The 72,089-nt window shown below is 44.8% G+C and overlaps 2 protein-coding genes and 1 long non-coding RNA gene across 3 annotated transcripts; 2 read left to right on the top strand and 1 right to left on the bottom strand.

Annotated features, from left to right (window-relative positions):
- Positions 1 to 855: 855 nt before the first annotated feature.
- LOC142777259 (uncharacterized) lies at positions 856 to 4,837 on the top strand. Its single transcript, XM_075881581.1, has 4 exons — positions 856 to 1,241; positions 2,725 to 3,432; positions 3,692 to 3,741; positions 4,280 to 4,837. Exons 2-4 carry the CDS (start codon positions 3,055 to 3,057, stop codon positions 4,314 to 4,316), a joined length of 465 nt encoding a protein of 154 aa, XP_075737696.1. The 5' UTR covers positions 856 to 1,241; positions 2,725 to 3,054; the 3' UTR covers positions 4,317 to 4,837.
- A 22,442-nt stretch (positions 4,838 to 27,279) lies between these two features.
- Positions 27,280 to 29,000, bottom strand: LOC142777260 (uncharacterized). Its single transcript, XM_075881582.1, has 2 exons — positions 28,940 to 29,000; positions 27,280 to 28,685 (listed from the first exon to the last, which is right to left on the bottom strand). Exon 2 carries the CDS (start codon positions 28,582 to 28,584, stop codon positions 27,529 to 27,531), a length of 1,056 nt encoding a protein of 351 aa, XP_075737697.1. The 5' UTR covers positions 28,585 to 28,685; positions 28,940 to 29,000; the 3' UTR covers positions 27,280 to 27,528.
- A 39,130-nt stretch (positions 29,001 to 68,130) lies between these two features.
- On the top strand, positions 68,131 to 70,889 carry LOC142776312 (uncharacterized). The gene is made up of 3 exons (XR_012887444.1): positions 68,131 to 68,831; positions 69,091 to 69,140; positions 69,679 to 70,889. It is a non-coding gene; the product is annotated as an uncharacterized LOC142776312 (long non-coding RNA).
- Positions 70,890 to 72,089: the final 1,200 nt, after the last annotated feature.

The following is a 72,089-nucleotide window of genomic DNA, read 5'->3' on the forward strand; positions in this document are numbered from 1 at the left end:
TCCGCTCTTTGAGAGAGTGAAATGCCCAGGCGTGAGAGAGTAAAACGCGGTTATATTCTTGCTGTTGATTACTTTTAGGAGCATAGGCACACCGTGAGTGATTAGCATTACTTGATAACGACAGATATGGGCAGTAAAACGTCTATATTTATTTGTTGAGACGATAGAGATGATTAACAAAAAAAAACATCGTTTTCAGCGCACATCAGTGAATTTCAGTGCACAGGAAGGCACTTGCAACTCTTAATATTCAAGTTTTCAGCGTTAGATCTGTAATGTAAAATAAACGAATACTACCTCGTTGAATCGGTCACGATCGAAACTTAACGCATACGTCTGTGACATTCTCCTTATATCAATAATAATGTTTTTCGCTACGACCGTCACACACGGGCGATGGTCGAAGTCAACTTGATCTCGGTGACCACGTTTACGTCGCCGCCCCCTGCCGCAGCGCTTTCACCACCAGCGCGTTCCGGCAGGTGCCGGCGGCGAATGGCATAGCGTGTGGTGGCTTCGGGAACGTGTTGGGGGCTGAAGAGTAGTCGCTGCAAGCCGAGCAGCTGTGGCTGTCAGAGGAGCCCAAGTGACAGCCTCTGCTGCCTTTGTTGCGGTGAGCCACGTTAGCCGCTGCCGTCAAGGCGAGTGCCGAGGATCCCATGCGCATTTAGCAGGTACGGGGAGTCCACCGTCGCCGAGTATGCTGTCTGGACAGCTTTTGATTGTGGCGGCACATGGGCCGCAGCAGGCAGCTGGCCAACTGAACACAGCGTTGTCGCAGGAGCCAGCAGATGCAGTCTAGATTTCGGGGTAGGGGCGACGTGGGGCAAGGGGACACGGAAGTGCGGTCTGGTCTTGACGCGGTCTCTTCACGAGGTGATATTTTGAGCTGCGCATAAGTGACTGTGAGAGGAGGCCATGTGACAGCCACTGGAGCCGTTGTTGCCGTGAACCGTGTTGGCCACTGCCATCATGGCGAGTGCTGGGGATTCCTAACAGGTATGGTGAGGCCACCGTCGTGAAGCATAGTGTCGGGACGGCTCCTGATCCTGGTGGCACCTGGACCATGGTAGGATGATGGCCAACTGACAACAGCCTTGTCGCAGGAGCCCACTGGGGCAGCCTAGATGTCGGCGCAGGGCGCCGCGGGGCTGGTGGACACCGGACAATGCTCAGTGCTTTCTGCGGTGTCTGCAGGACCTGCTTGAGGAAGCCCTCTTGACTGTCCGCTTCATTGTCACGTTTGTATTTATTTGTCTCAGGTGTCTTTACATTTGAAGGGGTGTCTATTGCTTTTCCGTCGGTTCGAACTTCTTTGCTTTCATTGTATCTTTTGACTGTGACATTGAAAGGTTGGTTGCGTTTCGTGATCAGGATATGCTCGTCTTCGTCATCCACGCTTGGCAATACTAGTGATGACGCTTACCTGCTCTTGTATAGACCCTTTTCATAAATACGCCATCTGACGGTGAGCTTTTCGTCAGCTTCGCTTAGCAAAGAAGTGAGGGATAGCTAGCGCCTTCATGAGGGCATGGAAAGCCAGCCGTTAAATGCGTAATTGTTGTGATGTTTGTGTTGGGGGCTAGTTTTCCGTATCATCCTCTGCAATCGCTCCGCCTACTCGCTTGAACGAGCTCCCAGTACTCTCTTATAAGCTTTCTTAGCTGCTTCCGCTAGACACTGAGTAATATTTTGTAGCCTTCAAGGGGTTGGATGAGCAGTTTGGCTCGACTGCCGCGGCTGCAGGACCGTGACCACAGACAACTAGCATGCGCGCCCGGAACGGGAAAAAAGGCTCACCGAAGATACATAATTCTAAACGAAGGCTGTGTCATAATATCGACTCTACGTGCGTGCTACGAGCAAGAAAAGGAAGTAGCTACACTTCGCATCATCGCTCACAGTTCGTTCCCGGCAGTGTCTGCGCCGACGTCTGTCGGCGCAGACACTGCCAGGAACGAACTGTGAGCGATGATGCGAAGTCTTCGTTCGCTCCATTTACGGATACATTTTTTCCGAGTGAATTTTCATAATTGTACCTCCTACACTGCTTCTTATGGTAACATGAAGGGTATTGAAAGTGAAATGAAAAGGTGTAAGTGGGAACCCAGCCGCTTCGATAACCTAGAACCAAAAGCGAAGGTCGCTCTATGTAGCGCTGCGCGAAACGAACAAATTGTCGTGTGACAACTTTCGATCACGATCAAAGCCAATTTAGTCTTTTCTATTTTTTATCTTCTGCAGCTGGCTCTAAAACGTCATTGTAACCTAGAAAATTTTTTTGGATGAGGCGTGGTTCCGATTAAAATGAACCATACGGCAATCAACGGGGGGGGGGGGGGGGAGAGGGAGGAATCGCGTGTGCTTGCCACAAATAAGAAGCATCTAGGGATACTGCTGTGAATACAGGACTAGTTTGGATCCTGTGGGTACCTTACATCGGCGAATGCCTATGGTGCCTTAACCTAAATCTATGCACTCAAATGAAATGTTCTTGCCTATGTAGAGGTTTGCGTTCAATTACGCTGCTGTCTAGCCATCACGAGAATTTTTATCCAGTGATTTAGGCTGCCTAAACATGCATGCATACATTAAGGGGGTCCTGCGCGGGCGTTTTTTTTGTTTTCTTTTGCATTCGCCCCGGCAGACGCGGTTTTTTTTTCTTTCGTCCTGCATTATGTTTTAAAGATTTTATGCGAGATTTCGTTTTTTTTCTCTATGCAGGAACGATGGCTACTTGACATAAGCACGCTGCTACCGCAGCAAAAGAAAACACAGCCACGCTATCTTTTTTGTGCCACCATCAGATGCGATGGTAGTGTGCTCGATGAAAAATGCGAGTGCCCTGCTGGGAAGTATTTTTGCAGCCATGCTGCGGCAGTGCTTGACGTACTTCTACTGCTGCAATAGAAAAACTTTCGTGAGGTTCCGGCTCACTTGTCGTGCACTGATCTACCTCAGTACTGGAGACGGACACGGTGTGACACTGTAAAAGGAAGCAGCCTTCTGAATGCAGACTGACGAAGAGTAAGTGAGGGTGGCCGTGATTTGCCAATGCTGAGCCGCCTTGATGTCAGTGCAGTTAAAGAGAGGAACGTAGAAGACTGGAGGAAGGATCTCGCCCAGTTTGCCCAAGCCCTTTCAGACGCAAACGCAGATAGTGCGCTAGTAACCGTACTAGCTGCTGCAGATTGTGCCCCAGTGTGCAGCTCCAGATATGGCACCCTATTTTGTGGCTCGCCACTAGCTTACGAGCAACCACTCGTGCCTCATGGCTTCAATGTCCTGCTCTGCAGCTATCTGGGGGAGAAGGTCGATAAGCATGACAAGAGTTCTACACCGTGCCTGCCAAAACTCACGGAGCCACTCACTGGAAGCAGCCAGTGGTACATACCAGGTGGCATCAGTGGTGCTGAAAGACACATCTTGGAGGTATGTCGCCACATTTAACTATGGAAGCAGCACAGAAAACTGCAGGTGCTACCAGAGCGTTTGTGGGCTCTCCTAATCTAATTTTTAGTACATTGTCAGTCTTGGTGCACACAATATTCTCTTGGTAAGTATGCAAGGCACTGACAGCACTTGTTTGCTATAGCAAAAAAGAGAGCTTATCGGTCAAAGTGGGTAATCAGAGAATGGTAGCATTAAAAACACTGCGAAATATTTATAATGAAATTTTTTCAATCTGCAGCAACTGAGAAGTCCGGCGCATACACTACAAACATGCTGTAAACAAAGGAGGTAAGAGCGGCTCATGCACGTCGGCCTGCCGGTATATGTGCGCTACAGCTTAACATTTTCCACAAATTACCATTGAAGCAGGAAAAGATACTGTAATCTGTCACTTAATCAAATTTTGTGGCCAGCTATCTGTACGCATAATAGCCTAACATACTTGAAATAAGGAAAGTGAAGCGACAGCCTTCAAGTGTTTTTAAATTTATATGAACGGGAGTGGCTCTGTGGAACAGGTGGGTGAAAACGTAGGAAGTTGGTTGTGATTAGGTGAGAATGTTGTCTTGATAAGCGTGAAGCTTAAGCGTAAGAAAGCAGTGTAAAGGTCTGGGTTGTTGAGTAGAAGTAGAATGAGCAGCATAAAAATATTCACTAGCATAATTTCGCTGCCTGCTGTTTCTTGTGCTCACTTATAAGCAAACTACATTCTCTGTGACAGCCTTGAGTCTTTTCATGATATCCTCACCTGATGTCTGATTTTGCAATTAAGAATGCCCTTTGAGTTGCCTTATTCTTTAAAAAAATTGTGAATGTATTGTTTCAGAAAATCTTGCTTAGTCCTCTGCAAGCACAGTGTTTAGAGAAAAACTCCCAGCAGCAGCAAGCCAGATAAACTTGGTGTCAAGAGCGAAAACACCGGCTGACTTCTTCAAACTTTGGCACTGTGCTTATGTGCAGTCATTGGAGCAATAAAGGGCTCGGCCACCTGACGTCAGCGAAAGACCTAACCAGGGTACCTGCTCTCCGGCCAGTCATTCTTCGATAATACGATGCTTGCAATGGCTGATCAGTTGTGAATCATAATAGTACTAGAAGTTTTACTGAAGAAAAAAGTCAAGAGACCCATTCATTGAACATTATCAAGCATGTGTGCTCCTGCGCAAGTGATCCACCATATTCAGTTCTCGTGCACTTCTTTTTGTTGAGTGATTAAGTGTACTTGAGAAGCTCATATATACGGTAGAGCGGTCACTCCGGAAAACGAGACTTTTTTCAACTGTGAAGCTCTTAGATCCTTTTTTTAGATGTGTGCTTCGCTTTAATGGGTACACTTTTTTCATCTCAATATCCAGTGGTAATAAAATAAGTATCCGTACTATAATTTTAAATTGAAGCATCTATTTTTTCCTTAAGCGACCTAAGAGTGAAACCAGTTAGCTGCTTTATTTTGAGAGAAGTTACTGGCAAAGCCAGTTATAGAACTAGCGAATACCCTGCAAATTGTGGTGTGTCTGTTTGAAAACAGCAAATCCCACATCCCGGCTACAGCAGCTGAAGTTTTTGATATGGTTAAGAATGATTGAAGTCAGTGTGCTCAGGTTTAGGGGAAAATTAAGGAAAACCCAGGTTGACGAAACTTTCGGAGCTCTCCACTATGATGTATGTCGTAATCAGATTATCGTTTTGGGACATCGAACCCTAAAAATTATTATTGTGTTCCAAAAAAGTCAATGTAGAAGGATCAAATTTGAATGTGGCCTAATGCAAGCATAGGGAAATGCAGTACAATGCTTAACAGTACGTTATGTTGGGCTAGTTGGTACATATTAGGCTGAAATACGTTGCGCAAGGTTGACCAAGAGAAAAAAAGACGAGACAGAAAGAGCGCCATATAGCAGTACAATGCACAATTAATCTAGAGAGAGAGAGCACCAATATAAGCATGATTCAAACGTTCGGCAATTTCATCCAACACAATGTAAGTTGTGCACTATGCTTTGCATCCTCATAAAGCCGTACTTTGTGCTATGGCACTTTGACCATTTGTATCTGTCTAGCCGCCTACATCTGGGCACTCCCGTGGTAGTGTGTGTAACATGTATGAACAAAAATTTAACATAAAAGGACTTCAGTATAGGATCAACTGATTAACAGGTTAAGACATAAAGTGAGACGCTAGTACCGTGCATCATACCCTTTCCCTCAATTGTGTCACACACCATTTACCATTGCTCATGGAACTGTGGGTATGAGCCACATTTGATTCAGTTTATATGAAAACAGGAATGGTGGGAATTGACATCGTAAATCTTAACGAGATACTTGCATAGTTAAACCCGTGTCAAAAAATCAGGTGCAAGCAATGGTGGCGTCGGTAGGGATCAAAAAATTTTTTATGGACTCGGGGAACAGAAATTAAAGTCGTGCCAGAGTCACAGCTAAGCATCTAGCATGACAGTCAAGCATACTGCCAGAAATAGACCCTATGCTGGCATCATGTCTAGGCAATATAATTACAGCATTATAGTAAGCAGTGCCTCGTTTTTATTCGTTTATGAATGTGCGAACTGTGGTATTCCAGACTGATTTGCATCGCTTCTAAACTACTATGTTCTATTGTATAGTCGTGGTCTGAATATGCCACAGTGTTACTGTCATAGTGTTCTCAGCACTACGATTTTTTTATTTGTTGAATCATACAATACAAAAGATCATCAGACTGCTTGGACCCGTAGCCAATGGCTAGTCCTGGGTCCAAAAAGAAAATGTATGCAGTGATGCAGGCTTACTGTTACATAAAAAAGAAACTAACACTCCAAAACACAGGGTGTTGTACAGTACTACTTCAAGCATTTTTTAGCATGCAATCTTCGAGACAAACGACAATAAAATCTGTAATCGCGATAGTGTCAAAAGGTGCACCAACGCAGGCAAATCAGTAAAGTGCACATAATAACATAACCAAGACAACTCAGAGACTTATTAAGTAGCCAACAATACCAGTATCCGTATTTTCAAACGCAATACAAATACGACATTCGTTGCTAGGCCACAACAAGATTCACAATCCAGAACAGCGGCACGTGTTTTAAAAATTGCACACACCAAATAACCATTTAGCTCGTATGATGTTTGTGTGACTGCAATGCGACATGCCAGGAAACAAAAAATTGCAAAGTTTGTTCGCATCTTTCAAGCTTAGAAATTTTTTAAAGAAGTGTTAAAATTTTACGCTTCCTTTATTTCAGGCGGCAAGCTGTTCCATATTTTTGCTCCTATAAACGGCAACTGACACTCTCCATACGCGTTGTTTGTGGGGGGCAGATTGAAGTTATCAGACGCAGCATTTCTAGTGGGTCGAGAAGTAGTGTAGAAAAAGGATGCACCGAAAAGGTTGTTGTGCCGTATGATGTTATTTAAGCAGCAGGCTGTCTGCTTTACGCAATGCATCAAAAGGTAAAATTTGCACGTCGTTAAACAGTGGTTTACCCGGATGATCTTGCTTAGAGTACGTTATTGTTTTTAGAGATCGTTTCTGTAATATTCGAATAGGTTCTAGGTAAGTCTTATAAGCCCATCCCCAAGATTCAATGCAGTATATAATGTGAGAGTGGATGAATGCGAAGTATAATGTTCGTAAAATGTCTCTATCGAAGTTGTTACGGGCCTGCAGTAAAGCATAAGATCCGGACGCCAACCTAGTGCATACTTCCGTTATGTGGTTTTGCCAGTTTAAGTGGTTATCGAAGTAAACGCCAAGATACTTGTAAGAGGTTGCATGGAGAAGACAGTGGTTGTCGATAGCTATATTGATGGAGTTAACATTTACAGTCTTGTTACGAGAATTAAAATTGTATATTTAGTTTTCTTGGTATTATAGGTTATTTGTTGGCACAAAACCATTTGGAAATTATTGATAACTCCGAGTTTGTTTTATATTCAACTTCCTCGATATTGTTACTTGTAATAATTATAGCTGTGTCATCAGCGTACATCAGAACGTCAGAGCAATGTAAGGATAATGGCACATCGATTATATACATGGAGAAGAATAAGGGCCCAAGGACGGATCCTTGTGGAACACCAGTTTCTATAGGTTGAGGCAAAGAACATATATTGTTCATGCGAACATCTTGGTACCAGTCATGAAAATCACTTGGGAACAGGTCGAAAGATGTACCTCTGAAACCGTTGATTTGATTGATTGATTTGTGGGGTTTAACGTCCCAAAACCACCATATCATTATGAGAGACGCCGTAGTGGAGGCCTCCGGAAATTTAGACCACCTGGGGTTCTTTAACGTGCACCCAAATCTGAGTACACGGGCCTACAACATTTCCGCCTCCATCGGAAATGCAGCCGTCACAGCCGTGATTCGATCCCGCGACCTGCGGGTTAGCAGCCGAGTACCTTAACCACTAGACCACCGTGGCGGGGCACCTCTAAAAAAACCGTAGTGCTTCAATTTGCATAAGAGTATGGAGTGATTACGGTGTCGAATGCTTAGGTCTAAGTACACGACAGCCACCAGTTTGTTGTTGTTTAGGGCGGAGTTGATTGCTTGTGTTAGAGACAGCACCGCGGTTGATGTTGAGTGCTCGGAAAGGAAACCGTGCTGCTGTGGGCAAAGTATGTGGTAGTTATCTAGGAATATATGTATTCGGGCTGCAAGAAGTTTCTCATATAGATTGTTAAGGACGCTTATCATGGATATTGGCCGATAACTAGATGGGTCAGTGGGCTCTCCGTCTTTGTATATTGGTGCGACTCTAGCTTTTTTAGAGAACATGGGTACGTGGAGGCATGCAGAGAATGATTGAAAATATTAAATAAGATAGGGCACAGGAGATCTATGTTTTCCTTAAAAAACCGCACCATGATTCACTCTAGTCCGGCAGCCTTATTCATAGACATGTTTAGTACAACAGCTTCAATATCCTTGGATTCGATATCGTACATATAGAAACTGTTGGTTAAAGATTGTCTGTGCAAGCGGTACTCGGTCGAATTGTCAAATTTTGCTGCTAAGGAAGGGCTGACGCTCGTGAAATATAGATTAAACCTGTCAACAATACTTGCGTCTATGCAGTCGGGAAGAACTTGCTGTTTCGGGTTGTTGCCAGTAACTTCGTTTACTTTTTCCCATATTTTTTTAGTATTACCATTTGCCTGCTGTATAAGACGGCTATAATATTCTTTTTTGCGTATTCTATATCCGGCACTGATTTATTACGCAACATTTTGTATTTACGCAGGTAATACCGATTGTGTTTATTCTTCTTCACCTTATGATACCAGTAGTCTTTTTGTTTTAGGATGGAGAGGATGTAATCAGTCATCCATAGGCACAGTGGTTCCTGGTAAGACCTAGTAGATATTGTTTCGCTACTGTTGACTAAGATGCTAGTAAGATTCTCCATCAAATATATGTTTGTTACGTTGCACGTAAGCATAAGTAGATAATTTAGAACCAACCGATAGTACGTTGCACGTAAGCATAAGTAGAGAATTCAGAACCAACTTTTAGCACTTTTCTATGCACGAAATTCTTGAGAAAGTGTGATTGTAATACAGCTTATAGTGTATAGCTCTCTGAACTATGCAAGGTGGTCGCGACATATACTGTCACATAATATGATGACCATTATGTCAGCAAAAAGATTGCTCATGCTTGTGTGCACTTGCATGTTAAACTGTGCACAGTTACCAAAAAAGAATTACTAGAAAATATTAGTTGGTCACTATTCGATTATTAAGCTGCATTATTTGGGACACTTGCTCTTCAGTAACCTTGAATCACCACTCGAAAGGAGTGCGCAGTGATGGAAGCGCACTCCTTTCGAGTGGTGATTTTACGAGGTGGTCATGACAACCTCGTAAAACATTCTTGCATTGATTGAGAGTATACATTGGCGTATATTACCACAGGGTCAGGCCTTAAGGCCACCCCTATCTCTCCTATTTGTAAATAGTATGAATAAATGTTTTTTACCACCACCATCCGTCACTGCAGTGATGGAAGCGCACTCCTTTCGAGTGGTGAGTCCCGGCCCTCTGAAGATGGGGGTGTATCAACATACCAAGTGGTATTTTGCTGTCCCGCTGAACCACTTGTTGGTATATTGCCGCGATATATTGGCCACACTCATATAGAGCGCCCTTCACCGTGCCGCACAGAGACCGTGGCCGCACGAGCACCTGGCTAGGCCCAGCTCGCACGCGTCATGCACTCGGGGGTTCTGGGGAAGAATTGGAAGGTCTGCTCTCAGATTTCCTCAGTGTTCGAAGGACTCGCAGCTTTCTCATAGTTACCTTAACTTGTGGGCACAGGCTTGCCCTAATAAATAAGTTTGTTTGATAAGCCTCTGTGCTTCCGTATCGCTACAATATTATAGTGGTCGTATACTCTTAGGGAGCTCCTCATCACGTAAGGTTGAAAAAATTGTCCCTCTGTGTCATCCGCGATGCTTGGGCGACTCGTCGATGGTGACGAAAATGGCGCAGTTTTTTTTATAGAAGGGTCTGTCGACGCGATGCCTTCCACATTATCTTCATATAGTTATTTATATATTGATGAGAAGGTATGAAGGGTAGACACGCTAGCGCTAAAGAAATCAGTTTTTTCATAGCCTTGAGGAAGACAGAATCCCTGTTTAAGGATTGTCCATCGCAAACTTTCGCCTTGCCCTTTGTACACTTTATTTATATTTATGATATAATTATTCAGTTTTTTGGCATCCTGCGTACCACTGGACACTTAATTCATAAGAGTCCAAGAGATCCATAAGCCGAATTCCGTAGCATCACAGCAAAACTATAGGTGCAATTTATATTAGCCAAACGGGTCTACCCATAGCGTAATGTCAGGGCAACACGCCAGGTCCCTCCATGCCCCCCTCCCGAATATTTTTGGCTATTGCATACTCGACGAAAAAGGCCCATATCAAAAAGGTGCTCGCAAAACTGCCTGCGCCCTTGCGGCCCCTGTGTCAATGACGGCTTAGATCATGCCAATTAATAAAAGCGGAACAAGGTTGTAATGGTCGTTAAAAATTAGGGGAACCTGAAGCTTCGCATTTAGAAGTTTAACGCAGTAGTGATTTTCTGTTTCTAGTGCTTCAAACACTTAATTAATGCATGAAACCTTCTCGACCCAGCTTTGCACCCTTTACATAGCCTTAAGTAAACAAGCGCAATAGCGTGTGTGCGTTTTGTATTGGGTTACCAGCTTTAAACCACAAGGTCAATGTGATAACCACATGTTCTGACGCCTGAATTCCATGAGTGCTTGTGTCACGCATTATTACTGCAATGTTTTATGCTGGATTGTGAAGCATGCATACAGGAAGCGTGTGTTTGTAAATCATGTGTCACATTCACTGCATTTCCAAGCAGTAGAAGTTATTTTCACTGTATTCACAAACAGACGCTTGGCCGTGTGATATAACATCCGCTTGACACTGAAACGACACGGGTTCAATTTCCGTTCGTACCCAAACGACCCATGTTCGATCGCCACTCTGAACTGGGAGTTTTCGTTATTTATTCTATTTGTATCGTTACGAATATTTCGGTGATACATATGATGATTTTTCGCTCACGTCCTATGACGCGCAAGCCGAGAATACTGCTGTAATTTTTGTAAAACGAGCTTTTAATGCCATTGCATTAAATTGGAGTGAATGGATAAAACAAAATGGGGAAACTATTTACAGGCATGAGTTTTTTTCACTTTTGTTATTTATCCAAAGCACAGAACCCTAAATATAACACAGAATACATCGAGGACGAACGCTGTTGTCGTCCTCGGTATTCTAGCCCCAATGCGCGCTAATAAAAAAAAGTCCCATTTTATATTCATAAATGTGTATTCCAAGCTTCTCCGTTCCGTGGTTGGATATGGTGTTGTGACAGCGTCAATATATCCAATCACATCACAGCAGAAGCGGTATGAAAAGCGAGCGACACTAATGAATCGCCGAAAATTCTTCGCCCTTGCGATCTCTCTGGAAGAACTTACACTAATACTTTTATTTCCCTGTATTCGCGCCCATGACGGCATTGAAAAAATTACCTGCAGGTATAAAAGTAGCCCTTCTACAAAGTAGGGCCTAGTTACAGACAATTCGTTAGAATAATGCATTTGAAGTGGGAGCGTTTAGGTTCACTGCGATACCGGCTGCCTCAGCGAACAGGCTTACTTCGCTTCCACCTTTCCTGTACTCGATGAGGGTACCAAAAAAGGCAACTGCGTATGCGAACGTAGGACAGACTAGACATGACAAAATTAATGGCAAAAACGAACGACCTACGGCAACTTTGACTGTTAGAAAATAGTGTCAGTAACGATGTACACACACGTAGATTTGCCGCTTTGAGTCGTCAGATATGACACTTTGCTGCGATGTACTCCTCACTAGCCAACATTGGCGTAGGCGGAGGAGGGGGCGTTTGACCTGCTTTGAAAATTTCAAAGCTTCGTATGTGTAGACACGCATATATACAAATGAACGGGTGGTGGTAGTGGTTAGAAGATGAGAAAAGGCACCTAATTTTTGCAACCCGGTCGGGAGCACGGCGCAGTGCCTGCGGGGAAGGGAAAAGGGGGAAAAGTGGAAAGAAGAGAAAAAATTAAGTGAGCACTGGCACGGGCGTCATCAATATGAGCAGAAGGCACGACGCAAGGGTAGGGGTGGGAAGGAGCTGGTCGTCAGCGGTAGGCCACGATTCCCGTCTCGTCCAGGAACTCCACCAGGCTCCGGAGCACTGGTAGATGGGGACGTGATGGGAACAGTAGGTGCTCTAGGTTGGTGGCAGGAAGGCCATGTCTCCGGTAGGCTGTGGTGACCCTCGAGCGTTCCTGGGCCAAGGCAGGGCAGGCACAGAGGAGGTGCTCGAGGGTCTCGGCAAATGAATGCATAAGAATAAATAGGATATGCACAAATACCCTCCCCCTTTCCCTCACTGGCTGGCGGACGTCAGCCGCGATGGTGACGCGGACCGATGTGCGCGGAACAGACGGCGAAACAGTAGGCCAGCAGACGCGGAAACGCCACAAAGTGTGGCTGCATGTAGTTGCCACAGTAAGGACTGAAATATCTTACATCGGCTTCTTTGCTGCTGGCTTGTGTTCCGTTCCTGGAATTCTCGGCGCTCATCACTTTTCTATGAAAGAAAGAAGAAATGTCGTTTCACGTTGATATTATGCTTACCATTCTTGAGTGAAAGTGTTGGAAGCGCGTCGATGATACAATCGAGAGGCATGCAAGATTTCACGAATATTTTTGTGAGGCGAAACAACACTCTTTGAACACGTTTTTTCTCTAGCCTACTCTCTTTCGTGATCAGCATAATATTATCTCGAGTTCTACATTCCGAAACCACGAGGTGAGTATGAAAGACGCCGTGGTGGAGGGCTCTGGAAGTTTTGATCATCTGGTGTTCTTTAACGTGCACTGACATTGTATAGTTAACGGCACGCCACCATTTCGCCTTCATCGAAATGCGACCACCCCGACCGGGATCAAACCCCAACCTTTTGGTCAGAAGCCAAGCTTCATAACCACTGCTACAATGCTGCGATCTCGTCATCAGCACATTTTCATCGGGAATATTAGCCAATGACGCACTAGTTTGATTGCCGTAACCACTTTACGCCATTCAAAGAGTAATCCCTATATAAGATGCCAACTTCAGGCGTGACCACATGCATGTCGTCTTTATTGCGGACTTACCCGGAACAAGTACCCGTGTCAGCACTATACAACACAGTGAATCGAAACAACGAAAAAGAAAATTCAACGCTGTGAAGCGCTTTTCGCAATAATGTTCTACGTATACATTCAATGAACCAAGTGTTCGATGCTCACTAGAGTGCCCTCCACACAGTGTTCGTCAGCCAAACCCAAGAATGCTTCATCAACTGAAAAACTGATCAAGCGCACATCGCTTGTTTGCCTCAAGTGTGGAACGCACGTTCCGCTGCTCGCTAGTCACTGAAAAGAAAAAAAATCACAGCATATCGCCAGTGAGATTGATTATGAGTGGGCGAAGCTCCTCGGGGGAAATCATCGGTTAAACCGTGACTCTTATCCCGGCTGCGGCGGCTGCATTTTCGATGGAGGCGGAAATGTCTTAGGCCCGTGTGCTCAGATTTGGGTGCACGTTAAAGAACCCCAGGTGGTCGAAATTTCGGGAGCCCTCCACCACGGCGTCTCTCATAATCAAATGGTGGTTTTGGGACGTTAAACCCCACATATCAATCAAATCAAATCATGAATCTTCAGTGAAAGTTCGCCACTACATCATCAAGACGTGAGAAACACTGTGTGTGTATGTATACTCGCGCTGCAGCACGGTGATGGCAATGGCGTCAGCCTGATCGTTCTTGATAGAAGATATTGTGACTAGTCTGTTAGAGAATCACAATCTGTCGCACACACTGCAACTGTGTCCGAACGTAACGTCTAGAAAGTTTCGCTTAAACCGAGCGTCGGCACCTTGGGGCTGAGCTCGCCTGACGCGTTTTGCAGACGCCTCACGAGCTCTCACTGCATCGGGGTCTGCCTGCTGATACGCGCGCTGTCTCACCACTTCCCGTTCTCTGACATTTTGGAGATCCTTTTTGCGCCACAGCCGTGCCGCTTCGCGTACGGCAGGGTCCTCGCACCGTTGCCGTGACGCTTGGGCCTCTGGTTCTCGAACGCTGGGATCTTGGCGGCGGCGTCGCACAGCCAGACGACACGCTTCGGCCTCCCGCTCTTGTACGGCAGATCTTGGCGGCGGCGTCGCGCAGCCTCACGGAGCGCTTCTGCATCGCGGCTTCGCACATCGGGATTCTGTGTGCGAGCACGCGCTGCCGCCGCCTTGCGCGCTCGCTGCTCTGCGGCCTCATTCTTCGGGCAACTCCGAGCGCAGGCCAACAGCGAACGGATTGTATTACAAACTAGAGGTGGCCTTATTCATCGGGCAACTCCGAGCGCGCACCAACAGCGAACGGATTCTATTACAAACGAGAGGTGGCCTTATCCATCGGGAAACTCCGAGCGCACACCAACAGCGAACGGATTCTATTACAAACTAGAGGTGGCCTTATCCATCGGGCAAATCCAAGCGCGCACCAACAGCGAACGGATTCTATTACAAACTAGAGGTGGCCTTATCCATCGGGAAACTCCGAGCGCACACCAACAGCGAACGGATTCTATTACAAACTAGAGGTGGCCTTATCCATCGGGAAATTCCGAGCGCGCACCAACAGCGAACGGATTCTATTACAAACTAGAGGTGGCTACATACATAGGATGGATGGACCCACGCCTTAGGGATCTTCGCCCCTAGAAAACAAATGCTGGTGGTGTGTCGAATTCTGCCAGCGATCTCGTATCACATTGGCACGTGGTGGCCGGTTTTTCGTCGATTTTTTTTCCTTTTTTCTACTGGTACCATTCTGCCATCGCTTAACGTCTATCTCAGTCGCCGATAGCCTGTTCAAGCGACTTTCCTTCGTGAACAGTATTTTTCGAATCCCGGCTGCGGCGGCTGCAATTGAAATGGAGGCGGAAATGTAGGCCCGTGTGCTCAGATTTGGGTGAAGGTTAAAGAACCCCAGGTGGTCGAAATTTCCGAAGCCCTCCACTCTGGCGTCTCTAACAATCATATGGTGGTTTTGGGACGTTAAACTCCTCATACCAATCAATTCGTGAACAGTATTTGATAATTCCTTGAACTTGTATTTTAGGACACTAAAAACGCAGCACGTTAGGCGGCAGTGTTGTGATAATGTTGCAATTTTGCGAACATTAAAAAAAGGCTGGCGAAAATCAAGCAGTAGAGTTGTCTTACCGCAGAATGAAAATTTTACTATTTATGTCTGTTTAAGTGCTATAAATTTAGGATTGAATATTTTCCTCTCGAGTCATCGTTACAATATTCATTAGGCATGTTTTGTGAAATGCCATGCTTGACAAATTGTATATGACGCAGAAGTATACTGCACTGATTGGAGACGTGTAGTGCTCATGTAAATTTTTTCAATACTTTTTCATTACTTGAGGAAGATGTAAGCTGTATATATAGGAAGCAGTGCACCGCAATCATACTCTTTGAGCATTGAAAACAAGTTATAGGCGCGTGGTGGACACAACACTGCAATTCTAATCGCGAAAACATAAACAAATATATCCCGTTAGACGAGGAACCGCGCATCTGTCCAATGAGATACTGCGAGAAGCCACTTTCAACTTGTGAATTAAAAAGTACTTGTGAAGTTTGTGCTTATACTGTGTAGTGAATTCCACTTGCAATACCGCCGCCCTCGATAATTGGAAGGTATCCCGGTGGTGGAAACACTGTATGTATCGGCTAATAAAGCATAGAGAGCACATGAGCGTAGTGATGGAGCTGGTACCAAAACGGATTGTTGGTTTCTTTAAATTCGCTATAGATCAGTGATAAAAATTTCCAGTGTAATCGCTAATGCTCATAGAAGTTCGAGAACAAGAATTACTACTCATGTCCTTCGTGTAATCTTATCCAGAACAATTTATAACAATCGCGAAAGTGGCCAAACAATGTGGTGCTGCCGGCGCCGAGCGGAGCTTACACTTTTTCATGTCTCCTCTTCCGGATGTCCACTGAAGGAAAGGAGATGCAGCCGCTTTTATTTCTGCTATTGTTCGTTTCTAGTAATCAATTCTGTTTAATCTTTTTTCATAGGGAGCTGCTCCACCTTTTGCTGATGATGATGATGACGATGATCTCCTATATGTATGGCTTACGCCTACTCTACACGACTGGCAAAGAAACGAATTATTTATAAAAAAGTGTTGATATAAAGATTGTATTACTAATCATTTATATAATTAGTAAAATAACTGAATGACGCTAACTTATATTGTATAGGTCAACACCGTCCTGATTCACAAAAAATTTATGTAGAATGTAGGTGTCAGAGACAATGACGGTGAGGGGCTTCCAAGGATGGAATATATGATATGACGAAATGTAATTCGATTCGATTAAACACTCTTTTGAAAAAGTCTCCCCTCAGTAAATTGAAGCAGATGCATGATAAGAAATACTTTTCGGTTGTTTTGTCCTTGTTACAAGGCTAGCAAAGGGGGAAAGGAGCCAGACCATCTTTGTGCGTATATACTATTGTTCAATTTCGGAATGCGAGAGTGTAATTTATTAAAAGTAACTATACTACTTGTCGTTTTGAACAGTAATTGCTATGTAAAAGAAAAAGAGGTGTCAATACCTGCTTAGATGAGTGATAAATGACTTCACAGGGTCAAGGAATAGCTAGTCTTCTCAATATGACGAGCCCCGCGGCGGTGGTCTTGTGGCTAAGGTACTCGGCTGCGGATCTGCTGGTCACGGGTTCGAATTCCGGCTGCGGCGTCTGCATTTCCGACGGAGGCAGAAATGTTGTAGGCCCGTGTGCTCAGATTTGGGTGCACGTTAAAAACCCTAGGTGGTCGAAATTTCCGGAGCCCTCCACTACAGCTTCTCTCATAATCATATGGTGGTTTCGGGACGTTAAACTCACATATCAGTCAATCAATCTGTCACGAATCATGAGGGTTGTTGTCAAAATAATTAAGAATATCGGACCACTGAGAGCGCCTTTCACAAAAGCGTCCACTATTTCTTCATTTTCGTTATATTTTACTTACTTTGTGGTCAGGTACCCACATTATTTGATTAGAGTTATGTTGGTAGGGAACAGAAAACAAAAATGTTCATGATATAATTGAGAATAATAATAATAACACTGTGTAGGGTTTTACATCCCAAAGCCACGTGATAATTGAGAACCACTATATTTAGCGAGTGCCGAACACACACATAAAGTATCTGTAACTATGGCCACTTTGAGGTTGATGGGATTAGCTTTCTCAATGCCATTCCGCTGAATAAACTGATAAGAAATCGGGAAATCATATGGAAAATGAACAACTGAGGGTCTTGAAAAAATACCGATGCTAGATTTTTTTTCAAAGTGTGAGGTATTCGTAGCTATGATATTCTTTTACATTTATCCGTTCTAGAAGGCTCTGCAGGAGCTAGTTTATTATATAGTAATGCAAAAGTTTTGCATGATTTGGATATATATCCTGAAAACGTTTTTAAATTTCCGTCTTTCATTACCGATGCAAGGATCTTAAGTCAGTTTAACATCTAATGGTGCAACAAGTGCTTATACGAAGCGCTTGTTGGACCATTAGATTATAAACCAGAGTCAATAAGATAGAAAAAAGAACTCATACTGGTGTATATATAAAAATAATTCTCGTGTTTATAGAATTTCCATAAATCATTAGAAGTGATGACACAGTTACTATTCTAAATCTGCACTGAAAGAGAGGACAACCTCGTTTCTAAGTAAAGGATACAATTGGCGGTAAGTTTAGGTAATCCAAGGAAGAAATTCGAGCCACGCTTTCCAAGAGTACAAGTCACAATTTCTAAGCTGGTGCACCAGAATATGTAACACATCCAAATTCTAATACGGGGCTAAACCAGTGGTGTCCTGAAAAGCTACATGTATGTAGATTTTGTAAAATATAATTAGTGATTTTCTCTGTATTCTTAATCGACTGCTGCACGGTATTCGTAAGACTATTAGTGCCCGTACCTCTTTCTTCGTCGCATGCCAAAGAAGGTGGTTATCATAAGATATTCTCAGATATTTTACCAAGTTCAACTGTGATATGTTCCGTATAGGTTGCAAGTTATTTAGGATAATAGTGAATAGGTTATATCCAAAAGTAAAACTGTAGCTGCACTCTCTCAAACATTGAGATATTAATGAATAGCCTGCAACCGAATTATGAATGCTTGCTTAAACATTTGTAAGCGAATATACATCGATTGTATACCATTATCTAAAGCGAAAAATCCTATATCATCTGCAGATACATGTCTGTATACTTCACCATGACTGGGATTAGTGCTTAGCAATATATTAAAAAGAAGCGAGGTGACCGCTCCTTCAAGAACTCCTCGTAACCTGCGATGTATATTTGAAGATTAGCACTTTAATAAACAATAAAATTTCCTCCTCAGTTAAAGAGTCTCTGTACTACCTTACCATACTATTAGAGATAACATAAAATTTTATTTTATTCAATATTATTTTTTGTTCTACTCTGTCATAAACGTTTTAGGGAGGAGACCACTTATGCTTTTTCTTTCTTTTTTTTGCTTGCGCGGGTACGGAGTACAATGTGCGGAGCATGCGGACCCGACAGCGTTGCCATGGGCTGGCACGGGCACGCTTGATCGCAGGTTTGATCACAACATAGTCTGATGTGCTGTTGAATGGTTACTTTCAATTGCTGAGTGGCTAATCTGAACCGAACTTGATCCGTGCTGGCATTGATTGCGAGCGAATATCTCCATGCGACACCGAGATCAAGGCGCGATGTGAAAGCAAGCCTGACTTCGTTCAAAAGTTTGAGCCACAGACGCAGCGAAGGCGCCAAGCTGGAGGTGGCAGCGTCATTTTGACAAGAACCTAATGAAAGCAAAAAAAATACACAACACACACTTCCTTTGCATACTCTCCTTTCTGCGCTCTCAAAGTTATCCAGTTTTACTTCATCATAACGCAAGGAGCAAGTGAGCATAGCTTATATAGCGCACAAAAAAAGGTACCACCGCAGTGTTTTTTTTCCCTACGTAAGCCTAATGCTTGACACTCAGTGAACCCGAAACTGAAAGCAGCGTGCTTCTCTGGTATCCCAACCGGTACGGCAGCGCAGAAAGTAAGTACAAACAAACAAAAAACAAATACGCTTTTTTGATACACCAAGGGTGCGTCTATGACGGCCAGACATATCGTGCGGAATGCTGTAAACTATTTGGCAAGGTATGCCTAGGATAACTGTCAATTCATTGGCAGTCATAACTGTCGAGATAACGCCGATGCACCTCACTCCTTTATCTCTGCACTGAGGTGAAGCGACAGTCACATGGTGTGTGCACCATTTCTTTATTATATTTTATTCGTTGCTACGTCCCTGAATACGTCATGGTAGTTTTGAACTATTGAACTCGATACGCCACGTGGTGTCGTTCATGCGAACTAAGCTGCTGGTGTCCATAAAAGCTGGATATGTCTTAAGAGGGAAACGGGGGGGGGGGGGTTAAATCAGCAACGAAAACATTCTTGTTGTTCGAGGTATAGCGCATCCAGGACGGGACAGAGAAGAAGACACAGAACACATACACGGCGGTACTTTCAACAATGCGGTTTAATCCGAGAAACAACAATACTTATAACCAAACATGGCGCGTCACAACCACGTGCTAGAACCAGAAAATTGTGATCTACTGGAACTCATGCGATATCCAAATAATGCAATTCTTTCAATGACAATGATACCGATGGCTTGCTTATACAGGTGTCCCCAAACTTAACAATGAAATTTCCTTCTACAATGAGCCTTCTCATTAAAATGAGCCTTGTACTCCAAGCTCGTCAAGCAAGGGATTGTTAAGATGTGCTTAACACCTTGAAGAAGTCCTGCCAGCATTGTTTGCCTTTAAGCATGAGAGAGCAAACAAAACGTTTAGCTGACTCGGGGTACTCACAACACGTCCTGACTTCTGTCGCGGAAAGCCTTCTCAGACAAATCCGCTCCGACGGAGTCGCGGAAACGCGTGCTACGCCTGCAAGCAAAAGATTAGCTGTAATCCCATATATTCATGGTGTTTCACATAACCTGAAGAAATTAGCAGAACATTCCAACGTGCGAGTAGTTTTTTCGGCACCCATCAAGCTAAACAGTCTTTGCCGAAAGACAAATCCGGAGCGTCCAGAGAAAAGACCGCATCCAATTAACGTGTGATGCATGCTATATAGGCCAAACCGGTAGATGCATCAACGATAGGCTGAACGTACACAAGAATAACGTGGCCAATGCACAGCCTGAGGGTTTTCTTGTAATTCACTGCAAAGAATGCGGGTGCCAACCCCTCTTTAATCGCACCAGTATAATCGCAAGAAGCACTAACCAAATGACAAGGCTCATTACAAAAGTGAAATTCATTGCTAAGTTTGGGGACGCCTGTATAAGCAAGCCATCGGTATCATTATCATTGAAAGAATCGCATTATTTGGATGTTGCATGAGTCAGTAGATCACAATTTTATGGTTCTAGCAGGTGGTTGTGACGCGCTATGTTTGGGTATAAGTAACGCTGTTTCTCGGATTAAACCGCATTGTTGAAAGTTAGCGTCGTGTATGTGTTCTGTGTCTTCTTCTCTGTCCCGTCCTGGATGCGCTATACCTCGAACAACATGAATAACCAAAAAGACCGCCGTGCAACCTTAGTCGACAACATTCTATCTATCTATCTATCTATCTATCTATCTATCTATCTATCTATCTATCTATCTATCTATCTATCTATCTATCTATCTATCTATCTATCTATCTATCTATCTATCTATCTATCTATCTATCTATCTATCTATCTATCTATCTATCTATCTATCTATCTATCTATCTATCTATCTATCTATCTATCTATCTATCTATCTATCTATCTATCTATCTATCTATCTATCTATCTATCTATCTATCTATCTATCTATCTATCTATCTATCTATCTAGCCGCCTACGACTTTCAGCTCTCCTTGCCGTTGGGATAATGGCATCTATACCAAAACTGGTATGCCATATCAAGACTGTATGCCACGCATATCTGACCAGTCACATCATGAAAATCATGACATGTATGTAAGGAATGTCATGATTTACATTACAAAGTCTGGTTGCTCTTGCGCTGGTTTCGTTCACGTGACATACAGCAATACTATGGTATGACATGACTGCATGGAGAACATAAGTGGCGCGCTCTAACGTGGAAATCGTGGCATGCATGTCATGTAAGTCCTGACTACATGCTAAGCTCATACTGCGCTTGCGGCCGTTTTGCTAGCTTCACGTATACCAAATTCAGTATTACGGGACATGAATGGATGACGAAACTATATTACTGGTTCAAAAATGATAATTATGAGTTGCCTGTCATAACAGGGCCGGACTACAAGCCACGCTAATGATGCGCTCGCGGTCGTTACGCCAGCTTCACATATACCACATTTGGTATTTAGGGACGCGAAAGGACGGCGAAAGTAAATGACTCGTCTGAACATGATAATCTTGACATGCGTGTCATGTAAAACCTGACTAGAAGCTATGCTCATAGCACGGTCGCGGTCGTTTTGCTAGCTTCACATACACCAAATTGGTATTACGTGACGTGAATGGACTTCGAACGAAAATGCCAGACGCAAACATGATAATCATGACATGGAAGTTGTGTACGGCATAATTTACGTCGACCTTGTAAGTTGTGTTGAACTTAAAGTGACATATCAACCACTCCCATTCTTGCTTCGAATATCATCGATTATCACTGCACGTGGGATCTGGCAACTTTTTTCCTTGCTCGGTGAACAATTCTTGCAGGTTTGAGACATTTGTATTTCGCCATTTTAAATGGTTACAGTGTGTGTGCATCAGCCAAATTTAGAAATTGCTTATGCGGCGTAAGCTTATTATAGCTGACAATCATGCGGCATGTATATTGAGATTTTCAGTCTTATACATTTGTTACACAGGCAGCCTAAACCGTGGTTACGTTAACCAGTTAACCATGGTTCGCTGATGTTACTTGGCACACGAAACCGCAGTGATGCCGCTAACAGCGCTTTTAAGAAACCAAGATTGGCAATATAAGCAGGGCAAATAACCGAAATAATGACGGCGCCCACCACCGATAAGTGTATTAAAGTGTCTAGAAATATACTGGCTAGTGTGCTGAGCGCGGGCTAAGAGATGGCCCCGCAGCTGATGACTGTCGGCGGCACCCGCATGGTGCGCTGCTGTTCGAGTGAGTGCTTTGCGTTCAGTCCTTGCGCTCCGCAAGCGCTGCGAAGCTTTCAGGACGCTGATCCGCGTGAGGCTTACTTTTATTTTTTGTATTTTCGGAGTGTTCCTCACAATATGCTTTATTGTATAAGAGCCACTCGATTGTTTTCAAGTATTGGTCATTTCTTGACATACTTTTCGCCATCCGCTACCACATACAAAAAAACAAAAAAAGAAAATGGCAGATCCCACGTAACTTGGGAATCAATGCTGTGCAAAGCATGCTGATGGAAGGTGACTCTGTTGTATTTTTTATTAGGCGAAACATGTGCAAGTGGTGGTAAATATATGCAAAAAGGTGAATAGCCAACACTGGAACCAGAATTTCTGTTTCATGAACATTAGTTTCTTCTTGCAAAGTATTTCGGAGACCTGGGGTGACTCTGTAGTACAATACTTGATTTCCACAGAGATTGCTTGGTTTCGATTCCTCTGCTGGGACACAAATGTTTATTATTTGCATTCGTAGGGTCAACGTTGCCAACGCCAGCTTTTTCTTAACTCTCACACGTTAAACAAAAGGTGTGGCGAGAAGGGTTTGATGGCGTGCGTGACGGAATTGTGAAATAATTCAGGCCAGTATCAGTTAGTACCTTCAAATATCTTGGTGTAACTATCTCCAAAGATCTCAATTGGTTTCCGCATGTGTCTAACATCATCTCATCCAGTAACAAAACCCTAGGCTTCCTCAGACGTCATTTACGCAGCTCTTTACCTCACGTTAAACTCATCGCATACAAATCTTCAATTCGACCAAAACTTGAGTACGCGTCCGCAATCTTGAATACTCATCAATATTATCTTATAGACGCATTAGAAATGGTGCAGAACCGCGCCATCAGGTTCATTCACTCATCATATTTGTATAACGTTAGTGTATCCTCATTAAAAGCGGCAACTAGCCTGCCCACCCTTTCTTGTCGCCGTCGCACTGCCAGCCTATCCCTGTTTCACAAAATGTATTACAGTTCACTCAATCAGCCACTTTACATCTCACCGCCCTCTCGCATATCCCTTCGTTCAGGCCATTGCTTAAGTGTTGCTCGTCCTCAAACCAGTACTCTCACCTACTCGTCTTCTTTTTTCCCACGCACCATTGTAGACTGGAATGGCCTTCCCCACGCCGTCGTTGCCACTACCAACCCAGATGCTTTCATTGATGCTGTAAAAGTGCACCTCTCATCCTGAATGGACATGTATCATCTATTTAATTATCATCATTTTGATTTAAGTATCATCTATTTAAATTTAATATACTGAAGCCCTGTCAATTTGGCTTTCGCGCTGGAAGTTCTACTAACCTTGGTATTCTTTCCCTATCAGACTTCATCAAACACTCCATAGACGCAGGATTTGTAGTAGGTTCAGTTTTCTTAGACTTCACAAAGGCATTCGATACCATTAATCATGTCATATTATCCAAAAAACTCGAATCATGCGGTATTACAGGTCCATCCCTCAAATTTTTAAACAGTTACCTCCTTAACAGAAAGCATACTGTTTACATATCGGGCTCATTTTCTTCTACTAAAACAATAAATCAAGGGGTTTCTCAAGGGTCATTACTGGGTCCGTTGCATTTTTTACTTTACATTAATGACCTTCCTGACACTATACGCATGGCTCACTGTGTTTTATATGCTGATGATAGTACCATTTCCATTGCTGATAGATGTATTGACAACGTCACTAATAAATTAAATGCTGTACTTTGTAGCGTGTCAAAATGGTGCCAGGAAAATTTCTTAATTATTATTCCAAATAAATCTAAGTTTATGGTTTTTAAATCAGCTCAACGCAAGTTAACTTCCTCACCACAGCTCACAGTTGACTTTCATGTGATTAATATCAGCGACAGTGTATCTTTTCTTGGCGTTCACCTCGACGCTAACCTTAACTTCACTCTCCATATTGCTCACATTACAAAAAAAACGACAGCATTCGGCATTCGCGCATTACTCAAAGCTCGCTCATATTTTTCTCATAAAGCACTCCTTTCACTTTACTTCGCATTCATTCATTCTCATATCACTTATGGCATTGCATCATGAGGGAATACTTACCAGTGTCATGTTTCATCCGTACAACATTTACAAAATCGAGCTATTCGTGCTATTTTTAACTGTTCTCGCGACAGTAGCGCCGCTCCCCTTCTTCAATGCAATAAAATCTTAACTGTTAGCTATCTATTCAGGTTTAATCTTATTATGTTTTTGCATAAACAAATAAGAAATCAACTTTCTGCTAATTTCATTGATCCTAAGATTTTAGTTAATACTAACACAACCAGGTTTGTGGCTAATAATAACTTTTTACTTCCTAAGGTTCGTACTAACTATGGTAAATCATCTTCTCTCTTCTGTACCATCACGATATGGAATAATTTGCCCACTTCGCTAAAATGCAAAGTTTTTTTATTTTCATTTAAAAACTCATTAAAAGAGTCCCTGTTAAATAGTTGATCTATCTTGTTTGTGTTGTTTCATGCTTTATTATATGTTTTTTTATTCCATGCCTTTTTGTTTTCATTCTGCTTTATATATTTTTTTTCCACGATTCTAACAGCTGCTTGTGCTTTTATTATTTCTAATCATCACCGAGGGTCCCTTTGCAGTCTTGTACTTTGGGACCCTCGTCTGTATATTTTACTCCCTGTAACATCCTTTTATGACATGATAATAAACTGATTGATTGATTGATTGAATGATCTTTACTGTACACCCACCCCTTATGTAATGCCCTTTTTCGGGGTCTTTAAGGAAAAAAAGTAAAAGTGAAAGCGCGTCATATTCATCAAACCATCTTATCCGTTCACACAAACTTTGGTTTACCCTAAGTTAAGGGGGAGATCGTGAGGGCACCCAGGCGTAGGCAATATGACAGACAGACAGACAGACAAACAGACAGACAGACAGACAGACAGACAGACGGACAGACAGACAGACAGACAGACAGACGGACGGACGGACGGATGGACAGATGAACAGACTGACGGACGGATGGAAAGACAGACAGACAGACAGACAGACAGACAGACAGATGAACGGACGGATGGATGGATGGATGGACGCACGGACATACAGACAGACGGATGAACAGACAGACGGACGGATGGAAATATGGACGGACAAATGGACGGAAAGATGGATGCTCAAAGTGGTTGCAGTACGCAAAAAACAAATTGATTTTAAAGACCATTGACAGTATAACCACCAGAGTTATTTTTAAAATGTGCTTTGTTCTTGAGAATAAAAATTATCACAGGAGACCGAAAAACCTTTACCTCTTAGCCTGCATTCCACTAGGATTCGAGTGAAAACTAAGAATGATAACATGCCAATGAACAATCTGACATTCGCTACATGTGATACTCAATACGTTGTTGCAAAGGGAGTCTGACGTTGAAATGGGGAAAAAGGTGTGTTCGAAATTTGAAACGGCATTATAATTTTTTAGATAAATATTGATATTTGAAATTATGCAGAAACGGTGATGTCGTTCCCGACACTGTTTACTCTAATAAGAAAAGATAGTTCGATGGAGTCACTCTCAAAATGCCTTTCTCACACGACAGCCTTTGGCGTCAACCTTCTGTCTGCCCTATTGATCCTACTTTTCCATTCAGGAAACCGCACTGGATCTGTTGGTGTGGGGAACACGACACATTTTCCTTGCTCGATCAAACACTTTTTTGACACAGCGGCGCAAAACACGTCGTTTCTTTGCATTGCCACGTAGCTTTTAACATCTCAGGATGTTGAAGCCTACATATGGCGTCGTCGAACTTCACAGTAAAACAGATGATAGCTGTCGCACACTGATTTTACACTTGGCGGGGCTCCAGCAGCAACAGGGCGAGAGAAATGTCGCGCGTCCGTGCACCCACTCGACACGCAGCGCCACTTGTGGCATCTGAGTGCAGTCATCACATGCGAAGCCCCCTCTCTTCTACGGATTGCGCGCGCTCGGCACACTAGCCAGTGTATTTCTAGACACTGCAAGTGTATGCCGGCGAGCGCGCGTGAAAAACGGACTAACCGGACAGCAAGAACCGCGGAAGGTTATGGGAAAAGCTGACCCACCTGAAAGGTTATGAATATCCGCCTGATAAGGTTAAGGGAAAATCATCTGCGTGATCTCAGGAGCACGTCACGCAGTGCAAAGATGCACGTTGCACTTACAGCCGAGTTGAGCGCCGGACTTCTGCTTGACGCGGAGCAATTCATCCCAAAGGAAGCCCGGAAAAAGATGGACAATCTGAACAAGAGATACCGGTAAGTACATGAGTATACTTTGGGGCATATATGACATTTTGTCCTGGTTACTGCCGAATGTAATCGAAGCATATCTACGCAAGGAAGTGGCTCTCTTGAGTAGTGCGTCAGTTAATTTGGTCTACCTCAGATGGCGTTAGCCACATTAGCCGAGGATGCTTTCGCGGTGTGTAAGTTCGGTGAATCATGGTTGGCGCTAACCGTGGTTCAACGTAGTTAACCGTGGTTGGTCGTAACCCAGCTTGCTTTGCCTGTGTAACACGGGTATTACGGGCTTCACCCATTCTAACTCCTAGTTTACTGTTTATGATATCGCTGTTAAAAACGAAATATTTGATTATAGGTCGAAAAATGTGGTCTTCGTTTCAACTGCCACACTTACCTTTTTTCGTTTTGAATCCTCGTATATTCTTCGTATGATGCTCTCTGAAGGACAAAAAGCCCTTACTTTCCTATACCAAGCACAACTGACAGGTCGGTGCTGATATTGTCACGTCTTACGTTAGTGCGAACCACTATACTGTTCCGGAACTTTATTTCTCTCCACAGTTGGCATGATGTTTCTGCATTATTAAAAAGAAGGACAGGGACCATGAAGTACCGGTTACGTACGGCCACCTCGTTGCTGCCACAACGCCGTGTATCCTGACGGAGAAAAGCATGTGCACATCATCTCAAGAATGGTTGTCATGTCCTTCTCCACACTTAGCGAACGAGCTTTCCCATATCCGCAATCCACGTGGTCGCCAGTTTTTCTCATTTCTGTGCTCACCTTACGCACCCTCGCTGGATCAACCCTTGAGCAAGTTTAGCGAGCGACCTTGCCACCCTAGTGGACCTTGGCCATTCACACTGCGTACAAGGCAAGCAGAACTGTGATGATGACACACAGCCCCACCGAGACGATTAAGACGATGCAGGCCACGATATTGCAGCCACCATGCATCTCCTCTTCCTCTGTATGATCTTCGTCCTGCGCGTTGTCGTAGGCGCCCTGCGCGTGACTGCCCAATGGGTACCCGCCGAGCGAATATGGTGTGACATGCTTGTTGTCCTCCGGTGGTGGGCTACGTAGCGGGGGCGAAAGAGGCTTGACAACCAGGGTGGGCGTGGCCTCTTCAGACTGCAGCAGGGATGGCTGCTTGTATGGAGCCACTGTAGGTGAGCCCGACGTAGGCAGCACCTCGTGCCCCCAGAAGACGTTTCGACAGCTCTTAAGCCGGTAAGAGTCCGATGAATCTTCAGTTGAGTTGTGACACTTCTTGCCGCGCCACTTGCTCTTGCGGTCATCGTACTTGTCCTTGGGGACCACATTTATGTCGCCGTCTCCAGACGCGTCGGGTGCACCTCTGCCACGCTCTGGTACATGTGACCAACGAATGTCATGGCTTACGGAGCCATCGTGTTGGGGGCCGACGAGTAGTCGCGGCGAGCCGCGCAGCAGTGGCCGATAAAGTAGTTCGGGTGCCAGCCGCAGTCGTTTCCGTGAACCGGGTTGGCCACCGCGGGCACTGCGAGTGCCGGAGATCCCCGTTGACCATGGGAGGTACTGCGAGGACGCTGTCGTTAAGTGTGGTGTCATGGCGGCTTTCCATAGCGGCGGCTCCACGGCGACGGCAGGCTGCTCGCCCGCCGACATCAGCATGGTCGTTTGATCCCGCTGAGGTACCTTGGGGTTCGGGGCGGGGCATCGCGGGGTCGTTGGACATCGAAGCGCGCTCAACTTACGACGCGTAGTCGGGACGAGGTGAGTAATGAAGCCCTCCTTGTGATCCGCTGCATCGTCACGTTTGCGTTTCTTCGGCTTAGGTGTCTTGGCATTTGTAGGGGTGTCTTCCGGGCAGATGCATTGATTTCTCAGTTCAGACTTCGTTGCGTTCGTGGTCTCTTTTGCCTGTGACATTGCTTGGTTGTCCGTGATCACTCTCTGCGCGTCTTCGTCATCCACGCTTGGCAATAATGTCGATGATGTCTACTTGCTCCTGTATTAAGGGCACCTACCCACTGCGGAGGATTTGGCAAGGTACCAATGGTAAATGTAATGTGAAGATTGAGGAAAGGAAAAGACAGGGTGATGAAAAATTATTCACGTTCAAAAAATAGAAGAGCATTAGGGGTAGCAGGTTTTGAAAGCGATTTGGTCCAAGTAGCAAAGTTTCTTCCGAAACAAAACAAATTGTGATACAGGATCAACAAATTGGTGATTTTCCAAAATATCGAATCACTGATTTTCACTGTTCTACTAATAATGTACCCACCTTGTGTCACCCATGAATTTGCATAGGGCCGTACAGTTCCTTCTGCTTACACCTGGTTCCTGAAGCAGAGAATATTTGGAATAATTAGTGGAATTCTCTAAAATTTAACAAGTCATCATGAACCTCGTTTCGCAGAAATTCTGGTGTGGACGTCATTAGAATCGAGCAAAATATAATAATCTTGGCCGCAGTACATTCTGCAGCACTTGCCAGTTGAACGGGTTAATTGTTTCCATCTTCAGTTTTAATGAACCAGTGGCGAGCAGTGGGATTTACCCAATTTCTGTTTCACAAATCTGTTTATGACGACAATATTTCTTTTTGTGTGGGTTGGGCAGGGAATGATTTGCCGAAGATCTACTCTGCTGAAATTTGAAACTTAAAACGGGCCAACGGTGGTCATGGTGAACAATTCTAAGGAGCGAAAAAAATGCATAAGTAATCAAGTCAGTAGAGCAAAGAGTAATATTATAGTACAGATATAAACGTTTACGCGAACAATGTAAAATGCAGATATACATCTTCACAAAAGGAGCGTCCGTGGTAAAACGAGGGGCGCTAAGCAGGATTGCCCGGGCCTGGCGAAACTCCGGATATTTCCGAATCCTGACGACACCGTTTTTTTTGAATGAGCCAACAGTGGGAAAAAGTCAAATCCACCCCTGAGCGCTGCGTGTTAATGGTAACGATGGAACCCGACTTCGCGTTAAGGACAGCAGACAAAGTTGAAACGAGATGCGTCTTCTTTCATTTGTTTGTCGTTCCATCATGTTTTATGGCAGGAGCGCAAGACTTCATCCATGCCATAAAAGTGTCAGAAGTTTTTCCGGGGATGTTTTTTAAAGCCACGGGCTGTTTAAATTCATTTTGAAGCTTCAGTGCCTGCACTAAGTTAGCCTTTGAATAGTCAGCAATACATACGTTCTGGCCGAGCACCTCACAACATCGCCAACGCCCTTAAACCTGAAGGCCACGTGTTAATCATTAGGGTGAGCCTGTACATTAGAGCGCACTGCTCAGCCGGTGCGCGCCTTCTTTGTCATCTTCATCGTCCGCTAGCACCCGACCACGCGTGGTCGGCTAATTAACAATATTTGGCTGGTAAGTATACTAGTTTGTTAGGCCAGGACGTCCTATGACCAAGGTAATTAAGCCAAGTCGTGGTAAGACCGCGGTAATCGCCGTGGTAAAGGTACATACACAGAAACAAATTATGCGTATATAAAGGAGAACTACTTTGAGAAAAGAAATACAAATAATCAAGCACTGCCTAGTGCTTCTTATAAGTAAAATAATTCAAATGACATCTCAAAGGTACTCACGCTAAATAAAAAAACTCACTAGATAAAATCCAAAAGATTGCGAAAAAAATATCTGTGATTTTGCATTTACAGCATAAGCACAGCAAAACCAAGTGCTACGAAAGCTTGAGTGCACTTCACGTCTGCAGCCACCACCTACACATCAGTTTTATGCAACCAAATTAAAGGACGACACCCTTATCACCAGAGAACACTTGCCTTCTCACACCCTCTTCACCTAGTCTATGAAAGCAGTGAAAGGTTGCACTTCGGCATCTTCGTGTTTTATCCCTCTGACGAAGGAATCGAGCAGTGATTCAAGACCTTTTATTCTTAACCCATTTTTCTTCTTGGAGTATTTCGGAAGTTGGAATCAGCTAAACCATCCAGAGAAGTAATTTTGCGTATATGCCTAGATATCATAAAGGAAGAACAGTACACTGACATGGTACCTTTTAAAAAGAAGGAAGAAATGTTTGGTACGTATTCAAGCATATGTTTATATTATGCTAAAAGAACACTCTCTTGCGCAGGACACAGTGTGTAACCACTGCGACTTTGTATGGCTACTTGTTCCTATCCCTGGAGCATATCCTGCGAGTTCCGCAGCTGCCTGGATCAGCCGCACCCACTCAGCGCTGTGGTTTGTCGTTGAATGGCGCATCTAAGTCCTCAAAGCCCACTTTCAGGGCCTCCAGATCTACAGAGGACAACCATGCGGCACTCTCCATGTCAGACATCGTGAAAGTTAGCGTGGTGATTCACAACCTCAGTGTTAGGCAGCAGCTCTCTAAGCAAGACAAAATTTCTGGCACTGATCTCGAACTAGAAGATGCAGACCTTTACAACAATAGCGACGATCTGGCGGCAGTAGGCGTGTACCAGGAGGGATCACCTTCTGCAGCGTGCACAGCTGGATGCCCCTGCATGTGGCATTCATGCGAGATCTACGTATAAGTGTGAAACACAAGAAGCTCTTTTTTTTCTCTTTTGGCAAAGTAGCCACTTAAATTTTGTTAGGTCCTGTGCCTATCACTTGTACTTGTGTTCTGCAGGCATTGCACCCTGACAAAAGCTGCTTTCTTGTTCACAGCAAGGTAGCTGCTCAATTTTTGTGTGTTCTTTTTTCATCACCTCTATATGTTTGTTCTTGCTGAAATTGGACTCTCACAAAAGCTTCGTTTTGTCCTTTCGTTGAGGGAATTCTAATCGAACCAGGTAGTCAGGCAAAAACATGCTCATCTTCTAGAGCGATTCACACTAAGACTATTTTGTTGAGGTTATAGCAACTTTGAAAAAAGCTTGCATTCTTTTGCACCAGTTCATGCAACCTTAAATTTCATTCCAGAGCGTTGTTTTCAGTACCTAAATTACAATGTGAGGCAAGTGTAAAACAATATTTTAGTTGTGATAGTGTATGATTCTCCCAGCTGCTGCACAAGAGCTGGTCGTTTCGTAGCCACTGGTACATACAAGAGCACAAGCTCGCGCCTGTTGGCAATGTAAAACATAGATGGAGCGCACAAAGTGAACCAATGAAGATTGAAATGATATGGACACAGTGTTGTGTCGGTGTCAATCAAGTTTGTCTTGGTTTCTCCTGTGCACTACCATGTTTACATGCACGAGTCATGCGTAATATTTCAGAACTTTCTGGAAGGCGATTCACCTTCCTCTGAAATGATTTTCGAAGTGTCTTGATGAAATAGCCTTTTTTATAGTTCGTGGGCAACAATGTTATGATGCGTTCTTACAATAATAAAAACAGTCAAGTTGTCTCATTTTTTCCATAATTGTCTCATCATTAACTGCTAACAAAAAGGGTGCCTGTATTATTATGGCAACCACTTTAAAAGCAAGGACATCGGCGAAAAACATATCTCTGCATGCACTTGATGCACTTCTTAGTGCTGCCAGTGCAAAGTAACATCAACCAGGTAAAATATTATAATTCTTTTTTTTCGTTATCTGTGACCATTATAGACTTCTTATTCACGTTTCGTATTTTTTCCATCATTATCACCAACGCGGATACATTTTATAGGTGAATTAGGATTTGCCTATGGGCCATATCTTTCGGATTCGACTGATTGTGCATTACCTGAGGTCCTGAAACTTCAGTGATATAGCTTGTGCTTTCCTATACTTACCTGACTAATTTTATTAGGAGTAGTCTCAGTGCATCTTTATGAAAAGCATTGCACCACTCTAATGATTAAGACAGTCCGGAATCACTACAGAGGCCTGAGCTACTTGGTATGTATTCCTTCTAGAGAACACAAGGCGTTCGAAGACGCACTAAAAAGAAGTGAGAACACCACAAACGCCTCTGTTTGTGGTGTCATGACTCCTTTATTGGCGATAGATATAGCGCGAGAACAAAACGATGACACAGAGACAAGAAGGACACGAAGGACACGAGCATTATTGCCTCTCTGTCGTCGTTTTGTTCTCGCGCTATAACTACTGTCATGCCATACCAACTAGCCCAAGCTGCCACACTCCTTTCTTGGGTCCTTGTTTGCATTGTTTGTCTTTATAGAATGACTACTGGGTCATAATTCGCGCATTAGAGTCGTTGTGAATAGCATAACTTGCTGTAGGGCTTGTAGTCCGTTGAAATAAACTGGGCACTGATCCACCACCAAAAGAAAAAAAAACGAGAAGAAACGGAAGAGGCATTATAAATGCTTACAATACTGTGCAGCTCCTCATTTTTTTTTTACTATCGAGAGCGCATATGAACGCCGTGGGTCTTGAGAACATGGAGGCCGCCACAGTACAACACGGAGCCGACGTCCACATCTGTAATGATGCGGGCGTCGCCCATCGAAACCTGCGTGGCCAAATCAAACGGATCTCTGCCTGTCCTCTTGGAATAAGCGTGTGCGCAGCTAGAAATTTAAGACCACCAGAGTAAAATGCAAGCTCACCTGATGGTGCTGCAATTAATTGTCTTGGACTCACGCTGCCACTATTTTAGACCTTCAGCGTCAGCCTTCGGCTGGTGCCCCCGGCGGTAAAGGCGCTTCGTTAGCATCTTTCGCAGCTCTATTGGAACCAGTTGCAGCAAGACTCAAACCGCCGCCTAAATATGGCAACGATAAGTAATAAAAACCAGCATCTTGGCCCACTTTTCAGCACGCAGTCAATACAACAGCTCCGAAACACCTCACAAATTAAAGACATGTGTAAAGCAGACGCTGGCTTGACTGGGTCGCTTAGTGACTGAAACGTACGGAATGCAAGTAATAGTGTCTGCTTCATGACCTTAAAATAGACGCTTCACTTTTGCTTCATTTTTGTTGTTGCTGTTGCATTCGAAGTTTAAGATATGAAATGTTGCTTTTTGCACGTCTCTTTGAAACTGCACGTCTTGCACGTCTCTTTGTACAGGAGACATGTGTTTCATGTCTCCTGTACCTAACGTCGCGCCTCTGTACATGCCACGCTTATGTCAAATCTCACAGAAAGTAGCGGAAGTTCACAATATCACCATTGATTCGCTCAAGCTGATCAGAGAGCTATACATCGCTGCTTCAAGTTTTGAAATCCGCAGATATAATTACGATTATTTCTATAATATGACTCGTTAAGGAGTAATTGAAGCCTCGCTTGAAAAAACACTATTCCGGCTCTCACATATTTCAAAATTCTCAATTAATGGCTCAATTTTCTTCCATACATGCAGTATCGTGCTTGAATATACCTTACGTAAGTAAACACTACGGAATTTAATTACCTCAACGACAGATTTATTTCGTGTGTCTCACTGAACGGAGTTTTACTGCAACGTAGCTAACTTGCCATGAAGATTATGAACAATTATAAAATAATTATTTAATAAATAAGAACAAATAAAATATGCCATGAAAGAAACCCCATAACAACAAAGGGAGAGAGAGCACAACTTGTATATACCCCAAGACAACAAGCACGAGAAACTGTGGCTTCTACTTTTTCTTTTTTTTCACACTCGTGCCGCATCCAAAGGATGCTGTTAACCAACTAAAATGTGGCATTTGCAGAACGTTTTTAAGTGGCACCGCAGTGAAGAACTAAAGGTCCCCGCGCCCTGTGTTAAGCACATTGTTTTACCAGCGAAGCTTTTAAGCAAATCGTATCTTGCGAGTCGATCAAGAAAACTATCAACACCATGAACGCACATGTGCCACAAAAATTGGGTAATTACCTCTAATCTCCATTGGTACAGAATTCGCCCTACAGATGACTTCGAAGCAATGGCGGCGAACCGCACAGCCCGAGGGCATACAACGTGAGAATGCTGAGGAACGCGAAAGGCAACGGTGGCTGCGTGAAGACCCCGAAGTGATGAAAGGCTTACGCGGAAGACAATGGTACCATGACCTGTGAGAGGTGCGAGCGTTGGATGGTTTCGGAGAAAGATCATGGCTCTGGAGTTAGGACGACCATGTCATGCTTGTGACTGTATGTGGTTTAACTCGCACTGCAGAGATAAACGAAGAAACAACCCAGTGAGCTAAAGTCTAGTACAACCTAGAAACAACCTCCATCACCTAGCTATGATGTAGAAATGACCCAGAAACAACCGGAATAGCCTTCAAAGTCGTCCAGTTTCGCCGTTCCAAGCCTTGTACGGCTTAGTCGAGAATTATTTATTGACCGTTTTCTTGATATGGATCTCGATTGCTGTGATGTTAGGGAAAATGGTGACAGTGAAGCGCTTGAGATTTTCATTTGTTTCGAAAGTACGTTTTGGCATCGACTGCAGCGCCATGCATCAACAATTTCTGCTACCAAAAGCGAGTTTCTTCTGGGTATAATTGATTGATATATGGGGTTCATTGCCCAAAACCACCATATGATTGTGAGAGACGAAGTAGTGGAGGGCTCTGGAAATTTCGACCACCTGGGGTTCTTTACTCTGCACCCAAACCTGATCAACGGGCCTGCAACATTTACGCCTCCATCGGAAATTCAGCCGCCGCAGCCGGTATTCTGTCCCGCCACCTGCGGGTCAGCAGCCGAGTACCTTAGCCACTAGACCGCCACGGCGGGGCAATTTCTGGGCATATGATGCGTGTTATTGATTGGGTCCAAATAAACATTACATTGCGCACACTAATGATGTAATGATGCACGCTTAGGGTTGCAGTGCAGCAAAATTTAAGCCGGGTTTTGATAGGAATAAAAAAACTTGTCCAGCACGTTACTGGGTGAGGGAAACGCGAAAGATGATAGCACTTACTATCTCCTGCTCTTATAATAAATACATGAGTTCAGTAACTTATGTTCTATCCCCGAAATTCTTTGTGTACTCATCACGTGGCGATACAGAAAATGCGTTGTAATCTGAAATTCGGCTTGTACAATTTGCGCTTAGGGTACCTTTAAAAACGCAGCTCACGAAGACCAAGCACGAAAAGAAAGCTCATAAATCTCTACGAAGCATGTTGGAGCTATTCAAAAATACTTTATACCACTATAGCAGGCGTTTCAAAACACGAGGGCCAAAGTCCGCATGCCGGTCGCTTTGGCTAGGCACTATGTTATGCGCCTACTAGGTTGAAGCCATCTCTGGAATTACCTATTTCTGCGAAAAAAAAAGTACTCTTCACTGAGGAAGTGCGGAATAAAAGAGAAGGTTTCAGTTGAACAAGTCTGGCTAAAGATGAGAATCTGTGGTCGACCACGAGGATCGCCTTCGCGCGAGGAGTTCATGAAGGCAATTCTTTTATCGTCGTAGATAAGCATTGCCAGGCATCAAATGAGCGTGTTTAAAGCTTTAGCCATTATTTCATGCTTCACAAGGTAGGTACAGAGTTTTGTCTTTGTTGAATGGTACCCGAACAGCTTTCTAACCTATTACGATTAAGAATGTTTAATTGACTCGGTGAGTAAGATGGTGTCAAGCATGTTTTTTTTTGTGAAACACACTGTGCAATCTCCATGCGTTGAAACAAGACCGGGGAAAAACAATCGTATTTCATAATCGCTGTCTGCTCATTTTAGTCGTTCTCAAGTCATTCTGGAGAGCGGAGATTGCTATCGATAAGGATGGTACGAAGCGTTTTACAAGAAATCGATTACCTTACATCAATAGGATGGAAAGGTGGGCTAGTTGGTAATTGATGACTGTTGTTACGAAGCGCGCCTCCGACGACGTTACGAAGGGCGCTACGAATCTCACCGCTGCAACCTCTGTTTCGAAAGACGGCGACGCCAACACGGTCCCGGAGGCGCCACTGCTTCGAACTCCACTGGTAAGGTCACCAGCCGTTTGGTAGCGTAGGTTTCTCAACTCGCGACTGCTTCTGCGCAGAGCTGATAGAGGAGCAGACGAGACGACGGTGAGTTAAGCAAGGTTTATGTAGAGCATATATACAGAGGCGTTACAAATACGGCACTGGGGCCGACAGCTTAGAGACCCGAAGAGCCGAGCTCTCCTCTCTAACACATAGGTCTGCTCTCAAATGGGTCTGCTAACACACAGCTCAACTCTTTATCACATAGCTCAACTGCGACACACATGTCTGCTCTCACATAGGACTGCTGCTCGCGACGCGCCGCAGGGCTTCTTTTATATGCACCGGGTGGATTCTTTGAGAAAACAAATGTCCAACCAGAAGCGCCGCTGGTCGGGAGGTCAGACTCCTCCAATGGGGTCGCCGCTGGGCCACGTCATTCTTTCTCACCGAATCTGGAGAGGCTGCGCTGCAGGTGGCTGCACCCAAGGACGAGTGACGTCGCCGCGCATTGCGTCAGACCCGCCAGACAGGAAGGTGCCGGTTATTTACTCGACGGGCTCGCTTGCTGAGGTGACTCACTGCACGTGCGCGCCAGAAAGGCGCCGTCGCGTGATGACGCCGTTAAGTTGTTCATCGCGTCAGGAGGGCTCGCGTGCTGTCCTTGACACAGATTTCCTTTTTCCGAGGCATGGGACGTTCGCTGCGGACTCACAAAAATAACACTGTTCAGCGAACTCGGAGTGCGGGAGTAACACAGACACGAAGCAAAAGGTGCTCTGTGCCTCCTCTTTGCTTCGTGTCTGTGTTACTTTCGTGCTCTCAGTTCGCTGAACTACGTTAAATCAATTGCACTTTCTCCAAATTTTGTAGCGTAATTGACTAATTTTAGAAACTGTAACGTTCAAGGTAATTCAATTATATTTTCTTATAATTCATCACCAGTAATCACTTACCTATTTTTTTGAGTCTTCTATGCGGCAGACCTCCTCCCGAAAAATATTCGACTGCTCTATAGGGACCCCACGTTTTGTCAGATGGGCGACCCTACAGAGCCTACTTTTTTTGCCTTTCCTTGGCCGTATCTGGAACGCTTGATACGAGCAGCAGCAACTGCGAAGCGTCATAGGGCATAGACACGACACTTTGGTTAAAGCGCGGCGGTACTACGAGCTGATGCGTAAGGTGTTCCTTACGTTATAATAAGAGCCTTCAGCTGACCTCATATCCAGCTTTTCTGGACACATAACAGCCAGCGCCCCTAGTGGTCCCGGCTCGAATGGAATCGTATGAAAAAAACTTTATTTCAGTCCTGCAGGACGCGCTTAGCGCGTAGCGGGCGTCTCCCACGTAGGGACCGACAGAGAGTACCTGGCGGCCGCTTCGTGGGCCTGCTGGACGACCCATTGCTGGTCGGCGAGAAATGAGCTTCTGAGGGACCTCTCCCACTTGCTTGAGGTAGAGTCGGGAGGAGTTGTTCTACACTCCCAGAGCATGTGTGCAAGTGTCGCTGTGTGTCCACATGATGGGCATGTGTTGCTGGGGTATGCATCGGGATAATAAACGTGAAGCGTGGCAAGGTTTGGGCACGTGTGTGTCTGTAATAGGCGTAGGGTTAATGCCTGCGGTCGGTTAAGTTTCGGATGTGGGGGTGGAAAAATGCGGTGTTCCAGGTAAAAGTGCTTTGTAATTTGTATGTAATTGGTGCATACTGATTGGTATCTAACACAGCAAGATGGGGTTGCCCTGTGGCAGTGCGGTTGGTAAGTGCGCGCGCTGCATCATGGGCGATCTCGTTGAGGTTTGATAGGGCACCCGGCACCTGGCCGAGATGGGCGGGGAACCAGATGACAGTGTGGTGCTTCAGGGCACTCGGGTCCGCTTTTCACAGGATACGTAATGCCTGGTCGGAGATGACTCCGCGTTCGAAGGCTTTGATGGCCGGCCTGGAGTCGCTGTAGATGAATTCCCGTTTGCTGTCGAGCATAGCTATAGCTATAGCTACTTGCTCCGCTACTTCGGGGTTTCGGGTGAGGATTGTGGCAAAGTTAAGAGTCTGCTGCGCGGATGATACCGCGACCACGGCGAAGGCTCGGTTGTTGCGATAGGCAGCGGCATCCACGAACGAGACGTTGTCCGCTTCCATGTCTATGCGCTTGAGAATGGCGGTCGCCCGCGCAATGCGCCTGCCTCTGTTGTATTCGGGGTGTACATTTCGTGGAATGGGAGCGATCGAGATAAGGTCGCGGATTTAGCGGGGAATTAGAGTCATTTCTGGGGGGTCCCTGGCCCTCGAGGAGAAGAAGCCGAGCTCGCGCAGAATATGACGGCCCGCCTTGGTGGTGGTGAGTCGGGTCAATTGCACGCGTTCCTGAGCTTCGGCGATCTCTTCTAGCGTGTTATGTACGCCAAGCTTGAGGTGTTTGTACGTTGTAGTGGTGATAGGTAGGCCAAGGGCTCGTTTGACCACCTTTGCGCTCAGCACGTAGCCATTTGTATATAGCGGCAACGTAGGTAAAATGGCACAAAACAAACGCGTGTACGAGACGCATCAGGTTGTTTTCTTTGAGGCCATGGTGCCTGTTGGCTACTCTACGTACGAGTCGTATGGCATTCTCAGTCTTAGCCTGAGCTTGTGTACTGTTCGGGTGTTGGTTCCGCGGGACTCGATGATTATGCCGAGGACCTTGATGGTGTCTACCCTGGGTACAGTACAACCATCTCTGGTGTGGAGGGTGATATTGCGTTCCGCCGGAGGTTTCCACTTTTTGGCTTGGCACCCCGGCGTTTGGGCAAATATATCAACAGCTCCGACTTCGCGGGTTAGCACCTGAGACTGGTGTGGTCGCGGTAAGACTCGGCGGTGTCGACAGCCTCTTGCAGGGCGGACTCAATGAAGCCATCCGACCCTGCAGAGTACCATATGGTTACATCATCCGCATAGATAGTGTGATTTAGCCCGTCGATTTTCGAAAGTCGTTCGGAAAGCCCGATCATCACGAGGTTGAAGAGCGTGGGCGAGACGACGGATCCCTGAGGAGTGCCCCGCTGTCCGAGCTCCACTTCTTCCGACACTAGGTCTCCTACGCGGAGGAAGGCTCTGCGTCGAGCGAGAAAAGAGCGGATAAAGTAGTAAAATCGATGACCTAGGCCGAGGGCTGCGATCGCTTTCAAGATTGACGAGTGCGTTATTGTATCGAAGGCCTTTTCTAAATCGAGACCGAGTAATGCACGAGTGTCCCGAGTGTTTCCGCCATCTAGAATTTGATACTTTAGGAGTAACATGGCGTCTTGAGTGGATAACCCTGGTCGGAAGCCAATCATGTGGTGCGGGATGCAGTCGTTATCTTCGATGTATCGACCAACCCTGTTGAGGACGACGTGCTCAGCCACTTTGCCCAAGCAGGACGTGAGAGATATGGGGCGTAGGTTATCTAGGCTCGGCGTCTTTCCCGGTTTGGGTATGAGAACCGTGTGAGCTAGTTTCTAGGCATCGGATATCTCACCCTTTTTCCATATTTTGTTGATAGTGTCGGTGAGGTAAGTGACGGAGGAATCGTCCAGGTTGCGTAGGAGCTTGTTGGTGATGCCATCGGGGCCAGGGGCTGAGAGGCCATTGAGCACATGGACAGCTCGGCGCACTTCTTCAATAGAAATGTCGGCATCTAAGTTAGTGTTGTCGCTGCCAGAGTAATCAGGGTGAGGGGTCACAGGGCCCGTGGGAAGCGGGAGATTTTTTTCCACGAGGTTCTTGACAACATCTTCCGGTGACACTGTCTGTTTAGCCTGATGAAGTATCTTCACGATGGAATGACGCTGATTTGTGCGGGTGTTGGTTGCATTGAGGAGGTGTTTGAGTAAGTTCCACGTTTTGCCATTTCGAACGTGACCATCAATCGAGTTACAAATTTCGTCCCACTGCTGTTTTGAAAGGATGCGGCAGTGAAGCTCGAAGCCCGGCTTGAAGCTAGAGGGTTTACAATGGAAACAGTGATTTTTTCTTGAATAAATGATTGTAGAGGGTGAATGTTGAAAAACGCAGCTAACAGAGCACGTCTGGAAACCTAAACAGACGAGATGGGTGCAGCGATCATGTTGGGCTAAGCTTAAATTTTGTTCCCAGAGATGTTGAAGATCGTACAATGGGAGTCTACAGAAGCGTAAAAAAGTGGCATGTTTTTCGATACAAAAACGTTCACTGCAGTCAAACTAATTAGGTTCTAATAATGGTCATGGCACCCTATGTAGTCATCACACTCAGCTTTCGATTGAAGTCACTCTCAACGTGCCGCTATTGGCATAACATTGTGCCCTAACCCGTTTTTTTTTTGCAAGGCAATTCTTCAAATGCTTGTAGTATATTGATAAGCTCTCTTCTCGCAAGCGCGCCGTCGGCTACCGTGGCCGAGTGCGTTAGTCGCGCAGACACGGGGCGTCAATCACCGTGCAGTCATACGTTCAATGCTGCCCGTTGGGGCACTTTCTTTTCAGCCCGTGAATTAGTTTCACAGAATACTACAAGATGTCTACCAAAACAAACAAAGAAGTTTCTGTTTCAGTTTCGATTTCTCGTTGTGATCTTGAGGAGTCTTTTGTTTTGCTTCATTTTTACTTTTTTAGTGCATTGGTAAATACTGCACGCATATCCCAGTCTTAAAGTGTACATTTGTAGTTCTTACTTTATCTTTAAACACCCCAGGGAAAACAACGCTCGATCAAGTTAGGTGAACAAAGCTCTTTCGTTTTTTTGTACGAGTATTGTGGTGGTGTAAACTTGATTCCTGTTTTCATGATTTCGCTATGGTCTTCTCAGGTCCCTGGAATTCTCCTGTGTAAATAACACGAACTAACAGTAGAGAACCAAGGCATATTATATGGCGAAGTTATGCGTTTTGCCATTGCTTTTCGAATCTATCTATCTATCTATCTATCTATCTATCTATCTATCTATCTATCTATCTATCTATCTATCTATCTATCTATCTATCTATCTATCTATCTATCTATCTATCTATCTATCTATCTATCTATCTATCTATCTATCTATCTATCTATCTGTCTGTCTGTCTGTCTGTCTGTCTGTCTGTCTGTCTGTCTGTCTGTCTGTCTGTCTGTCTGTCTGTCTGTCTGTCTATCTATCTATCTATCTATCTATCTATCTATCTATCTATCTATCTATCTATCTATCTATCTATCTATCTATCTATCTATCTATCTATCTATCTATCTATCCATCTATCCATCTATCTATCTATCTATCTATCTATCTATCTATCTATCTATCTATCTATCTATCTATCTATCTATCTATCTATCTATCTATCTATCTATCTATCTATCTATCTATCTATCTATCTATCTATCTATCTATCTATCTATCTATCTATCTATCTATGCACCCACGGGTGTATATATCGCCATATATTCCATACAAATTTTCGTCTACTAGGTAAGGAGGCAATATACGTAGTACATGCCGCCGTATATTGTATGCCACAATATATGCTACGAATATAGCCTCGTTATCTTGGGGTAAATTAGAATTAGTATTTAGGGGTAAAGATGTTTGTCGAATAAGTTTGACGGGCCATGACATTATTAACTTGCAAATTCCGTGGCGTGCGTGCATCGTGAAACCTTTTCTTCCGCACATATGTGGCACGTACCCACATACCCCGTGTGGCGGTATGCGGGTATACCACATGAGTGATTGACGGTTTGTTCACCATGGAGCGGCGGGAACACACAATTGTAATATAGGTGTAACAATGCCAAAAAAACTAAATCTGGCAGCTGCGACCCGATGAATGCAAAAGGTAAATGTACGGGTCCCAGCACCAATTGAAACCAAGCATTCTACGTGGCAATACAGTACAGTACCACAGCGTCACGTTAGGTCTCGAAAGTGTTTCGTAAAAACACATTATTGCTGGCGAAACGGCAATTGTGGTTGCGTTGCTGCCCGTTGATTTTTATAAACATCACATATGTACTCCTATAGGACACATTATTCGCGTCAGCTTAGCGTCAGTTATACACTTCATCAACATCTGCAGAAGTTGGTCTACGCCCCACTAATCAGAGTTACTATCCTCGCAAGTACCAGCGCTGCGTATCTACTTACCTCTTCTGTGTTGGTAATAACCATGTTGCTGTTAGTATCGTTGCGCAACTGTAAACATCTGGTTATAAAAAGTATGCGTGACTGTTCAACGTATGTCTGAGCAACGAGATTCGTATACGTGTATTACCATGATTTTGTAATGTTTCGCAAAAGTACAATGTCACACTCCTTGCGCATGCTTCGCATTACATTGATACCCATGTTACACGAGATCTGCACCTAAAATGACGAAAAGTCCCTCCTGTTTATGGGATAGGAACGTATGTCAATCTGAAGGGCTTCTTAGGAGAGGCCATAAAGCATCCCAGTAAACATATAATTTCGTGTTTTATCTCCTAATGCGATATAAACTATATGAACACTATCGATAGATTTTCGCCGACGACGTCACCATCGCCATCATGTTCCGTAAAAAGCCCCCATCGACGTCATTGCTATGTGTACTGTATGATGTACGCACGGGCAAAAGCACGTGAATGGCGGGGACGAACACGGCTGATCAAACGTATCGGCCCATCTTCGTCGATGAGAGAGGGCATGCGATAAGATTAATCCGCGCGTGAAGCATGCCATCAGTTTCTGTTGAAGCAAGGCGTAAACGCCCTGTTTCCTTTGAAGGCGCATGAAAAAACGCGAAGGCGAAGGTGGGGGGGGGGAGGAGCATTTGAGCAGCAATTGGGAACGTTGACTATAAGGACGTGGTGGCGAATGCTGTATTGCCAGACATCAGTGAACGGCTTGTGTACCCTTCTACGTTCTTCGCTCTCAACGAGAAGCGACTGTGCGGTTTCCTTTTCTAACGCGAGCGGCTTTGTTATGTCGCAGCAGCGTTTTGTAGAGTTGCGCAACACTAAACCAAAAGATTTAGCCTTGCTTAATTTGTCGCTACTGGCGGGTTCAAATCCTGGCAGCGGCGGCTGCATTTCCGATGGAGGCGGAAATGTCGAGGCCCGTGTGCTCAGATTTGGGTGCACGTTAAAGAACCCCAGGTGGTCAAAATTTCCGGAGCCCTCCACTACGGTGTCTCTCGTCTCTCATAATCATATGGTGGTTTTGGGACGTTAAACCCCACAAATCAATCAATCAATTTGTCGCTACCGCACTCATTACACCACCTTTGCGGTTAAACGGGGATATTTTTTCGTAGGTTGTCATATGTGAAGTGCTGCGTGAACAGAAAACGACCAGCATGCCTTCTTTCTTGACCATCATAAAGCTCTGTGCGCTGCATCGGATAGGTCTGCGTGATATGACGTATGTAGATCAAATCTTTCAGAAAGTTCCAGAGACTGGTGCTACCACGGGAAACAACAAACCGTCATTAATAGATCATATTTTACAATCACGATTAGTTTTTTCATGGTTCGAAAGAGCAAGGGTACATGCGCTCATGCACTTTTATCGCACTGTAAGATTTCGTGGACATGTATGATTATTTTTACATTTTTTGTAGGTATCATTTGCTCCATTTCTTATTTTCTTTCTTGGTGAAAAGCACATACACACATGTACGTGGACGTGAGGCAGGGTTGGGGGGAGACGAGGAGGAAGAAGAGGTTAGAAATAAAGAAGATGGCTGACACCCCAGCCTAGTACTGTGTACTATTACAAATTGGCGCAGCCGCGTATACTTTCTGTGCGGACATTCGAGATGTGGGTGGACTTCACCATTGGAGCAAATCAACGCGGTGGCATCCGGATCTTGACGGCAACGCCTCAAGATGAAGAGGAACTAGCTCTTCCGGAAGCAGTGAGCACTGACGCATTTGTTTCCATTATAAGCACTAAAATGAAGATAGCTCCAGACCATTTACTTGCTAAAAGAACGGTGAGGATCAACACGAAACTTCAGGATTATGAGAATTTCGTGCTGACTCCAGTAAAAAACGACGTGAAGCCTGTTACCGCTGCTTCGCCTGACAGTTCCGTTGAGCTAATCAACAAGTTTCTTGAACTGCACCAAGAACAGAATAGGCAGCAAAATGATTTATTGCGCTTGCTTGTAAACGCGACGGAAAGGTTAAGCAGACCGAGTCGCGAACAAGTGAAGCCAGACATGTTTGACGGAGAGTCGAGTAGTCCCGAGTCCTGGCTCACGTTTTACGAATATGCATGCAATGAAAACTACTGGCACAGCGACGAAGATAAAGTGAAAAACATGCGACTATTCCTATCGGGCATAGCAAAGAGTTGGTACGAATGGCGTCTCAACGCCCACAGCAACAAACCATGGACAGAGTGGAAAGCAAGCTTTCTGAGCTCCTTCGGCGAGAACAAGGTGTTGCTATGGGACAAAGCAATCACGTTCGAATACAGGTCTGGATCTGCACTCAGCTATTTCTATGAGAAAAGGCGCTTGCTACAGCTGGCGGACTCATCTTTGCCTGAGACGTCTGTGGTTCCGCTTATCATTCATGGTTTAAGTCCGGACCTCCAGAAGCAAATACAAATGCGAGGACCCAAGACGGTCGAAGAACTTCTGCAGGGAATGCGAAACCTCTACCTCCAGGACCTAGGAACCCAACGTCTACCCATGACACCTGCTGCAAGGAATACCGGGGCCACACGAGCTGAGGAACGATGCCCGCTTGCAAGCTGGAGACCTACTGCAACACCCGTATCCTTTGTCAACGCAACATTGTTGTGGGAGGGAACTGAAGAACTTAAGTTCCATAACGGGAAGTTCACAGTTCCAGAAACAATGGTGCCTCGAATTTTAGAGCTCTAACACGACTCCCCGCACTCAAGTGGACATGACGGCTTTTGGAGGACATATCAGAAGATACGTCAGCGTTTCCAGTGGAAACACATGAAACAGGACGTTCAAAGGTACGCTCAGTCTTGTCATCAATGTCAAGTTCACAAAGCCAAGTACCTTCAGAGAACAGACGAGATGGTTTTACCTCAACATTCCGACGTACCATTTGAAGTCATTCATCTGGATTTCGCAGAGCTCAAGAAGAAGGCTGCAGGAGTAAGAAGAACGCAGTCTTTCCTAGTGGCAATAGACCAGTGCACAAGAATAGTGGCTGCACGGCCGGGAAGGGAAGACGCAAATAGTGTGATCGCTCTTTTGAGTCGTGAGATGTTCAAGAATACGAAAATAGTAATATCAGACAATGGGCCAGCGTTTCTCAGTCAGCGTCTGCAAGATTGGGCGAAGGAACGAGGAGTTGTATTGCGACGCTGCGCTCCGTACTATCCTGCAGGAAATGGCATGGCTGAAAGAATCATTCGGGATTTGAAGCAGTTCATTTCAATGTATCCAGGTTTTCAGGGTGGATGGAAGTGCTGCTTGGAGGCAGCTGTCGCTCATCACAATCGGTCGCACACGGCGAGCATCGGCTGTAGTCCATACTTTGCAGCTTTCGGAAAGGTACCAGTGCTTCTTGCTGATCAAGAACTTTGCATTGCAGACCGTCTGCAATTGTGCGAAAAACGAAAACCTTCGGAAGCCTACCACCGATACCGGGAAAGTATGAAGAGGTACTTTGATCGTCGCCACAACACGCGGATACCTCAGATACAACTGAACGATCTGGTGCTTGTCAGAAAAGGCCTTCCCGGCACAAATCAGGTGTACATGGGACCTTATCGCGTGGTGCAGATCGCAGTGCAACATGGCATTCTCAAAAGGGTCGGTTACACCAACAATGATGGTGTACTGGAGTTTGCGACCATTGGAAACGTTTTCAAGTATCACCCCAGGAGGGATGAGTCTTCAAAGAGGGGGAGTGTACGTGGACGTGAGGCAGGGTTGGGGGGAGACGAGGAGGAAGAAGAGGTTAGAAATAAAGAAGATGGCTGACACCCCAGCCTAGTACTGTGTACTATTACAACACATATCTCTGCTCGAAAGTATAGCCATCTATCCTACGCTTTCCACATTGAGATGGCCGCTACTGCAGCCTGTGACCACTGTGACAATGAAGAAACCATTCCGCAGATCTTTGTGACTGCTGAGAGTATAGTGGGCAGTGACTATGTCTTTGCAACAAGCTAAAAAAATCAACTAATCAACGTATGTCGAAGAAAAAAAAACAAAATTACAACTGGGTGAAGGTTCAACGGATGAGAGCAGCTAAAATTCCCAGCTACCTGGTTTTGAGGCACCTCCAAATGGACTAACGGCTTTTCACGAACGAGAAAAGCTCTTACTAGAGCTTCTAAAATGTGGCTGTTTGGGGTGTATCTTTTCCAAATATATGTTCTTTAGGGTGCTTATTTTTCTAAAATTCACATGGTGTTTCGAGGAGTTTAATAATACTTTTATGGAGAAAATAAACATTTTATTGCTGTTTATATATTCCTAATCACCTATTGTGGGAAATATTCGCGTCTGCTTTCTCAGTTTTTCCATGTTGCTCCAAAATTAGAGTCAGTTGTATCTACAGACGAGAGCATCAGAACGCATGGAGTATAATTTAACTGTCAGGAAGGTTCGTGCAAACACAAGCACAAATAAGATGAAATACTTGAATACAGGGCTTTGTCTATATAAGAATCCTAAATTTTGTGGTAACATACGCCAATGTATACTTTTAATCAATGCACGAATATTTTACGAGGTGGTCATAACAACCTCGTAAAACATTCTTGCATTGATTACAAGTATACATTGGCGTGTAATACCACAGGGTCAGGCCTTAAGGCCGCCCCTATCTCTCTTATTTGTAAATAGTATGAATAAATGTTTTTCACCACCACCATTCATCACTGCAGTGATGGAAGCGCACTTCTTTCGAGTGGTGATTCCCGGCCTATCAAGATGGGGGTGCATCAACATTCAAAGTAGTATTTTGGTGTCCCGCCGAACCACTTGTTGGTATATTGCCGCGATATATTGGCCACATTCATATAGAGCGCCCTTCACCGTGCCGCACAGATCAGCTTTTTTTGCTGCTGGCTTGCGTTCCGTTCCTGAAATTCTCGGCGCTCGTCACTCTTCCATGAAATAAAAAAGAAATGTCGTTTCACGTTGATATTATGCTTACCATTCTTAAGTGAAAGTGTTGGAAGCGCGTCGATGATACAATCGAGAATCATGCATGATTTCAGAACTGTTTTTGTGAGGCGAAACAACACTCTTTGAACACGTTTTTTCTTTAGACTACTATGCTTTCGTGCTCAGCATAAACTTATAATGGGTTTTATTTTCCAAAACCACGAGATGAGTATGAAAGACGCCGTAGCGGAGGGCTCTGGAAATTTGAACCATCTGGTGTTCTTTAACGTGCACTGACATTTTACAGTTAACGGCCCGCTACCATTTCGCCTCCATCAAAATGGAACAACCCCAACCGGGATCAAACCCGAGACCTCTAGGTCAGAAGCCGAGCTTCATAACCACTGCTACAATGCTGCGATCTCCTGATCAGCATATTTTCATCGGGAATGTTAGCAAATGACGCACTAGTTTGATTGGCTTAACCACTTTACGCCGTTCAAAGAGTAGTCCCGATATAAGATGGCAACTTTAGGCGTGACCACATGCATTTCGTCTTACTTCTGACTTACCCGGAACAGGTACCCGTGTCAGCACTAATACAACAGAGTGAACAAAAAAAACAACAAAGAAAAGTCAAGGCTGTGAAGCGCTTTTCGCAATAATGTTCTACCTATACATTCAATGAACCAAGTGTTCGATGCTCACTAGACTGCCCTCCGCACACTGTTCGTCAGCCAAACCCAAGAATGGTTCATCAACTGAAAAACTGATCGCTTGTTTGCCTCAAGTTTGGAACCAACATTCCGCTGCTCGCTAATTACTGAAAAGAAACAAAAATCACATCATATCGCCGGTGGGAGTGATGATGAGTGGGCGAAGCTGCTCAGGGGAAATGATCGGTTAAACCGTGACTCTTCAGGGAAAGCTCGCCCACTACATCATCAACAAAGACGTGAGAAACACGGTGTATGTATATATACTCGCGCTGCCGCACGGCGATGGCATTGGCGCGAGCCTGGTCGTTCTTGATGGAAGATACTGTGACTAGACTGTTAGAGAACCACCATCTGTTGCACACACTGCAACAGTGTCTGAACGTAACGTCTAGAAAGTCTCGCTTAAACTGCGCGTCGGCACCTTGGGGCTGAGCTCGCCTGATGCGTTTTGCAGACGCCTCACGAGCTCTCAATGCATCGGGCCTGCCTGCCGATACGCGCGCTTTCTCGCCGCTTCTCGTTCTCTGACATTTTGGAGATCCTCTTCGCGCCGCAGCCGTGCCGCTTCGCATACGGCAAGGTCCTCGCGCCGTTGCCGTGACGCTTGAGCCTCTCGTTCTCAAATGCTGTGATCTTGGCGGTGGCGTCGCACAGCCAGACGACACGCTTCAGCCTACCGCTCTCGTACGGCAGGATCTTGGCGGTGGCGTCATGAAGCTTCCCGGAGCGCTCCTGCCTCGCGGGCTCGCACATTGGAATTCTGTCTGCGAGCACGCGCTGCCGCCGCCTTGCGCGCTCGCCGCTCTGTGGCCTTATCCATCGGGCAACTCCGAGCACGTGCCAACAGCGAATGAATTCTATTACAAACTACAGGTGGCCTTATCCATCGGGCAACTCCAAACGCGCACCAACAGCGAACGGATTCTATTGCAAACTAGAGGTGGCCTTATCCATCGGGCAACTCCAAGCGCGCACCAACAGCGAACGGATTCTATTGCAAACTAGAGGTGGCCTTATCCATCGGGCAACTCCGAGCTCGCGCCAACAGCGAACGAATTCTATTACAAACTACAGGTGGCCATATCCATCGGGCAACTCCAAGCGCGCGCCAACAGTGAACGAATTCTATTACAAACTACAGGTGGCCTTATCCATCGGGACACTCCGAGCGCACGCCAACAGCGAACGAATTCCATTACAAACAACAGGTGGCCTTATCCATCGGGCAACTCCGAGTGCGCGCCAACAGCGAACGAATTCTATTACAAACTACAGGTGGCCTTATCCATCAGGCAACTCCAAGCGCGCCAACAGTGAACGAATTCTATTACAAACTACAGGTGGCCTTATCCATCGAGCAACTCCGAGCGCGCGCCAACAGCGAACGAATTCTATTACAAACTACAGGTGGCCTTATCCATCGGGCTACTCCGAGCGCGCGCCAACAGCGAACGAATTCTATTACAAACTACAGGTGGCCTTATCCATCAGGCAACTCCAAGCGCGCGCCAACAGTGAACGAATTCTATTACAAACTACAGGTGGCCTTATCCATCGGGCAACTCCGTGCGCGCGCCAACAGCGAACGAATTCTATTACAAACTACAGGTGGCCTTATCTATCAGGCAACTCCGAGCACGCGCCAGCAGCGAACGAATTCTATTACAAACTACAGGTGGCCGTATCCATCGGGCAACTCCAAGCACGCGCCAAAAGTGAACGAATTCTATTACAAACTACAGGTGGCCTTATACATCGGGCAACTCCAAGCGCGCGCCAACAGTGAACGAATTCTATTACAAACTAGAGGTGGCCATATCGACCGGGCAACTCTGAGCGTGTGCCAACAGTGAACGAATTCTATTACAAACTATAGGTGGCTTTATTCATTGGGCAACTCCGAGCGCGCGCCAACAGCGAACGAATTCTATTACAAACTACAGGTGGCCGTATCCATCGGGCAACTCCAAGCGCGCGCCAACAGTGAACGAATTCTATTACAAACTACAGGTAGCCTTATCCATCGGGCAACTCCGAGCGCGCGCCACCCGAACGGATTCTATTACAAACTAGAGGTGGCCTTATCCATCGGGCAACTCCGAACGCGCGCCAACAGCGAACGAATTCTATTACTAACTACAGGTGGCGTTATCCATCGGGCAACTACGAGCGTGCGCTACCAGCGAACGGATTCTATTTCAAACTAGAGGTGGCCTTATCCATCGGGCAACTCCGAACGCGCGCAAACAGCGAACGAATTCTATTACTAACTACAGGTGGCCATATCCATCGGGCAACTCCAAGCGCGCGCCAACAGTGAACGAATTATATTACAAACTAGAGGTGGCCTTATCCATCGGGCAACTCTGAGCGTGCGCCAACAGCGAACGAATTCTATTACAAACTACAGGTGGCCTTATCTATCGGGCAACTCCGAGCGTGCGCCAACAGCGAACGAATTCTATTACAAACTACAGGTGGCCGTATCCATCGGGCAACTCCAAGCGCCCGCAAACAGTGAACGAATTCTATTACAAACTACAGGTTGCCTTATCCATCGGGCAACTCCGAGCGCGCGCCACCAGCGAACGGATTCTATTACAAATTACAGGTGGCCTTATCCATCGGGAAACTCCAAGCGTGCGCCACCAGCGAACGAATTCTATTACAAACTAAAGGTGGCCTCATCCATCGGGCAACTCCGAGCGTGCACCACCAACGAACGAATTCTATTACAAACTAGAGGTGGCCTCATCCATCGGGCAACTCCGAGCGCGCGCCAACAGCGAACGGATTCTATTACAAACTAGAGGTGGCTTTATCCATCGGGTAACTCCGAGCGCGCACCAACAGTGAACGAATTCTATTACAAACTAAAGGTGGCCTTATCCATCGGGACACTCCGAGCGCGCGCCAACAGCGAACGGATTCTATTACAAACAACAGGTGGCCTTATCCATCGGGCAACTCCGAGCGTACGCCAACAGCGAACGGATTCTATTACAAACTAGAGGTGGCCTCATCCATCGGGCAAATCCGAGCGCGCGCCAACAGCGAACGAATTCTATTACAAACTAGAGGCGGCCTTATTCATCGGGCAACTCCGAGCTCGCACCAACAGTGAACGAATTCTATTACAAACTACAGGTGGCCTTATCCATAGGGTAACTCCAAGCGCGCGCCAACAGCGAACGGATTCTATTACAAACTAGAGGTGGCCTTATCCATCGGGCAACTCCGAGCGCGCACCAACAGAGAGCGGATTCTATTACAAACAAGAGGTGGCCTTATCCGTCGGGTAACTCCGAGCGCGCGCCAACAGCGAACGGATTCTTTATCAAACTAGAGGTGGCTACATACATACGCCGAGGATGGACGGACCCACGCCTTAAGGAGCTTCGCCCCTAGAAAACAAACGCTGGTGGTGCGTCGAATTCTGCCAGCGGTCTCGTATCACATTGCCACGTGGTGGCCGCTTTTTCGTCGTTTTGTTTCTTTTTTATACCGGTACCATTCTGCCATCGCTTAACTTCTATCTCAGTCACCTATAGCCTGTTCAAGCGACTTTCTTTCGTAAACAGTATTTGATTATTCCTTGAACTTGTTTTTCAGGACACTAAAAACACAGCGCGTTCGGCGGCAGTGATGTGATAATATTCACCGATAGCCTGTTCAAGCGACTTTCTTTCGTAAACAGTATTTGATTATTCCTTGAACTTGTTTTTCAGGACACTAAAAACACAGCGCGTTCGGCGGCAGTGATGTGATAATATTGCAATTATGCGAACTTTAAAAAACGGCTGGCGAAAATTAAGCAGTGAAGTTGTCTTACCGCAGAATGAAAATTTTACTATTTATGTCTTTTTAGGTGCTATAACTTTAGGATTGAATATTTATCTCTGGAGTCAATGTTACAATATCCATAGCATTTTTTGTGAAATGCCTTGCTTGACAAATTGTATTCTTACACGCTCTGTATGACGCAGAAGTATACAGAACTAATTGGATATTTGGAGACGCGTAGTGCTCATGTAAATTTTTTTCAATACTTTTTCATTAGTTGAGGAAGATGTAAGCTGTATATATAGGAAGCAGTTCACCGCAATCAGACTCTATGAGCATCGAAAACAAGTTATAGGCGCGTGGTGGACACAAAACTGCCATTCTAATTGCAATAACACAAACAAATATATCCCGTTAGACGAGAAACCGCGCATCTGTCCAATGAAATACTGCGAGAAGCCAATTTCAACTTGTGAATTAAAAAAGTACTCGTGAAGTTTGTGCCTCTATTGTGAATTCCACTTGCAATACCGCCGCCCTTGATAATTCGAAGGTATGCCCGATGGTGGAAACACTCTATGTATATCCCAATAAAGCAAAGAGAGCACATGAGCGTTGTCATTGAGCCGGTACCAAAACGCATTGTTGGTTTCTTTAAATTCGCTATAGATCAGTGATAAAAATTTCCAATGTAATCGCTAATGTTCACGAAAGTTCGAGAACAAGATTTACTACTCATGTCCTGCGTGTAATCTTATCCAGAACAATTTATATCAATCGCGAAAGTGGCCAAACACTGTGGTGCTGCCTGCGCCGAGCAGAGCTTACACTTTTTCTGGTCTCCTCTTCCGGATGTGCACTGAAGGATACGAGATGGAGCCACTTATATTTTTGCTATTTTTCGTTTCTTGTATTCACTTCTGTTTATTCTTTTTTTCATAGGAAGCTGCTCGAACTTTTGCTGCTGCTGCTGATGATTATGATGACGATGATCGCCTATATGTATGGCTTACGCCCACTCTTCAAGACTGGCCAAGAAACAAATTATTTATAAAAAAGTGTTGAAATAAAGATTGTATTACTAATCATTTATATAATTGGTAAAATAAATTAATGACGATAACTTATAATGTATAGGTCAACACCGTCCTGATTCATTAAAAAATTCATTGTAGAATGGAGGTCTCAGAGACAATGACGGTGAGGGGCTTCCAAAGATAGAATACTTGATATGACGAAATGTAATTCAATTCGATTAAACACTGTTTTAAAAAAGTCTACCCTCAGTAAATTGAAGCGGATGCATGATAAGAAATAATTTTCAGTTGTTTTGTCCTTGTTACAAGACTAGCAAAGGGAGGAAGGACCCAGACCATCTTTGTGCGTACATACTATTGTTTAATTTCGGAACGCCAGAGTGCAATTTATTAAAGGTACCTATACTACTTGTCGTTTCGAACAGTAATTCCTATGGTAAAGGAAAAAGAGGTGTCCATACTTGCTTATGTGAGTGATAAATGACTTTACATGGTCAAGTTTTAGCTAGTCTTCTCAATCTGACGAGCCCTGCCGCGGTGGTCTTGTGGCTAAGGTACTCGGCTGCTGACCCGCACGTCGCGGAATCGAATCCCGGCTGCGGCGGCTGCATTTCCGATGGAGGCGGAAATGTTGTAGGCCCGTGTGCTCAGATTTGGGTGCACGTAAAAAAACCCCAGGTGGTCGAAATTCACGGAGCCCTCCAGTACAGCGTCTCTCATATTCATATGGTAGTTTTGGGACGTTAAACTCCACATATCAATCAATCAATCTGTCACGAATTATGAGGGCTGTTGTCAAAATAACTCAGAATATTGGACAACTGAGAGCGCCTTTAACAGGAACGTCCGCTATTTCTTCATTTTCGTTATATTTTACTTCCTTTGTGGTCAGGTACCCACAATAATTTGATAAGAGTTATGTGGGTAGGGAACAGAAAACAAAAAAGTTCAGGATATAATTGAGAATAATAATAATAACACTGTGTAGGGTTTTACATCCCAAACCCACGTGATAATGAGAGCCACTATTTTTAGCGAGTGCCGAACACACAGATAAACTATCTATAACTATGGCCACACTTGATGTTGATGGGCTTAGCTTTCTTAATGCCATTCCACTGAATAAACTGATAAGAAATCGGGAAATCATATTGAGAATTGGTAAAAATTGAGGGTCTTGGAAAAAATTGAGGTCTTGGAAAATTGAGGGTCTTGGAAAAAATAACGATGCTAGATTTTTTTCAAAGTGTTTGGTATCCGTAGCTATGATATTATTTTACATTTGTCCGCTCTAGAAGCCTCTGTAGGAGCTAGTTTGTTATATAGTAATGCGAAATTTTCGTATGATTTGGATATATATCCTGAAAACGTTTTTAAAGTTCAGTCTTTCATTACCGATGCAAGGAACATCAGTCAGTTTACCATCTAATGGTGCAACAAGTGCTTATACGAAGCGATTGTTGGACCATTTAATTATAAACCAATGTCAATAAGATAGAAAAAGAACTCATACTGATGTATATATGAAAATAATTCACGTGTTCATAGAATTACCATATATCTTTAGGAGCGATGGCACAGTTACTATTCTAAATATGCGCTGAAAAAGAGGACAACCTCGTTTTTAAGTAGAGGATAGTATTGGCGGTAAATTTAGGTAATCCAAGGAAGAAATTCGGGCCAAGAGTACAAGTCACACTTTTTAAGTCGGTGCACCAGAATATGAAACATATCCAAATTCTAATACGGGGCTAAACCAGTGGTGTCATGAAAAGCTACATGTATGTAGATTTTGCAAAACATAATTAGTGATTCTCTCCGTATTCTTAATCGACTGCTGCACAGTATTCGTAAGAATATTAGTGCCCGTACTTCTTTCTTCGTCGTATGCCAAAGAAGGTGGTTATCATAAGATATTCCCAGATATTTTACCAAGTTCAACTGTGATATGTTCCGTATAGGTTGCAAGTTATTTAGGATAATAGGGACTATAGGTTATATCCAAAAGTAAAACTGTAACTGCGCTCTCTCAAACATGGAGACATAAACGAATAGCCTGCAACCGAATAATTAATGCTGGCTTAAACATTTGTATGCGAATATATATCGATTGTATATCATTATCTAAAGCAAAACATCCTATATAATATGCAGATACATGTCTGTATACTACACCATGACTGAGATTAGTGCTTAGCAATGAAAAGAAGCGAGGTGACCGCCCCTTTGAGAACTCCTCGTAACCTGCGATGTATACTGGAAGATTAACGCTTTAATAAACAATAAAATTTCCTCCTCAGTTAAAAAGTCCCTGTACTACCTTACCATATATTTAGAGGTAACATAAAATTTCATTTTATTCAATAATATTTTTATGTTCTACTCTGTCGTAATCTTTTCAGTGAGGAGACCACTGATGCTTTTTTTTCTTGTCTTTTTTTGCTCGGGCGGGTACGAAGTACAGTTTGCGGAGCACGCGGACCCGTAAGCGTCGCCTTGGGCTGGCACGGGCACGCTTGATCGCAGGTTTGATCACGACATAGTCTGATGTGCTGCTGATTGGTTACTTTCAATTGCTGAGTGGCTAATCTGAACCAAACTTGATCCGTGCTGGCATTGATTGCGAGCGAATATGTCCATGCGACACCGAGATCAAGGCGCGGTGTGAAAGCAAGCCTGACTGCGTTCAAAAGTTTGAGCCACAGACGCTTCGAAGGCGCCAAGCTGGAGGTGGCAGCGTCAGTTTGACGAGAACCTAATGAAAACAAAAAATACTCATCACACACTTTTTTTTTCATACTCTCGTTTCTGCGTTCTCAAAGTTATCCAACTTTACTTCATCGTAACACAAGGAGCAAGTGAGCATAGCTTATGTAGCGCACACAAAGAAAAGGTACCACCGCAATGTTTTTTTCGTACGTAAGCAAATGCTCGACACTCAGTGAACACGAAACTGAAAGCAGCGTTCTTCTATGGTATCCCCACCGATACGGCAGCGCAGAAAGTAAGTACAAACAAAGAAAAAAACAAATACGCTTTTTTGATACACCAAAGGTGCGTCTATGACGGCCAGACATATCGTGCGGAATGCTGTGAGCTATTTTGCAAGGTATGCCTAGGATAAATGTCAATTCGTTGGCAGTCGTAACTGTCGAGATAACGCCGATGCAGCTCACTCCTTTATCTCTGCACTGAGGTGAAGCGACAGTCACATGGTTTGTGCACCGTTTCTTTAATATACTTTATTCGTTGCTACGTCACTGAATACGTCATGGTTCTTTTGAACTATTAAGATCAATACGCCACGTGGTGTCGTTCATGCGAACTAAGCTGCTGGTGTCCATAAAAGCTGGATATGTCTTAACAAGGAAACGGGGGCGGGGGAGGGGTAAATCAGCAACGACAACATTCTTGTTGTTCGAGGTATAATTGATTGATATGTGGGGTTTAACGTCCCAAACCACCATATGATTATGAGAGACGCCGTAGTGAAGGGCTCCGGAAATTTCGACCACCTGCGGTTCTTTAACGTGCACCCAAATCTGAGCACACGGGACTACAACATTTCCGCCTCGATCGAAAATGCAGCCGCTGCAGCCGGGATTTGAACCCGCGACCTGCGGGTCAGCAGCCGAATACCTTAGCCACTAGACCACCACGGCGGGGCTTGTTCGAGGTATAGCGCATCCAGGACGGGACAGAGAAGACACAGAACGCATACAGGGCGCTAACTTTCAACAATGCGGTTTAATCCGAGAAACAGCAATATTTATACCCAAACATGGCGCGTCACAACCCCGTGCTAGAACCAGGAACTTGTTATCTACTGGAACTCATGTACTATCTATCTATCTATCTATCTATCTATCTATCTATCTATCTATCTATCTATCTATCTATCTATCTATCTATCTATCTATCTATCTATCTATCTATCTATCTATCTATCTATCTATCTATCTATCTATCTATCTATCTATCTATCTATCTATCTATCTATCTATCTATCTATCTAGCCGCCTACGACTTTCAGCTCTGCTTGCCGTTGGGATAATGGCATCTGTACCAAAACTGGTATGCCATATCAAGACTGTATGTCACGCATAACTGACCAGTCATAACATGAAAATCATGATATGTATGTAAGGAATGTCATGATTTACAATTCATAGTCTGGTTGCTCTTGCGCTGGTTTCATTCACGTGACATATTGCAATACTATGGTATGACATGACTGCATGGAGAACATAAGTGACGCACTCTACCGTGGAAATCGTGGCATGCATGTCATGTAAGTCGTGACTACATGCTAAGCTCATAGTGCGCTTTCGGCCGTTTTGCTAGCTTCAGGTATACCAAATTCGGTATTACGGGACATGAATGGATGACGAAAGTATATTACTGGTGCAAACATGATAATTATGAGTTGCCTGTCATATAAGGACAGGACTACATGCCACGCTCATGATGTGCTCGCGGCCGTTATGCCAGCTTCACAAATATCAACTTCGGTATTTCGGGACGCGAATGAACGGCGAAAGTAAATGACACGTCTAAACATGATAATCTTGGCATTCTTGTCATGTAAAACCTGACTAGAAGCTATGCTCATAGGACGCTCGTGGTCGTTTTGCAAGCTTCACATATACCAAATTGGTATTACGCGACGTGAATGGACTTCGAACACAAATGCCAGACTTAAACATGATAATCATGACATGGAAGCCGTGTACGGCATAATTTACGTCCACCTAGTAAGTTGTGCTGAATATAAAGTGACATATCAACCACTCCCATTCTTGTTTCGAATATCATCGATTATCACTGCACGTGGGATCTTGCAACTTTTTTTCTTGCTCGGTGAACAACTCCTGCAGGTTTGAAACATTTGTCTTTCGTCATTGTAAATGGTTACAGTGTGTGTGCATAGCCAAATTTAGAAATTGCTTATGCGGCATGAGCTTATTATAGCTGACAATCATGCGGCATTTAGGATGAGATTTTTAGTCTTATACATTTGTTACACAGGCAGCCTAAACCGTGCGTACGTTAAACAGTTAACCATGGTTCGCTGATGTTACAAGGTACATGAAACCGCAGTGATGCCGCTAACAGCGGTTTTAAGAAACCAATATTGGCAACGTCAGCTAAGCAAATAACCGAGATAATGGCGGCGCCCACCATCGATAAGTGTATTACAGTGCCTAGAAATATGCTGGCTAGTGTGCTGAGCGCAGGCTAAGAGATGGCCCCGCAGCTGATGACTGTCGGCGGCACCCGCATAGTGCGCTGCTGTGCGAGTGAGTGCTTTGCGTTCACTCCTTGCGCTCCGCAAGCGCTGCGAAGCTTTCAGGACGCTGATCCGCGTGAGGCTTACTTTTATTTTTTTGTATTTTCGTAGTGTTCCTTACAAAATGCTTTATTGTATAAGAGCCACTCGATTATTTTCACAGTATTGGTCATTTCTTGACATACTTTTCGCCATCCGTTACCCCCTGCAAAAATACAAAAAAAACAAAAAATGGCAGATCCCACGTAACTTGGAAATCAATTTTGTGCAAAGCATGCTGATGGAAGGTGACTCTGTTGTATTTTTTGTTAAACGAAACACTGGGAAGTGGCGCTAAATATATGGAAAAAGTGAAATAGCCGACACTGGAACCAGAATTTCCATTTCACGAACATTAGTTTCTTCTTGCAAAGTATTTCGGAGTACTGGCGTGGCTCTGTAGTATAATACTTGATTTCCACGCAGATTGCTTGGTTTCGATTCCTCTGTTGGGACACAAACGTTTATTATTTGCATTTCTAGGGTCAACGTTGCCAACGCTGGCTTTTTCTTAACTCTCACGCGTTAAAAAGAGGTGTGGGTAGAAGGGTTTGATGGCGTACGTGACGGGATTGTGAAATTATTCACGCCAGGACCAGCGAGTCACATTAATCAAACCATCTTACCCGTCCACACTAATTTTGGTTTACCTTAAGTTAAGGGGGGATCGGGAGGGCACCCAGGCGTATGCGATATGACAGACAGACAGACAGACAGACAGACAGACAGACAGAAAGACAGACAGACAGACAGACATTCAGGCAAGCAAGCAGGTAGACAGACAGACGGACGGATGAACAGACAAACAGACAGTCGGACGGACGGACAGACAGACGGACGGACGGAAAGACAAACAGACAGACAGGCAGACGAATGGACGGACGGACGGATGAACAGACGGACGGACAGACGGATGGACGGACAGATTGACAGAAAGACGGACGGGTGGAAAGTCGGACGGACAGATGGATGGAAAGACGGATGCTCAAAGTGGTTGCACTACGCAAAAAAATTGATTTTATAAAACATGGACAGTATATCCACCAGAGTTATTTTTAAAATGTGATTTGTTCTTGAGAATAAGAATTATCACAGGAGACCCAGAAACCTTTACCTCTTAGCCTGTATTCTACGAAGATTCGAGTGAAAACAAAGAATGATAACATATTCCAATGAACAATCTGAAATTCGCCGCATATGATACTCAATACGTTGTTGCAAAGGGAGTCCGACGTTCAAATAGGGAAAAAAGTGTGTGTCTGAAATTTGAAACGGTATTTTCAACTTTTTAGATAAATATTGATAGTTGAAATTATGCATAAACAGTGATTTCGTTCGCGACACTGTTTACTCTAATAAGAAAAGATAGTTCGATGGATTCACTCTCAAAATGCCCTTCTCACACGACAGCTTTCGGCGACAACCTTCTGTCTGCCCTATTGATCCTACTTTTCCATTCAGGAAACCGCGCTGGATCTGTTGGTGCGGGGAACAAGACACCTTTTCCTTGTTCGATCAATAGCTTCTTTGACACAGCGGCACAAAGCACGTCCTTTCTTTGCATTGCCACTTAGCTTTTAACATCTCAGGATGTTGCAGCCTACATATGGCGTCGTCGAACTTCACAGTGAAACAGATCATAGCTGTCACACACTGATTTTACACTTGGCGAGGCTCTAGCAGCAACAGGGTGAGAGGAATTTCGCGCGTCCGTGCACCCACTCGACACGCAGCGCCGCTTGTGGCATCTGAGTGCAGTAATCACATGCCGGGCCACCCTCTCGTACGGAGTGCGCACGCTCGGCACACTAGCCAGTTTATTTCTAGACTGTATGCCGGCGAGCGTGCGTGAAAAACGGACTAACTGGACAGCATGAACCGCGGAAGGTTATAGGACAATCTGATGCGCCTGAAAGGTTATGAAAATCCGCCTGATAAGGTTATGGGAAAATCATCTGCGTGATCTCAGGAGCATTTTACGCAGTGCAAAAGTGCACGTTGCACTTACAGCCGAGCTGAGCGCCGGACTTCTTGACGTGGAACAATTCACGCCAAAGGAAGCCCGGGATAAGATGGGCAATCTGAAAAAGAGATACCGGTAAGTACATCAATATACTTTGGGGCATATAAGACATTTTCTCCTGGTTACTGCTGAATGTAATCGGAGCATATGTACGCAAGAAAGTGGCTCTCTTGAGTAGTGCGTCAGTTAATTTGGTCTATGCCAGATAGCGTTAGCCACCTTAGCTGAGGATGCTTGCGCGGTGTGTAACTTCGGTGAATAACGGTTGGCGCTAACCGTGGTTCAATGCAGTCAACCGTGGTTGGTCGTAACCCAGCTTGCTTTGCCTGTGTAACACAGTTATTACGGGCTTCACTTATTCTAACTCCTAGTTTACTCTTTATGATATCGCTGTTAAGAACGAAATATTTGTTTTAGGTCGAAAATTGTGGTCTTCGTTTCAACTGCCACACTTACCTTTTTTTTTCTTTTTGAAGCCTCGTATATTCTTCATATGATGCTCTCTGAACAACAAAAAGCCCTTACTTTCGTATACCAAGCACAACTGACAGGTCGGTGCCAATATTGTCACGTCTTACGTTAGTGCGGACCTTTATACTGTTCCGGAACTTTATTTCTCTCCACAGTTGGCATGATGTTTCTGCTCCTTTAAAAAAAACAGGGACTACGAAGTACCGGTGCGTACGGCCGCTTCGTTGCTGCCACAACGCCATGTATCCTGACGGAGAAAAGCATGTGCTTATCATCTCAAGAATGGAAGTCATGTCCTTCTCCACACTTAGCGAACGAGCTTTCCCATATCCGCAATCCACATGGTCGCCAATTTTTCTCACGTCTCTGCTCACCTTACGCACCCTCGCTGGATCAACCCTTGAGCAAGTTTAGCGAGCGGCCTTGCCACCCTAGTGGACCTTGGCCATTCACACTGCGTACAAGGCAAGCAGAATTGTGATGATGATGCACAGCCCCACCCAGAGGATTAATACGATGCAGGCCACATTATTGCAGCCACCATGCATCTCCTCTTCCTCTGTATGATCTTCGTCCGGCGCGTTGTCGTAGGCGCCCTGCGCGTCACTGCCCAACGGGTACCCACCGAGCGAATACGGTGTGACATGCTTGTTGCCCTCCTGTGGTGGGCTACGTCGCGGGGGCGAAAGAGGCTTGACAACCACGGTGGGCGTGGCCTCTTCAGACTGCAGCAGGGATGGCTGCTTGTATGGAGCCACTGTAGGTGAGCCCGACGTAGGCAGCACCTCGTGCCCCCAGAAGACGTTTCGACGGCTCTTAAGCCGGTAAGAGTCCGATGAATCTTCAGTTGAGTTGTGACACTTCTTGCCACGCCACTTGCTCTTGCGGTCATTGTACTTGTCCTTAAAGACCACATTTATGTCGCCGTCTCCAGACGCATCGCGTGCACCTCTGCCACGCTCTGGTACATGTGACCAACGAATGTCATGGCTTACGGTGGAATCGCCATCGTGTTGGGGGCCGACGAGTAGTCGCGGTGAGCCGCGCAGCAAGGGCCGACGAAGTAGTTCGGGTGCCAGCCGCGGTCGTTTCCGTGAGCCGGGTTGGCCACCGCTGGCACGTCGAGTGCCGAGGATCCCCGTTGACCATGGGAGGTACGGCGAGGACGCTGTCATTAGATGTGGTGTCGTGGCAGCTGCCCATAGGGGCAGCCCCAGGGCAACGGCAGGCTGCTGGCCAACCGACATCAGCATGGTTGTTCGAGCCCGCTGAGGTACCTTGGGGTTCGGGACGGGGCACCGCGGGGTCGGCGGACGTCGAAGCGCGCTCAACTTACGACGCGTAGTCTGGACGAGGTGAATGATGAAGCCCTCCTGGTGGTCCGCTGCATCGTCACGTTTGCGTTTCTTCGTCTTAGGTGTCTTGGCATTTGTAGGGGTGTCTTCCGGGCTGATGCATTGCTTTTCCGTCGGTTCGGACTTCGTTGCGTTCGTGGTCTTCTTTGCCTGAGACATTGGTTGGTTGTTCGTGACCACTAACTGTGCGTCTTCGTCATCCATGCTTGGCCTACTTGCTCCTGTGATAAGGTTGCCTACCCGCTGCGGGCGATTTGCGAAGGGACTGATGGTTAATGTACTGTGAAGATAAAGGAAATAAAAAGAAAGGTTAATAAAACGTTATTCCCATTCCTAAAAATAGAAGTGCGGAAGAGCCAGCAGGTATTTCACGGATTTTTGGCCATAGTAGCAAAGTTTCTTCAGAAACAAAATAACTTGTGATACATGATCAACAAATTGGTGACTTTACGAAATATCAAATCACTGATTCTGATTTTTCTACTAAAAAGGTACCCTCCTTGCGTCACCCATTAATTTGCGGAAGACCTTTTGGTTATAACCGGTCTTTGAAGCAGAGAATATTTGAAGTAATTAGTGGAATTCTCTAAAATTATTAAATGATAACGAAGAGCTTGTTTCGCAGAAACTCTGGCGCCAGCGCCGTTAAGCGTGAACGAAAAAGCATCATATAGGCCGCACAAAGTACTGCAGCACGTGCCCGTTATTTGGTTCAACTGTTGAATTCTTCATTTTTGGTTAACCAGTGGTGAGCAGTTGGACTTACCTAATTTATGTGTCAAAAATCTGTTTATGATGACTATATTTATTCAAATATGGGTTGGGCAGAAAATGATTTGCTTAAGAAATTCTCTTCAAATTTTTAAACTTCAAACAGGCCAGTGGTGGTCATGGTGAACAAGTCTAAGGAGTGGAAAGAAAGTATAAGTAGTCAAGTCAGTAGAGGCAAGAGTATTCATCATCGCCATCATCATCATCATCAGTCTGACTACGTTCACTGCAGGACAAAGGCCTCTCCCATGTTCCGCCAGTTAACCCGGTACTGTGCTTGCTGCTGCCAATTTATACCCGCGAACTTCTTAATCTCATCTGCTCACCTAACCTTCTGTCTCCCTCTAAGCCGCTTCCTTTCTCTGGCAATCTAGTTAGTTACCCTTAATGACCAGCGGTTATCCTGTCTACGCGCTACATGCCCGGCCCATGTTCATTTCCTCCTCTTTATTTCAACTATGAAATCCTTAACCCCAGTTTGTCCCCTAATCCATTCTGCTCTCTTCTTGTCTCTTAAGGTTACACCTACCATTTTTCTTTCCATTGCTCGCTGCGTCGTCCTCAATTTAAGCTGAAATTTTTTTGTAAGTCTCCAGGTTTCTGCTCCGTAGCTAAGTACCCGCAAGATACAGCTGTTATATACCTTCCTCTTGAGGGACAGTGGCAATCTACCTGTCATAATTTGGGAGGGCTTGCCGAATGTGCTTCACGCCATTCTTATTCTTCTAGTTACTTCCATCTCGTGGTTCGGCTCTGCGGTTAATACCTGCCCTAAGTAGACATAGTCTTAGAGTAATATTATAGTACAGATATAAAGGTTTATGTGAACAATGTAAACCACAGACATATATCTTCACAAAGGCAGCGTCCGTGGTAGAACCATGGGCGCTATACAGGATCGCCCAAGCTTCTCGAATATCTGTATCATTCCGAGCTCTTGCGGCAACCCCTTTTGAATTAGCCAACAGTGTGAAAAACTCAAATCCATCCCTGATCACTTTGTTTCATTGGTTACGATGGAACCCGACATCACGTTAAGGAAAGTAGACAAAGTCGAAACCAGATGCATCCTCTTTCATTTGCTTTGCGTTGTACTCATTGCAAAACTGAACCACTGCCATAAAGGTGCCAGAAACTTTTCCTGGGGTTGTTTTTAAAGGCACGAGCTGTTTAAATTCACTTTGAAGCTTTGATTGCCTGAACTGAGTCTGCTTTAGAATAATCAGCATGGTGGCGTCTGAGATTATTTCGGGGCGAGCACCTCACAGCATCGCTACCGCTGCTGAACCTGAGGCCTTTGTTAGTCATCTGGGTCAGCCTGTACATTCTAACGCGCTGCTCGGCCGGTGCACGCCTTCTTTGTCGTTTTCATCGTCCGCTAGCACCCGAGCACTTGTGGCTAGCTAATTAGCTATATCTGGCTGGGCGGTTTACTTGGCTAGTTAGGCCTGGGCAAGCTCTGACCAAGGTAATTAAGGCAAGTGGTGGTATGAAAGCGGTAATTGCGCCAGATGGCATGATTACTATGCTAATCCAGCCATGAAAAGCTAGAATCGTGTTAACAAAAGCCTTCTAGTTGATTCACTCACTAAATATTGCAAGTTAGCGTGATTGTAATAATAAGCACGCTATGCAATATCATGCTAATGAGACCTTGATTATACGATGAAAATTAGTACCGTGGAAGTAAAAATTACGACCCGCCGTGGTGGTCTTATGGCTAAGATACTGAGCTGCTGACCCGAAAGTCGTGAGATAAATCCCGGCATCGGCGGCTGCATTTTGGATAGAGGCTAAAATGATGTAGCCCCGTGTGCACAGATTTGGGTGCAGGTTAAAAAATCTCAGGTAGTCAAAATTTACGGAGCCCTTCACTACGGTGGTTTTGGGACAATCAATCAATCAATCAATCAATCAATCAATCAATCAATCAATCAATCAACCAATCAATCAATCAATCAATCAATCAATCAATCAATCAATCAATAGGAATTACAATAAATAGCTCTATACTAATGATTGCTTCGCTAATTGCACTCGAGCTTACTATTGTTTTTTGAATTGAAACCATATAGTTAGGACAGAACTGTTCCATGTTATGTTCAATGTGACTTTTGATGAGCATAATCAGAATTAAGACTGAGCTCGTGTGGCCTTCACTTCGAAGCAGACAAAGGAGATGAGTAGACGACCGAATCGAAAAGCTGGTTGAAGCTAGGTTATCACAAGTTCCTCCATGCTTTCTTAAAAACTGCGGAGAAATTCCAGGAGTAAAAAGGCCAAGTTACTCTTCAGAGTGTTCTACTCTCGCAGAGCATCAGATAGAGTGAAATTTCTTTTCACTGTGTATGAAATGAGAGTGTGAAAGAGCTTTCTACTCTTCCGCTCTTTGAGAGAGTGAAATGCCCAGGCGTGAGAGAGTAAACCGCGGTTATATTCTTGCTGTTGATTACTTTTAGGAGCATAGGCACACCGTGAGTGATTAGCATTACTTAATAACGCCAGATATGGGCAGTAAAACGTCTATATTTATTTGTTGAGACGATAGAGATGATTAACAAAAAAACATCGTTTTCAGCGCACATCAGTGAATTTCAGTGCACAGGAAGGCACTTGCAACTCTTAATATTCAAGTTTTCAGCATTAGATCTCTAATGTAAAATAAACGAATACTACCTCGTTGAATCGGTCACGATCGAAACTTAACGCATACGTCTGTGACATTCTCCTTATATCAATAATAATGTATTCGCTACGACCGTCACACACGGGTGATGGTCGAAGTCAACTTGATCTCGGTGACCACGTTTACGTCGCCGCCCCCTGCCGCAGCGCTTTCACCACCAGCGAGTTCCGGCAGGTGCCGGCGGCGAATGGCATAGCGTGTGGTGGCTTCGGGAACGTGTTGGGGGCTGAAGAGTAGTCGCTGCAAGCCGAGCAGCTGTGGCTGTCAGAGGAGCCCATGTGACAGCCTCTGCTGCCTTTGTTGCGGTGAGCCACGTTAGACGCTGCCGTCAAGGCGAGTGCCGAGGATCCCATGCGCATTTAGCAGGTACGGGGAGTCCACCGTCGCCGAGTATGCTGTCGGGACAGCTCTTGATTGTGGCGGCACATGGGCCGCAGCAGGCAGCTGGCCAACTGAACACAGCGTTGTCGCAGGAGCCAGCAGATGCAGTCTAAATTTCGGGGTAGGGGCGACGTGGGGCAAGGGGACACGGAAGTGCGGTCTGGTCTTGACGCGGTCTCTTCACGAGGTGATATTTTGAGCTGCGCATAAGTGACTGTGAGAGGAGGCCATGTGACAGCCACTGGAGCCGTTGTTGCCGTGAACCGTGTTGGCCACTGCCATCATGGCGAGTGCTGGGGATTCCTAACAGGTATGGTGAGGCCACCGTCGTGAAGCATAGTGTCGGGACGGCTCCTGATCCTGGCGGCACCTGGACCATGGTAGGATGATGGCCAACTGACAACAGCCTTGTCGCAGGAGCCCACTGGGGCAGCCTAGATGTCGGCGCAGGGTGCCGCGGGGCTGGTGGACACCGGACAACGCTCAGTGCTTTCTGCAGTGTCTGCAGGACCTGCTTGAGGAAGCCCTCTTGACTGTCCGCTTCATCGTCACGTTTGTATTTCTTTGTCTCAGGTGTCTTTACACTTGAAGGGGTGTCTATTGCTTTTCTGTCGGTTCGAACTTCTTTGCTTTCATTGTATCTTTTGACTGTGACATTGAAAGGTTGGTTGCGTTTCGTGATCAGGATATGCTCGTCTTCGTCATCCACGCTTGGAAATACTAGTGATGACGCTTACCTGCTCTTGTATAGACCCTTTTCATAAATACGCCATCTGACGGTGAGCTTTTTGTCAGCTTCGCTTAGCAAAGAAGTGAGGGATAGCTAGCGCCTTCATGAGGGCATGGAAAGCCAGCCGTTAAATGCGTAATTGTTGTGATGTTTGTGTTGGGGGCTAGTTCTCCGTATCATCCTCTGCAATCGCTCCGCCTACTCGCTTGAACGAGCTCCCAGTACTCTCTTATAAGCTTTCTTAGCTGCTTCTGCTAGACACTGAGTAATATTTTGTAGCCTTCAAGGGGTTGGATGAGCAGTTTGGCTCGACTGCCGCGGTTGCAGGACCGTGACCACAGACAACTAGCATGCGCGCCCGGAACGGGAAAAAAGGCTCACCGAAGATACATAATTCTAAACGAAGGCTGTGTCATAACATCGACTCTACGTGCGTGCTACGAGCAAGAAAAGGAAGTAGCTACACTTCGCATCATCGCTCACAGTTCGGTCCCGGCAGTGTCTGCGCCGACAGACGTCGGCGCAGACACTGCCAGGAACGAACTGTGAGCGATGATGCGAAGTCTTCGTTCGCTCCGTTTACGGATACATTTTTTTCCGAGTGAATTTTCGTAATTGTACCTCCTACACTGCTTCTTATGGTAACTTGAAGGGTATTGAAAGTGAAATGAAAAGGTGTAAGTGGGAACCCAGCCGCTTCGATAACCTAGAACCAAAAGCGAAGGTCGCTCTATGCAGCGCTGCGCGAAACGAACAAATTGTCGTGTGACAACTTTCGATCGCGATCAAAGCCAATTCAGTCTTTTCTATTTTTTATCTTCTGCAGCTGGCTCTAAAACGTCATTGTAACCTAGAACATTTTTGTGGATGAGGCGTGGTTCCGATTAAAATGAACCATACGGCAATCAACGGGGGGGGGGGGGGAGAGGGAGGAATCGCGTGTGCTTGCCACAAATGAGAAGCATCTAGGGATACTGCTGTGAATACAGGACTAGTTTGGATCCTGTGGGTACCTTACATCGGCGAATGCCTATGGTGTCTTAACCTAAATCTATGCACTCAAATGAAATGTTCTTGCCTATGTAGAGGTTTGCGTTCAATTACGCGGCTGTCTAGCCATCACGAGAATTTTTATCCAGTGATTTAGGCTGCCTAAACATGCATGCATACATTAAGGGGGTCCTGCGCGGGCGTTTTTTTTGTTTTCTTCTGCATTCGCCCCGGTAGACGCGGTTTTTTTTATTTCGTCCTGCATTATGTTTTAAAGATTTTTTGCGAGATTTCGTTTTTTTTCTCTATGCAGGAACGATGGCTACTTGACACAAGCACGCTGCTACCGCAGCAAAAGAAAACACAGCCACGCTATCTTTTTTGTGCCACCATCAGATGCGATGGTAGTGTGCTCGATGGAAAATGCGAGTGCCCTGCTGGGAAGTATTTTTGCAGCCATGCTGCGGCAGTGCTTGACGTACTTCTACTGCTGCAATAGAAAAACATCGTGAGGTTCCGGCTCACTTGTCGTGCACTGATCTACCTCAGTACTGGAGACGGCCACGGAGTGACACTGTAAAAGGAAGCAGCCTTCTGAATGCAGACTGACGAAGAGTAAGTGAGGGTGGCCGTGATTTGCGAATGCTGAGCCGCCTTGATGTCAGTGCAGTTAAGGAGAGGAACGTAGAAGACTGGAGGAAGGATCTCGCCCAGTTTTTCCAAGCCCTTTAAGACGCAAACGCAGATAGTGCGCTAGTAACCGTACTAGCTGCTGCAGATTGTGCTCCAGTGTGCAGCTCCAGATATGGCACCCTATTTTGTGGCTCGCCACTAGCTTACGAGCAGCCACTCGTGCCTCATGGCTTCAATGTCCTGCTCTGCAGCTATCTGGGGGAGAAGGTCGATAAGCATGACAAGAGTTCTACACCGTGCCTGCCAAAACTCACGGAGCCACTCACTGGAAGCAGCCAGTGGTACATACCAGGAGGCATCAGTGGTGCTGAAAGACACATCTTGGAGGTATGTCGCCACATTTAACTATGGAAGCAGCACAGAAAACTGCACGTGCTACCAGAGCGTTTGTGGGCTCTCCTAACCTAATTTTTAGTACATTGTCAGTCTTGGTGCACACAATATTCTCTTGGTAGGTATGCAAGGCACTGACAGCACTTGTTTGCTATAGCAAAAAAGAGAGCTTATCGGTCAAAGTGGGTAATCAGAGAATGGTAGCATCAAAAACACTGTGAAATATTTATAATGAAATTTTTTCAATCTGCAGCAACTGAGAAGTCCGGCGCATACACTACAAACATGCTGTAAACAAAGGAGGTAAGAGCTGCTCATGCACGTCGGCCTGCCGGTATATGTGCGCTACAGCTTAACATTTTCCACAAATTACCATTGAAGCAGGAAAAGATACTGTAATTTGTCACTTAATCAAATTTTGTGGCCAGCTATCTGTACGCATAATAGCCTAACATACTTGAAATAAGGAAAGTGAAGCGACAGCCTTCAAGTGTTTTTAAATTTATATGAACGGGAGTGGCTCTGTGGAACAGGTGGGTGAAAACGTAGGAAGTTGTGTGTGATTAGGTGAGAATGTTGTCTTGATAAGCGTGAAGCTTAAGCGTAAGAAAGCAGTGTAAAGGTCTGGGTTGTTGAGTAGAAGTAGAATGAGCAGCATAAAAATATTCACTAGCATAATTTCGCTGCCTGCTGTTTGTTGTGCTCACTTATAAGCAAACTACATTCTCTGTGACAGCCTTGAGTCTTTTCATGATATCCTCACCTGATGTCTGATTTTGCAATTAGGAATGCCCTTTGAGTTGCCTTATTCTTTAAAAAAATTGTGAATGTATTGTTTCAGAAAATCTTGCTTAGTCCTCTGCAAGCACAGTGTTTAGAGAAAAACTCCCAGCAGCAGCAAGCCAGATAAACTTGGTGTCAAGAGCGAAAACACCGGCTGACTTCTTCAAACTTTGGCACTGTGCTTATGTGCAGTCATTGGAGCAATAAAGGGCTCGGCCACCTGACGTCAGCGAAAGACCTAACCAGGGTACCTGCTCTCCGGCCAGTCATTCTTCGATAATACGATGCTTGCAATGGCTGATCAGTTGTGAATCATAATAGTGCTAGAAGTTTTACTGAAGAAAAAAGTCAAGAGACCCATTCATTGAACATTATCAAGCATGTGTGCTCCTGCGCAAGTGATCCACCATATTCAGTTCTCGTGCACTTCTTTTTGTTGAGTGATTAAGTGTACTTGAGAAGCTCATATATACGGTAGAGCGGTCACCCCCGGAAAACGAGACTTTTTTCAACTGTGAAGCTCTTAGATCCTTTTTTTAGATGTGTGCTTCGCTTTAATGGGTACACGTTTTTCATCTCAATACCCAGTGGTAATAAAATAAGTATCCGTACTATAATTTTAAATTGAAGCATCTATTTTTTCCTTAAGCGACCTAAGAGTGAAACCAGTTAGCTGCTTTATTTTGAGAGAAGTTACTGGCAAAGCCAGCTTTAGAACTAGCGAATACCCTGCAAATTGTGGTGTGTCTGTTTGAAAACAGCAAATCCCACATCCCGGCCACAGCAGCTGAAGTTTTTGATATGGTTAAGAATGATTGAAGTCAGTGTGCTCAGGTTTAGGGGAAAATTAAGGAAAACCCAGGTTAACGAAACTTTCGGAGCTCTCCACTAAGATGTATGTCGTAATCAGATTATCGTTTTGGGACATCGAACCCTAAAAATTATTATTGTGTTACAAAAAGTCAATGTAGAAGGATCAAATTTGAATGTGGCCTAATGCAAGCATAGGGAAAATGCAGTACAATGCTTAACAGTACGTTATGTTGGGCTAGTTGGTACATATTAGGCTGAAATACGTTGCGCAAGGCAGACCAAGAGAAAAAAAGACGAGACAGAAAGAGCGCCATATAGCAGTACAATGCACATTTAATCTAGAGAGAGAGAGCACCAATATAAGCATGATTCAAACATTCGGCAATTTCATCCAACACAATGTAAGTTGTGCACTATGCTTTGCATCCTCATAAAGCCGTACTTTGTGCTATGGCACTTTGACCATTTGTATCTGTCTAGCCGCCTACATCTGGGCACTCCCGTGGTAGTGTGTGTAACATGTATGAACAAAAATTTAACATAAAAGGACTTCAGTATAGGATCAACTGATTAACAGGTTAAGACATAAAGTGAGACGCTAGTACCGTGCATCATACCCTTTCCCTCAATTGTGTCACACACCATTTACCATTGCTCATGGAACTGTGGGTATGTGCCACATTTGATTCAGTTTATATGAAAACAGGAATGGTGAGAATTGACATCGTAAATCTTAAAGAGATACTTGCATAGTTAAACCCGTGTCAAAAAATCAGGTGCAAGCAATGGTGGCGTCGGTAGGGATAAAAAAATTTTTATGGACTTGGGGAACAGAAATTAAAGTCGAGCCAGAGTCACAACTAGCCATCTAGCATGACAGTTAAGGATACTGCCAGAAATAGACCCTATGCTGGCATCATGTCTAGGCAATATAATTACAGCATTATAGTAAGCAGTGCCTCGTTTTTATTCGTTTATGAATGTGCGAACTGTGGTATTCCAGACTGATTTGCATCGCTTCTAAACTACTTAGTTCTATTGTATAGTCGTGGTCTGAATATGCCACAGTGTTACTGTCATAGTGTTCTCAGCACTACGATTTTTTTATTTGTTGAATCATACAATACAAAAGATTATCAGACTGCTTGGACCCGTAGCCAATGGCTAGTCCTGGGTCCAAAAAGTAAATGTATGCAGTGATGCAGGCTTACTGTTACATAAAAAAGAAACTAACACTCCAAAACACAGGGCGTTGTACAGTACTACTTCAAGCATTTTTTTGCATGCAATCTTCGAGCCAAACGACAATAAAATCTGTAATCGCGATAGTGTCAAAAGGTGCACCAACGCAGGCAAATCATTAAAGTGCACATAATAACATAACCGAGACAACTCAGAGACTTATTAAGTAGCCAACAATACCAGTATCCGTATTTTCAAACGCAATACAAATACAACATTCGTTGCTAGGCCACAACAAGATTCACAATCCAGAACAGCGGCACGTGTTTTAAAAATTGCACACACCAAATAACCATTTAGCTCGTATGATGTTTGTGTGACTGCAATGCGACATGCCAGGAAACAAAAAATTGCAAAGTTTGTTCGCATCTTTCAAGCTTAGAAATTTTTTATACAAGTGTTAAAATTTTACGC

The sequence above is a fragment of the Rhipicephalus microplus genome, chromosome X (assembly GCF_043290135.1).
Source record: "Rhipicephalus microplus isolate Deutch F79 chromosome X, USDA_Rmic, whole genome shotgun sequence".
NCBI classification, from domain to species: Eukaryota; Metazoa; Arthropoda; class Arachnida; order Ixodida; family Ixodidae; genus Rhipicephalus; species Rhipicephalus microplus.

Excerpts from the sequence above, each read along its gene's own strand:
- LOC142777260 (XM_075881582.1), bottom strand. The coding sequence starts at position 28,584 with ATGTCACAGGCAAAAGAGACCACGAACGCAACGAAGTCTGAACTGAGA.
- LOC142777259 (XM_075881581.1), top strand. The coding sequence starts at position 3,055 with ATGCTGAGCCGCCTTGATGTCAGTGCAGTTAAAGAGAGGAACGTAGAA. Across the intron at positions 3,433-3,691 it reads CTGAAAGACACATCTTGGAG|CAACTGAGAAGTCCGGCGCA; the intron begins GTATGTCGCCAC and ends TTCAATCTGCAG. Across the intron at positions 3,742-4,279 it reads ACATGCTGTAAACAAAGGAG|AAAATCTTGCTTAGTCCTCT; the intron begins GTAAGAGCGGCT and ends GTATTGTTTCAG.